The sequence below is a fragment of the Ictalurus furcatus genome, chromosome 7, assembly GCF_023375685.1.
Source record: "Ictalurus furcatus strain D&B chromosome 7, Billie_1.0, whole genome shotgun sequence".
Classification (NCBI taxonomy): Eukaryota; Metazoa; Chordata; class Actinopteri; order Siluriformes; family Ictaluridae; genus Ictalurus; species Ictalurus furcatus.
This window is the reverse complement of record NC_071261.1, coordinates 18,995,198-19,067,286: the sequence shown is the minus strand read 5'-3', so window position 1 is coordinate 19,067,286 and position 72,089 is coordinate 18,995,198. Positions and strand designations below refer to the sequence as shown.

The following is a 72,089-nucleotide window of genomic DNA, read 5'->3' as shown; positions in this document are numbered from 1 at the left end:
TGCAGTGCTGTGTGACACATTTAACATGTTCATTCATCCTTGAATAAGTGCTGATTTACTCAAACTATTGCAGGCAGGTTCAATTATGGCTGACGTGGGCGGGATTGGTTAGTATTCCTTCGGGATGGGACTGGGATTTAAAAAAACACATGTAGAGCCTCATGGAATCTACGTAACTGCAGAGACAGCATAACAGGATGTGTTGACTGCTAGTATTAATCGTGACTTATGGCTCATCGGGGCAAATGTTGGGCAAAGTTGCTTCTGAGTAGCATGGAATGGGACATATTGCCAGGATATCTGAATTCTGCGTGTTGCATTCTTCCATTGTCAGCAGTATATTTTACATTGTAATTTGAAATGACAAAAATGTACCTCTCCATATGGCACTTCTGTTCCCTCTCTCTCTCTCTTCATAATTCTTGGTTTAAAATAAGTCTTTGACCAGAATTGAACTTTTATTAAAAGAAAATGAAGGTATCAATGTCAAACTGAGCTCTGGGAATTCTCACAAAGTTCTCCCTTTCTGCAAGTTCAACATAGTGGGAGTTTCCCAAGTTGGCGTTAAACATTTCCCAGTAGAGCAAGTGCAGTGCCAGTCTGCTTGGATCAAGCATTGCACTGTGCATTACCTGTCTCTACAGTCATTACCAAACCTTCTCTACCACCCACAAATTTTCAATTCTTATTCATCAGTACTTACCTAATATGTTAGGTGTTAGTATGTTGTGCATCTGAGTTGGAATAGATTCTTGTTTTGCTTGTGAAGTTTATATTTGTCACGTTGTGTTTAGGCTTCACAGATGACCGAAACCTCCGCTAACTAATTTGTACCATCATATATCATAGTGATGGCACACTGTACACCTGCCATGTAGCTGCAGAAAGTGATCTTATGTTGAGTCTCTGTGCTCCGTAAATAAGCAGCATGAAAAGATTTTTCCCCTGCGTATAGCAGCACAAGTCTGCCTGAACTCAAGGAGTTGGGTAGAAGACGAAGGAATTGGGAATATATAAACAGAGTAAGTGAGAAGGCAAAATCTCCGGCAGTGACGTCAGCAGGATGGACTGAACCATGGGCTGAGCATGTGTTTGTGTTTCTAATGGAATACAGTCACATGTAGGTCAAGCACAGCTTTTCTTGAACCCAGAACTTATAAGGTTCAGTAGCTGGGGTCAGACAGACCGGAGGAAAGTGGATTGGTGTAGTTTAGGAATAATGGAGGATGAAACCATCTGGCCCGTGCTATTCTCATTATACTCTAGACCTGCACGTTCTGTACATCAGGTCTATGTGGTGCCGAAAGTGTAACGATAACTATCAGAAACTAGATCTGTGTGGGGCTCCAGCGTGTACGGAGCAGTTCAGGTTTTCTTGTTGTTTCACAGGCAAAAACAGAAATATCAAGTTGGGATGTGTTAAAAGCATTAGAGCTGAAAGTAGGAGGGATAAGTCGAGTAAGAAAAGGAACTGGGGCAATTCCAGTCCTCTTGCCATCTCTCCATAGACAGCTAAACAAGCCACTGACAGGTGTCACAGTGTAATTGTTCTGTCTTGCTTCCTCTCAGTGGCCAGAGTGTGTCATGCTTAACTCTGTCGCCCCTGCTCTTTTTCAATGGCCTGCCAGTGTGTGGCAGTGAAAGGCCTGTTTAAGGTCCTGTCACAGGTCTCCAGGGGTCAGACTGATGAGCTGCCCTGCTTGTATGGAGTCGCTGAGGGAGCAAAGATTCTACCATGCAGGGGGTTGACATCTCTCTTTGCATCAGAGTACTCTTCACTCCCATGAGGATGACACACTGTGTGTGTTCTTGTGGTGAAGATGGATACTGAAGTCTCAACTGATTCTTTTTCATTTGGCTCACTCTAGAGTACTAAACAGTGTCCTTTTTCTCTCTCTCTCTCTACCATGCAGTGAAGACATCGTGACACACCAGGGCAATGAATCCCTCCAAAATGTCTCTTTCAGCAGAACATCTCTTTCAAAACAGCCACATATCAGGAGCGGATAGTTGGGGATGTTGTGTTTTTGTACAAAGCTGACAGGATGATTGGTTGTGATTCCAGGTCCGGGGTAGAGTTTCCACGAAGACGCACACTGAAGCTCATAATTCATGTTGGACCATGCGTGCTAGCATTGTGATGCTGTCTCTGCGATACATATTGATAGGTTTTGTAGATATAGTCTTTCCTTTCTTAGTCTTTGAACCATGTAATTTGACAGACCACTATCTTTCCTTAGCAAAGTAGTGTAGTATTTAACCCCCCTCTTTCATTATTTGAGGTTTTGACTTTGAATACTTGTATGGTAACAACTAGTTACTTATTTTAGTTCTAGAGTTTTGGGGTTGGTGGTTTTAGTATTTTGGAGTTGCAGAGTTGAAACCTCTTTGTGCTCTTTCAAGCACCTTGACAAGTTTGAATAACTAGTCACAATAGTATAAAGGACGAGGGACTTTTGGGATAACCCCCCCCCCACCACCACCCTTTATAGGTTTTTTTCCCCCCCAATGATCAGATTAAGGATTGGCTATAGACAGATACCAGCTAAGCGTGACATCAGATATTTGAGTCATGGATGTGTGGTTCAAATACTTAGGGGCCTACAATGTCTGGGGTGGAGATGCATTTGGAGTATAGATACAGTTAATAACTGAATTAATTTTAGTCCAAATTTCAGGATGAACCTTCATATTAAGCGTTCATTGTTCATTAGTGAACAATGAGCACTATTTAATAGTGAAGTCACTAAGTAGATGATGCAAATGTAAAGATAAGTGCAACTGAAATTATAAGAATGAATTACTGAACTGGTAGTTTTCACTCAGGGGAACTGCACTGAGAAGACAGCAGAAGAGAAAGGAAAAGGATGGAGGGCAAAAGAGGGAGGAGGCAGCAAAAGGGAACGACAAGTGTGTGAAGTGTGGGGCTATGAACTCATCCTGCCCCCAGTGCACGCTGGCTGACCTTCCTGTACTTAACCGCCAGAACCAGTCCAGGTGTAATCACTTTCTCCAGCCTTCTTCCTGTCTTTCCGTCTTGGAGTGAAGACGGAGAGAGAATATGTGAGGGAGAAGGGGAGGGCCAGTCAAGTGGCCTCCGGCCGACCCTGCTTGCGTTTCCCTGGAGCCAATGGACGATAAGCCTGACGTGCTATCTGTCTGTCTCCCTTTTTCTTGTTCTTTCCCTCTATTTCTCTCCTTCTTTCTGTGAAAATTGGCAGTGTTGGGAGAGAGTTGTATGTTAAAGCTGTAAAGCTTTGTGTGTAATACATACACACATAGAGCACCTACAAGAAGACCGAGTGCTGACCCTCAAGTAACCCTGGCTGCTGTCCAGCAAGGGAGTCTCTCAGGATCTAGAGTCTGATCTCTTCTATCTTTAACACTCCAGCTCACCATCAGCTTAACTCAGCACGTGGAGCTGTGTCCTTACAGAACACCCTGGGTTGCTGGGGGACAGAAATGGATATATTTTTTTTCCATTTTCTTACCTCCTCATATTCCTCTCTGTCTGCTCCAGTTTGTCTTTTTCCAAACATTTATTTTGTACTGACCATGAAAGTTTGGTATAAACCATCTCAAGACATCCAGGCTTTCTACCTTTAAAAAAATTATGATCTTTTCCTCTCTGTCATTTCCTTGCCTTTTTTTTTGTCATTTATTTCCTTGTGTTCTTTTGAAAATATTCTCTCTGAGAGTTGATGGTAAAGTAGTTTTTGTTTCCTTATGACCTGAATTTCAACCCTCATTGCCTCTTACTGGAAAGCCTTATGTGTGGTAGGTCAATCACTAATGCCAATTTCATTGCCACTCAGATCTTGAAATAGGTTTTTGGTGAATTCCAGTGGAAGAACAAGCACTGGCGTGACTTTATTGTCTACAATGGCGAACTCTCACTCACTCGTATTATTATTTTTTATTCAGGAATCCATTTCTCTTTTTATCTTCATGGTGTGGCAACTGTGAGTAAGTGGACTTTGGATAGTAGCCTTTCTCTGACCCACATCGCAAATGTTGTCAGAGTCCATGTTGTACAGTCACACAAAAAGGAAAAAGGTTCACCTTGTCTGATTATACCTCTATCAAAGTGTTTTCAAAGCAGTCTAATCTAAAAAAATAACTTATTTGCTCCTGTGCATGCACACAATCTTCAGTGTTTAGCCTCGGTTATAAAAGCATTTTGTCAAGCTCCTTTAATCCCATTCCAGTAAGTCTTTAAAGAAAAATAAATGTCAGTGCAGACCTTTTTGATAAATTTTGGTTTCTGGAGTCATCAACACAAGATTTTCTTACTTATTCACAGTTATAAACTGTGCTTTGTACTTCTTTCTGTCAGCGTTTTCACAGGATTGCAAGACCTGTTCTCAGACCATGTCACGTTAATGAAATATGAACTTCTGTGCCCTCATAAAGACGTGCGTTAGAAGACTTGTGTTGAGGAATACCCCATGTGTCTCCCTAGCATTTTCTCCAATGATGCCTGAAAAAGAGACCTTCCCATCTATTGTCTTTGCTTTTTTGCTTCACTCTCAGTTTAGATGTTTGTGATCAGCACACAGGTCTGACCGTTCCAGCGCACTCTTGCCCTGGTGATAACTCTGCCTTGTCTGAATGGACAGGAAGGTGAGAAGGAGGCCACGTCTTCCCCAAGTTAATTCATACTCTGCGTTGTCAAACACTTATTAATTTCCAGCAACTCAAAACATGCCTAAAAAACAGGAGCAATGCAGATTTCCTCATGCTTGACAGGTTGGGTGGTTCTGAATGGCCAGTTGGTACATGCAAATAGTGCTATAAAAATGCTATATGTCAGCTGAGCAGTTGCTGTGATTACTGATGCATGTCTTTCTTTACTTGCTCTCATCCATTCCTCTCACCATGTTGATGCAGATGGAGAGAAGTCCCATGTCACTGCACTTTCTTCATGTTTGGTTGAACTCGATACATCTCCCTGCATTAGACTTGTGTGATTTTATAACAATTCAATAGTTCAATGATTCAAAATGATATTGCACTACCATGATATCCAGTGACGTTTACTACAATTATATTATATAACCAGACCTAGCAGCCATTACACATTTTGCTAACTAGTATACCAGTTGAGTTATCACTCTCAAATGAGTCAAAACAGTAGTTTCCCTGGAATAAAATGAACTAATTGACATATGCATCTAGAATGATTTACGCAGGTGTATTGAACTTTAATATCCACCCAGAAGCCCTGCTTTCTTACCCCCTTACGTGGTCTTAAGGTGCCCTCAAGTTTTGAGTTCATTAATATGAAATGATGATAAATTTTTGTTTTGTTTCTCGTTTTCCTGCCTCATGCATGCCACGCCAAGAAGTAGTGTCATGTTCTCAACAGAAACTTGAGCACTATGCAGCATTTATGCCTTCTCTGTAGCGCACATGTATGCAAAGGGTAGTCATATTTTGCCCCAGTGATAACTCTGCCTTGTCTGAATAGGCAGGAAGGTGAGAGGGAGGCCATGTCTTCCTCGGGCTAATTCATACTCCTGCTGTCAAACATCTTTGAATTACTCTCTGCAACTCTACTAAACAAGTGTCAAAACAAAATCACACAGAAGGACACCCCTGTGACCCTGAAATCCATTATACATTATACAGTATGTGATTTACATCACCTGTTTTGTTAGTAATAATGAGTCTTTCCCATCCAAGGGCACTTTATAATACTTAAAAAAACAATAGACATATAACTTGGACAGACAAAACATTCAGACAAAAATACATAATTTATGCTATCTGGAATTAGCATGATAAATGGCTGGAACAAATGCTGGACTAGATTGGGATAAGAGTGTTAGTGTTGTGTGAAGTGGTGTGTTGATCTGTGTGCTTAGCACGTGTAGTAGTTGTGGCAAGTTTGTGTTGAGCTAGTGAATTCCAAAGTTTTTATGCTTTTGTGCTGAGCAAGCTGCCACTCGTGGATGTATGAGGGATGCCGAGCAGCCCAGTGTTAGAAAAACCCAAGAGTGGGTGTGAATAGATGTTGAAGGGCAGATTTGGGTGTGTGTGTGTAGGGGTGGGGGGGTGTTTGAGATGAGGAATAATTTTATATAGGTGAAATGGGAAGGCAGTGTCACCAAGCACTATGATATGGGTGGGTGAGGAGTAAGAGATTTGGGACTGAAAATATTGTCATCTCTGTAAAAAAGTAAACAAGGTCCATTCTGGCAGATGATACTGCAAAAGAGAGCATGTGAAGGATTAAAAAAAAAAAAAAAATAGTATGGAACCATGAGGAATATCTTGTGACTGTGTCAGATTTATAGAGATTTCTAGATTTATATAAAACAAATGATTGTGTTTGGTTGGATCTGAACAAGACTAGTGCGCTTATACCCAAAGCACCCAAGAGGGTTTGTAGATGAGGGAAGCGAACGTTATAATAAACGCTATTTGTAGCAACATGGACATCACAAAAGTTGTAGCAGGAAGCAGGAAAGTTGCGCAAGTTGCGTAAAAATAGCAGTAGTATACAATTAATATTTGTATCAGAGTACAAGAAATGAATGTTGTGTATTGTAGTGACCAAACACTAAAGGAAGCAAACGTGACAACTGTACAAACTCTGGACAAGATGCTGAGGCTGGGTGAGAGTATGCTACAAAATACTATATAAACATGGCTGATATATTCAACACTAGGTTCATGCTGAAATGTTTCTTTAATAATGCCCAGGGGAACTAAAGATGGCTGGAAGAAAGGCTTCTACAGAATGCTTCTTTGTGCCTGTTGTCTTTGCATTTTTGAGCAAACCTTTAGATAACACCATTATGATGGTCTTCATGAAGTTTTTATTTATTCATTAACCTGTATCTGTTACTTAGTCTTATGTATATCCCAAGGGCTTTATTCTTGCTCAGTGTATATGTGCTTTTGTGGTCTGCGTGACCGTTTCACCACACCATTGCCCCACTGATAACTTTTGCTTCTCTGGAGAGCACAGGAAGGTGAGTTTGGGGCCGTTCCTTCCCCAGGCTGAGTCTCTAGCTTCTCAGACAGAGTGGCCCCAGGACGAATTCTGTTTTCACTCGATCCTGATGTAGCCTGCTGGCTATGAGGACTGATAACACAGTAGTGTGACCCAAGTTGGGGTTCAGTGCAGAGGCACCGTGCAGTGATCTCATTCCGAAAAACCTGCCAGAGTGCATACAACCGATTTGTAAATAAGAAATAAATATAGTGTAACTGACATTTCGGACACAGTATGGCCAAATAACTTCGCTTATTTTTGCTCTGTGAGCGGATTCCGAAGAATCCACAGTCACTGTTAACTAGTCAGTTTTTTTTTTTTTTCATCTTCACCTGACGAGCTTGAAATTTAAATGTTACATGGTGAACATGGGCAAGCAGAGTATTACATACAGTGAAACATCCCAGTGCTTTTATACTAAATATAAGCACTCTTGGAACGCTGCTCGTTCAATCAGTTTAGTGGACAGGAACTAACTGTTGTATAAGTATGTAATATAATATAGGTCAGATCTTCTACCGTCCTGATATCATTGCAGTTGCCCTAAAAGTTATTAGAGAAACGTCCCATTTTGAATTTTCCAGCTCTTCATCTCTGTTTGTAACTTGTGTTTGTTCTTCTGAAGTGTCTAGTGGGTGACCTGGATACACTCAAGATTCTACAAAGTTAATGCTCCTCAGTCTAATTTGATTCTTCTTCATACATTGCTCAATTTCTTTTGGCCACTTAGACTGTCCAGTCTACTGTATCTCAGCTCTTCATATTCACCAAGTTCCTTTTCTTTTTTTTTTTTTTTTGGTGGTTTCTCTCAACATTCTCTCTTTTCCTTTTTTGAGTCACATGTTCTGTCTCCCTACATTGACTGCTTCAAGTCTTTATCTCATGTCAACCTGACAAACCGGGGAAAACACATTTCTGACAAAGGATAATATCTGTTGACTGACAGCGCTACCACTCCTCAGCACTTAGGCTGCAGCAGAGCTTGTTCTCCACCTTACTGTGTTTGTGAAGGCTTTGAACATACCAGCAGAAGACAGGAGCTTAAACTCTGTCAGTCTTGATAACCTCATAAGATAACCTTTGACCATTTTGGAGTGCTGCTATTCAAACTGAAATATGGCCAGCAACATTGGGAGCCACTTTCCCTCTGATTCAAACCCTGATAATGCTTCTTATCTCTATCTTACTCTGCCTTTATGCTGAGTGATGCTTCTGTATTTTTTCTTTTGTCCATCTTTCCTTTTTTTTTTTTTTTTTTCCCCTCATTCCTTATCCCTCTGCTGGCAAGGCCCACACACATATAGGCATGCTGAGTGCTTCCACTTAGTATAGACTTTTATTTTTTTGGTTAACCACAAAGCAGAAGCCGAAACTGTCAATCCAGGTCAGTGTTCAGATAAGACGTCAACGTTATTTAGGCAGCAGGAAAGAGGTTTGAGATGGAGATGACCTTGTTGACGGAAAGGGTGATGAGGTTGACTCATCTGGTGTCAGTCACTGATTTTCATTCCTTAAGCTGACAAAGCAAAAAATTAACACCATTTATTCCATGGACTACTTGCTGTCTGAATCACATTTCAAAACATATCTTTTTAGCCTCAGATAAATCTCATAAATAAGAGACACATACAAGGATTTGTGTGGACACAGTCATGGATACTTTTTTTGTCCTAGTGAGGGAATGTGCTCAAGCGATTTTTGAAGGCTCTGATTTAGAAACATGATACCTAAGGTACCGTCAACAGTCCCGCCCACCCTGAAATGGGGAAAAATGTGAAGTCACATGGTACATCGTCTATATAGTTCTTTCACAAATCACTAGTCAAAGTTAAAAACTGAAGTGAATGTGTATAGGTGCATCTAACAAAATTAGAATATCATGGAAAAGTTAATTTTTTCCGTAATTTAATTCAAAAAGTGAAAATTTCATATATTCTAGATTCATTACACATGAAATGAAATATTTCAAGCCTTTTTTTTGTTGTAATCTTGATGAGTATGGCTTTACAGCTCATGGAAATCAAAAATCCAGTATCTCAAAATATTAGAATAAAGAATTTACAATAAAGAAATGTCAACTTTCTGAAAAGTATGTTAATTTATTCGCTCAATACTTAGTCAGAGCTCCTTTTGCACGAATTACTGCATCAATGCGGCGTGGCATGGAGGCAATCAGCCTGTGGGACTGCTGAGGTTTTATGGAAGCCCAGGTTGCTTTGATAGCAGCCTTCATCAGGTCAGCACAGTAATACCGTGCTCAGCAAACCAGTTACTAGTCGTTTTGGCACTGTGGGCAGGTGCAAAGTCCTGCTGGAAAAGGAAATCAGCATCTCTGTAAAGCTTGTCAGCAGATGGAAGTGTGAAGTGCTCTCCTGGTAGACGCTGCATTGACTCTCGACTTGAGAAAACAGTGGACCAACACCAGCAGATGACATGGTACCTCAAATCATCACTGACTGGAAACTTCACACTGGACTTCAAGCAACTTGGATTCTGTGCCTCTCCACTCTTCCTCCAGACTCTGGGACCTTGATTTCCAAATGAAATGCAACATTTACTTTGATCTTCCCCATGATTGTGGTTGTGTGACCAGACTGGGAGATTAAAGGCTCAGGAAACCTTTGCAGGTGTTTTGAGTTAATTAGCTGATTTGAGCTCTTCTCAGGTCGACATTTCTGTATTATAAATTCTTTCTTCTTATATTCTGAGATACTGGATTTTTGATTTCCTTGAGCTGTAAGTTGTAATCAATATTAAAACAAAAAAGCTTGAAATATTGAATCTAGAATATATGAATCTCAAATATATGAAAGTTCCTCTTTTTGAATGAAATTATGAAAAAAAATAACTTTTCCACAATGTTCTAATTTTTTAGAACCAAATGCTTGGTGGTTTCTGTAAAGCCCTGTATATAGGCAAACTCCACTTTCTACTGCGACGGGATTGAGTGCACATCTGCACATCTGTTATCCGGTCTAAAACAACATGCTGAAGAAGATATATCAATAAACACAACATTTCTCTGTACATGCTGATAGCATGCTTATGCGTTTGTATTTTCTTTCCAATCTCTCCCCCTTACTGCTGTTGTGTTTTTCTTGTCTCAGTCTCTTGAGTGTTTGATCTTCTTAACTGGAAGTATTAGTACTTCATCGTAGATGTATTCTGTACTAAGTATCTGGATTTGCTTATTATACCAACTTATAGTTTTGCACTAAGAACCAAATCACAGCATTCGGATCACACTAATGATTCATCGAAGTTATTTAAAAGACATGTTAAGTAGATTGTATGAGCTTTGTTTAGTGTGATTTTTAGCATTACCAGCACAAAACGGCCTTATAACACCTGTCTGTTTATTCTCAAAGCTATTCTTCTTCTTGAACTCTTCCTCAAAGAGGGTTCCTAAAGTTGTTTTAGAGATTATGGTGGACAGGGGTTTGTTATTGTTTGGTTGTATGGGCCAATCATTCTATTCTATGGCATTTATTAGTATTGTTCAGGCTTAGGTTCAGCTGAACTTGGCCTGTGAAAGCCCTTAGGCTGCTGGCCTGGTGCCAGAGAATGCACCAAACAATGCTGCAAGCCAGAGGCCAGCCAGAGGTGAGCGACAAAGAGCTGGAGATGAAGGCAGAGATAACAGAAGAATTAATGGAAAGAAAGTGTGATTCTAGGGAGGACAGAGAGATGGATGGTTGGATGGAGGGATGGTCAGAGGAGAAGTTGAGAACAAGAATGTGTAAGTGTGTTTAGTTGTAAGATGGAGAAGTATTGCTCCAAATAAGAAAGTATGACTGAATTATCTTAACATACCCTTACCCCAAATGATTGACTAAATGCTGCATAATCAAGTACAATTTGTTGATCGTTCATGATTCCATGTATGAGGGATATAGATACTAGTGCATATGCAGTTATTATGCAACATTTTCTGTTCATTCCAAAATGTGTTCTGTGATTTATAACATGCATTGTGCTGAAAATCAAATCTTGTGTTTTTCAAAGTACTGTCCAAAGAGCAACAAATCCTGGAGAATAAAAACAGAGGGTCAGTTCACCAGGCCCTCTGGACTATTAACGAGATTGGTAATTCCCCTAGTGTTCCAAACAAATAAATACAGCAGTCAGAATAACCATTAAGAACCCTTATCCAAATGCCCAGTTCACAGTGAGTGAGAGAGTGAGTGTATATGAGCTTGGGGTGAGATTGAGGGCACGAGGGAAACAAGGTCAACACTTCGGTGTGCCGCGTCATGTTTTATTTTGTCTTTTTTCTTTCTCTCCTTCATTCTTTCTTTGGGAAGAATGAGAGGAAGTGATAATCCAGTGCCCGTCCCATCCAACACCCCCCCCCCCCACCCCCAACCCAGCTCACTGTTTGTTCAGTGAACGAGGAAAGTGGGGCTGATAACACCGCTGCAGGGTCACACTGAGGTGAGCGAGAGAGATGTGTAGAGATACCGAATGGAAGTTCATAAGGAGGTGAAGGCAGAGGGAGGGGGCTCAGCGGAGAGGTGAAACCCAGGTCATGAACGTGTGTGATGAACTAGTCAGCGCTGTATGGAATGCACACATTTTTGTTTGTGTATATGCAGGGTTATGGATGACAGCAAAGCCTGCCTGCCCAGTCGCCCCCCCACCCACTCCTTTTTCTTCTACCCTTCAATCTTATTTTCAAAAATGTGAATAATCTTTTCTGGTAGATGTGCCACACGTATGTGGGAGGAGCCAAAAAAAGAGAAATCTGATAGACATGCATGTAAATCTGACTTCGCACACTCGGGTGCTTATCTGCCACCAGACTAGGACATGCTGGTGTATGTGTGTTTTTGTGTCTGTGTGATTGAGCTGATTCCGTGCGAGTAAGGAAACAGACAGAGATGTTTGTAGATTGCCTTTTTTATGTTGTGTACTCGATCAGACAGATTTTTGGTGATTTATCTCTGTCTTTCACAGACATGTAAACAAGATTGTTTTCAGTTCAGTACATGGACCTTTTTCCATCTGTGGAGGAATAAATATGTCTAATTGTCTGCATGTATGTACATCTGATCAGTGTCAGTGTGTGTGGAGTGGGCTGGATTGTTGGTATTGGTAGTGTGCTGAATGTCACTGGGTTTGTAATGGACCGTAGATTTCAGGGCAATCATGGGTCATTATCGGGTCAGGACTGGGTCACAGGCCGACCAAAACATCTCTACTCATGAGGTGAAAAAGTGTAAATGGCTTTTCTCTCTTTAACCTCTCTCCATTCTTCACTAATCCCCTGCTTTGTCATGTTTGTCTCCCTTGTGCCTCCTCAGTAATCTCATTTAAGAGGCCCTGCTCACTTATGTAATACTGCGAAAACTGAACTGCTTGCTTCAGCTGATGGAGTCAGACTAAACTTGATCTGCTTTGATGGACTCTAATACTTTTTGGAGTTTTTTTTCACTCTCAGTTCCATTCGAGATAACTTTATTGCACTGTAATAGTGCCAAAACAAACCAAATATTTTTATCTATTGATATCATACTTGAGCATTTTTGGCAGGAATAAAAAAATACAATAAAAACAAAATGGAGTAAAAATAAATAACATCTAATAATGTTATTCTATGTGCCCTTACTAACTCATTCCAACTTACTTTCTGTTTCTCTGTTTCTTTTTCTAGCTGTTGGATCTCTTTACTCAGTGGGATTGGTCTACGTACCTCGCTGACTATGGACGTCCAACCTGCAAGTACCTAAGGGTCAGCCCGCATACCGCTCTGGCCCTCCTAGAGAAGTAAGTCACACACAGAGCCTTGAGAATGCTTTGTTGAAACAATTGTAGGTACACATGTTTTATCATTTTTATATTTCTGAGAAACTCTTAATTTCTTTGATACCTACACTGTCTGACAACATCTTTCCCCCTCTCGCATCACATCACTCTTCTGCCTATGTGCAGGATTTCTCGAGCGTGAGTACAGCACAGTCTGTGTCAGCACAGTGTGTGTGTCTGATTGCGGTGTGCTATTTAGAAATGTTGATTCTAAAATATTTGTGTGTGTATGCATGGTTATGTCTGTCGTGTTTATTGTGCACAATGGTGAGTCAACATTTGTTTTTGCATGTTTATAGAACAGGCTGTTTGCTGGCATATGATTCCCTTGTAACTTTGTAACTCTAGTTTTTTTTTTTTTCGTTTTTTCCCCCCCCCATTCTTGCTAGACTGTCTCATGGTCATGTCTATTCTCCTATCTCTCTTATTCACCCACTCCTTTTCTGGGAAGATTATAAATTCCCTGGTTAAAGCATTACACACACCAGTCTTGATCCCATTTGAGCGGCACTTACCCTGGCCATACCCTCTCGACCCTAAAGCTCAGTGAAAGTGATCTGTATTACTAAACCCCGAGCTGGCCACTAACCAGGCAGAAACAGTGGGCCTCATTTATCAAGCCTTATTTGTAAAAAGTTCATAGGAGCATTTACATAAGAAATTTGGTATTCATGCAAATCCTGTAATTTTGGAAAAACGTTCGTATCCTACTTGTGCTGCTGAGTGTGTATAAATGTATGCATAAGAAGACTAATGTAAACCACGGTTGATTTAGCTTCATGTTGTTTAAGCAGTACAACACTTTTAGAGCCAGTACTAAGTGACTAATAAGTGACCAATCCGGTATATCTGAAGCTGCAATGTACTGTACTCTCTACTGTGCCCTCATTGGGCTTCCTATTACACTTCTATTTACTATATACTGTATACTAATATTATACTACTTTAAATATACTACTGTACTAATATATATATATAGTCAATGAACACTCTGGCTGTACAAGTGTTCCTAATAATCATGTGGCAGCAGTGCAATGCATAAAATCATGCAGGTGTAGGCCAGAAGCTTTAGAGAATGTTCACATCAACCATCAGAATGCAGGAAAAATGTGATCTGTGATTTTGACCGTGGCATGATTGCTGGTGCCAGACGGAGATTTTCACACACAACAGTATCTAGAGTTTACTTAGAATGCTGCAATAAAGAAAAAACATCCAGTGAGTGGGATTTCTGCGGACGGAAACACCTTGTTGATGAGAGAAGTGAATGGAGAATGACCAGACTGGTTCGAGCTGACAGAAAGGCTAAAGTTACTCAGATAATCACTTTGTGCAGTTGTGGTGAGCAGAAAAGCATCTCAGAATGCACAACACGTCGAGCCTTGAGGTGGATGAGTTACGACAGTAGAAGACCACATCAGGTTCCACTTCTGTCTGCCAAGAACAGAAAGCTGAGGCTGCAGTTGGCACAGACTCCCCGAAACCAGACAGATGAAGACTCTGTCACCTCCCGTAAACAGAAAAAAGCTTATTTTCTCTTTCACCATTTTCCAGCTTCAGACATACAGCTTATGAGAAATCCAACGTAGAACTACTCGAGATAACAAATGTTGGGTGAAAGTTCCAGAAATCAATGCAGTTATACAACGCAGAGTTATGGCAGAGACTTGCTTCAACTAGTTATTGATCTAGGAGATGATAACCCTGATGGTGTTGATGGTGGTATTATCATGAAAGTTCAGCTTTGGAGCTTTGGAACTTGCTCTGTATGTGCAGAGTGTACAGATGAGGAGGTGAGTGAGCTGGACAGACTAAGAATTAAAGAGCTGCTGCTTCTCTCTTTAGGTAGAAATGAAGAGAGGGATACAGCCCACTGCATCATTATCGGCAGGTAGCCGAACAGCATTGTGTGTAATGCAAGAAACCATTAACCAGAGTAAAAAGTCATTTCTAATTTTAGGTCAAAATTGAGATATTATAGCTAACTGAGGTTCTGTGGCCATGATTGTATGTGAATGTTTGAATGATGACACAAATCATGACTCTCAACACATGCTGTGTTCACCTGTCCTTTTTCACATTGCTTTCAGCAACCTATGATGCACATCTGGCTTCCTTCCTCTTCATCCATATTTGTACACACAGATTGCTATCCGCATTTTCACACACTCCCAAAAGCAAACATCCCTTGCTCGGTGATGGTAGCTATAGTTGCAGAGATAAGAGGCAGATATTTGTAACTATTCCATGGCCACAGAAGCACTATTGTATAGCTAAGTTGATGTTCATCTAATCTAATAACCCACAGTGAGGTAAAAGATAAGTGATGTGTGAATGAGATCAGGACGATTGAGAAGTTATGAGAAGGCTTTATCATACTAAACATAACTCTGCTTGTATGGCTATTGTGTCTGTTATGAAATGTGTGTTGGAGAGCAAAGAATATGGTGAATGAAATTGGAAAATAATGTATACTTTGATAATATGTAAGTAAAGCCAAGTATTAATCAACTGTCCTGCTGTATTTACCATGAAATGATCTTAATATTAAAGAGATGTGGGATGGTACAAAAGTGCAATTCTGGTTCTGGTTGGCTGACTGGAACCTCGCTGTGAGTTCAGTGATCCATGAAGTGGTTTTTGAGCCATTTGTGGAAGCACCAGGCAGAACGGGTTGTGTTGGTCTGTGCTGGTGGTCCAGTTTCTTCTTCCACTCTCCATGATGTTCCAGTCTGCTGCTCTCCTTTGAAGTCTTTATTGGGACTTAAACCTTAATTGGGATGTGTCCTTACCACCCAGGCATGTACCTCAAACAAGGACTTGGGTTTTCTCCAAAGATACTTCCTAAAGGTTTGGTGTTTTTCAAGCAGGTTTCTAAATGGGAGGAAAAGGAATGCTTAAAAGGTTTGATCTTTGACACAGATTTTCCTTGGAATATTAGAATAGTTTACTTAAAGGTTCTGATGTATTTAATTTTATATCAGACTAGATTATCTGATGTAGCTTCTTGTATATATCAAGATCTGACAGAGATATGCAGGTTGCTAACATAATCTTTTCCTTTATTCTATCTTGTGTTTTTATATAATCTCTCTCTCTCTCTCTCTCTCTCTCTCTCTCTCTCTCTCCCCCCCCCTCTCCCTCTCTCTCCCCTGTCTTTTCCTGTCTCACTCTCTGTAGGATGAAGGACACTAGTCGGAAAAACAACATGTTCGCTCAGTTCCGTAAGCATGAGCGTGACAAGCAGAAGCTCATTGACACCGTCGTCAAGCAGCTGCGGAACCTCATTGCCAGCCACCAGACCTGAGTCCATTGATGGTTGCATATCAGTTAACTCGTCCAATATGAACTACTTAATTTGTCACTACCAGTAACAGCACCTACACCACACTGGTGACTGTTCGGGCTTTTGCTTTGTAAAAGAGCAAAATGAATAGACTTGCAAGACAGATGGAATAAACAAGAATTGACAAATGGGTGCCATGGGTCTTTCAAAATAAGTATTTGTTTTACCCAAAGGGTTCCGGCGGTAGCAGTTTTGCAGTCCTTTCTCTAAGCCTTTTAATGTCTTCCTGACAGCGTCTCACCGGCATCAGTATCAGTGAACCTTGAAACTGCTCTCCCATCTTCCTACATGACCATGTAAGCACAACATAGGGTTACCAGTTAAGTAGCCCTTTTTTTAAACCTGTCTCTATGAGACTTTGGTTATTAGCGTCACATATCTAGCAACTGCACGTTTGACAATAGGGACTTTAAGCAGTAATGGCTGCGGGGATGCTACAGTGCCCAGTGCATTTTTGAGTCTGGCTGCTTCATGCCACGGTAGCCTTTCTGTCAACTACAGCAAAACCCTCAGTTTACCAGTGTCTGTGAGATTGAGGTCATTTAGTAGTTAATTTAACCCCCCCCCCCCCCCCCCCCCCCCCCATGAGTTCAATGGAAATGTTGATTGCACAAAATAGTGACACTATCATTTTGGTAAAAATAAATAAATACATATTTATATATATATATATATATATATATATATATATATATATATATATATATATATATATATATATATACACATACATACACATACATACACAGACACTGGCTAATTTAATAGATTTCATTCATTTTATTTTAATGCAATCAATAATGTTACCAACAGTTTACCTTTAATAAATAAAGAGGGCTTTTCTCTCCTTATTGCTTTTTTCCCCAGTGTTGATTCAGATTTATTTCTGGTCACTGTAGCCCTTTTTGCAGCACTCAATGCTAAGTCCCTAGTCTATTTTAAACCATCCTTAGTAGATAGAAGTAGATGGATATATTGAAACATCCTGTATATTGTAGCCTTAAGCCACTGCACAGTTAAGACTGCTAACTGAGCTGGAACACAGTCACTGTTCTCATTTCTGATAACACTGATGATTCAGTAATTCCCTTTAAATAAATAGTAAGGCAGAAACAAGTCGCAAATTAGTTATTTTATGGCCTTAACCTACCGCAGGAGGTCTATCAGCTGCTGTTATTCTGTACAGGCTAGTTGCAAATCTAGATAGGGCTCCAGCAAGGAATAGCTCCCAGCGTTGTTGCCTGTATAATGTGTGTGTGTGTGTGTGTGTGTGTGTGTGTGTGGGCGTGCACCTATGTTTGTGCTGTGGGTCATTGTGGGTCTTTATTTTATTGACGGGATTTTCTCATCAATTGGGTGCAATATTACTACTATTTTCAAACAGGGAAGAAATCATAAAATCTTAGAAAATTAGCTAAAGATTTTATTTTATTATTATTGTCAACACAGGAGGCTATAGTTTTGGATTTACATGCTGTAGATCACTTTTACAGTATGTTCATTGTGTGTGCGTGCATAGGCCCTGGCTCCTAGAAAATGTAATCAAAATCTAAAGGGAATAATCATTCAAAACATTCAGTTTAGTGTGTGGGGGTGGGGGAGTGTTGTTGGTTTATTGGTTGTGCTCTACATGTTGCCTTTTTTAAAGCTTGATTTTGAGTCCTCTGTACCCGAACTTGGGTTAGTGCAGAGCCATAGGATGTGTGTGAGAGAGGGGGAGTGTGCTTGTATATGTGTGCACGTTATTACATATGAGCAAAGTCGTGTGGATTTATAGGGAATGTTTATTCATTTTATTGTTGAAAAATGAAACAGGTGCACTGTACAGAATGTAATGCTAAACCACTAATGAATGACCTTCAAATACTAATAAAGTCTAAAACAAATGGAAACCAATATCAAATAAACAATAAAAAAAAAAGAAAAGAAAGAAAATCACAGTTATGAGTAAAGGCTCTTATTTTTCAGTTTTTCAATAGTAGTTAAGTAGGTTGTTTATGCATGCATTTAATACACATGGGCCTTTTTTCATGTCAATTCAAAAACAAGAACCAGTGGTTCAGTTGAGAGAGAGGACTAAAATGTTCAAAATGAAGACGGTAATATGAAGATGTGGCATGATTGCATCATGATTACCAGTGTATAAATTCATGCTCACATAAAAATACAGGATATCAAACTGGAGAATGACTCAGGACTTTTTAATAAACTGTTCTCCTCTTTATAGGCTGATTACTTGCTTATAACATTTTTACCTAGATCTTTAAAATCAATATTAAAAACAAACAAACAAAACTTGCCTTTTGGAACCTAAGCAGAAAAATGCTGATTCTTTAAAAGTCATGAAACTAGGAGCTAAATTAGTTGAATGCAGCTGTATTGATCTTTCAAAAAGCTGTCTTGTCGGTATAAGATGGGAGAGGAGCATCACAGGAAACAAACTTGATCCAGAAGCTGTGCTGAGTTTTGGAGGGATTTATTAAACAATTTGCAGCAGGATTTGCTCATTTCTCAATCCTTTTAATTTCACTCAATCATTCAGAGTTTGCATACATTATTACTGATTAGAGAGCTGTACATCACATGTCTCACATCACATTTTAGCATACAGCCATTAATTTACATAATGGAGTAGCTTTCTTCTTAGTACCACTGTGTGTTGTTTTCGACTCTTGCTCTTTGGTGGTTGTGCTACATAGTGAATACAAAACGTCTACACACCCTTGTTAAAATTGCAGGTTTTTATGAAAAAACCCCCAAAAATTAAACCAAGATTAAATGTAAGATCTTTTCCCATCTTTAATGTGATCTAGCAACCAATAAATTTCAGGTGAAGAACAAGCATTTTGCAGAGTTAAAACAAGAACCTGAAGTGTGTCTATAAGCATTAAGTAATACTTTGTTAAAGCACCTTTTGCTTGGATTACAGCACTTTTAGGTATGAGTCTACTAACTTATCACATACTGACATGGCAATTTTATTCCACTCTTCCTTTCAAAAATGTTTCAGAGCTAATATATAGTGAGAGAGTCTCTTTGCACAGCCCCCTTCAAGTCATTCCACATGTTTTCGATGGGATTTCGATCTGGACTCTGACTGGGCCGTTCCAAAACTTTGCCATTCCTTTGTCGATTTGGATTTGCGCTTTGAGTTGTTGTGCTGGAAGGTGAATTTTTTTTTTTTTTGGGGCAGTGGTAGGAAACTGAAGTCTTCTGAGGAAAAATGCACAGGCAGTAATCCAAGCTCAGGGTCAAACCTGGTACAATGGAACTGTGAGAAATTTAGATGACTAAGTTTCACGTGAATTTCAGAGTATTTTTTAAATTCAAACATGGGGGCATGTTTACTCCAATAAAGAGTTCTGCATATGAATTCTCCACCATTATGTAGTATGGAACTCCTGATTGAGAAAAGTTCTGATCTATTACATTTTTTTTTTGTGTAGCACTTTTAGCAATAGACATTGCCACAAAGAAGCTTTACAGAAATTTGGCATGTAGATTTAAATTTAGATTCATAATGTACAAGCCGGAGGTGAATGTGGCAAGAAAAGACCACCCCAAGATGAGGAAGAAACTTTGAGAGGAATCAGACTCAAAAGAAAATACAATTCACTTTGACATTTATTTGTACAGTAGATGTAATGTATTGTCCAAATATTCAGCTCCTCTTCATAGCTTAAAGTTTTCTTGACTCCTATCACACTGGTTGAACCGTTAAAGGGAAATTGAATGGTAAGATAGATCAGGTGATATTAGAGCAGGGAAAAATGGTCCCACAGCCATCCTGATTCTTGTTAACTATTTGTACTGTTTTTATAGTAGCTGTGTGGTTACTGTATATTTTGTTGTCATTTTCGTTCCCCAACCATGGGGATATTATGCTAAATCGTGGATTTTTGTCAGGGGCTAGCTACGAATACGCTGCCACACTACACATAGAGTGCATAGAATGAAAAGGATATTTAGGGTGTTTTCACATACAGTTCGCTTGAGCCCTCCAAACGCTTTCAGAGCAGTTCAGCGTGTATATGTGAACAAACCAAGTGATCTCAGATTCCCCTAACAGGACGCAAATGTGAACTTCCGGAGGTGGTCTGAGTACGATTTCTTCATGATATGTGAAAGCAGTGAGGTCCCGGCCCGCTTTACATTTCGTTTCGACATGTGCACCTGGAGGCTTGCCGTACCTGCAGCCATGTTCCCTCACTGCTGAAAACAACACAGAACTTTTCACCATGTCAGGTCACGGGGTTGTGTGGTCTCAGGAGGAGAGCTGTGCACTTCTTGAAATTTGGAAAGAGGATTGAATTAAACACCAACTATCCTCAACACATCAGAACATAAAAGTGTTTCTTTTGTTTTCTCAAAAAATGAAGGAAATAGGCTATAACAGAACAGTTCTACAATGCTGAGTAAAAGTAAAAAAAAAAACTATGACAGAAGTACATGAGCACCTGTGACGAGATGAAGGATTCCTATCCTATGATGACTTGGATGAAATTTTGAGTGCAATCTGGGGTCTGAGTTCTTAGGAAGGGTCTAAGATCACGTCATTGCTGAAGAGGACCAAAAAAAGAACCTGGTTCTCTTTTGAGTCCGCTATATTGTGAACACCAAAAGGACTGAGGTCACTTTCAGCTGGTTCCCTTTCTGGTTCACTTTAAGTGAACTGGGTTTGGTTCTTTTAAAATGAACTATATGTGAAAACACCTTTGTATGAAGTTATAACATTTTTCAATCGAAGGCTTTGATTAATACACTGGTATAGAATTCTGTGCTTGTTCAATTAAAAAAATCTGTTAGGACCAGGACATTACAAATTGTAAAGACCACACACATGATCTTATGGTTAGATGCAATCATCAAAACTCATTGGAATGTGATGAACTTGGATCATGTCCACAGTTTCACTGAACTTAGAAATGAGTTCCTGCTCTAGTCCCTCAACCTCAACAATTTTCCATATTTAAGATAGCTGAGTGCTTTATCATGAACATCGCATTCTGCTCTGCTTTGGTTGTGTTTGTATATGGAGAGCATCACTGAGCTGTAACTAGTACACAAATAAACCATTGTCTTGTACACTTGTCTTGTTGTGCAGAAGCGATCGCGCAGTCCAAAACAGTGGTGGAGGAATTGCATATTGTGGGTGTGTCAGGGAAAATATTCTTTTGGGACTCATTTGAGCGCATCATCCTTTTTGTGAGAGATCAGTGAGTGAACAGCGCCAGCATAGTAGTGGATGATGAAATCTACGCTCTTACTGGCTCTCTACTCTAAACACTTCTTCCAGTTCAGAAATAGGATAGTAGAATTTTTGAGACAGCCAACATTTAAGTCATACATTAGGCAAATGTAATTGGATTTGAGGCTTGACTTAGACAGGATTTGCTACATTTGAAAACAACTGGTGTTGCATTAAATATCTTTTTTTTAAATAACATTTTTAAAAATCTTTTGAATATACAGTGGCGCCTGAAAGTTTATGAACCCTTTAGATGAGCAACAACTCTTTTTCTGAGGTCCTCAGAAATCTCCTTGCCATGATACAGTTCCACAAACGTGTTGTGAAGATTAGACTTTGCTCTTGAAATAAAACAGGGGCTCACTCACCTGATTGTCATCCCATTGATTGAAAACACATGGCTCTAATTCCACCTTCAAAGTAAGTGCTAATCCTTGAACCTCTCACATACTTTTGCCATTCACAGATATGTAATATTGGATAATTTTCCTCAATAAATAAGTGACCAAGTATAATATTTTTTGTCTCATTTGTTTTAGGACTTTTAGGATTAAATCTGATGATGTTTTAGGCCATATTTATGCTGGTATATAGAAAATTCTAAAGTGTTCACAAACTTTCAAGCACCACTATATACAGGTGGAAATGAATCCCTCTTCAATTTAATAGTGTCTGTTGGAAGGTCTGTGCTCAAGTCATAGCCTGTTTGAGGCGATGAGCAACAGAAGGTGAAAATTCCATATATGTATACCGAGGAAGGAAATATTGTGAAATTATTTATACTCAGGAAGGAAGTACAGTTTGTATTACTTGGTGGCTTTTTGACCTTAAAATCTTTCACTCAGCTTTCTGCTTTCTGTGAATCTCAACCCCCATACACCAAGTTGGGAGACAATGAAAAAGAATCACATTTCTAGTCAATTCTATGGACACTGGAGTTATAGAGTGTAATTCATCTGTTTGAAATTCATGGAACGTCAACAGATCTTTACAGTAAGATGAATTCAGTCAGGTAAATACAAGTAGTAATCATTGTAAAGATTGTTAAGCTATTAAAATAATATCCTGAACCATATCAAAAAGTCATTAGGACACTATTTTCTAGCATCCAGTAAAATGAATCCTTTCCAGTATCCTTAGAACATTCCAAGAATGTCTTCCTGCTATTATAAGAATGTTTACATTACTTAAAACAAACATAAGCTCTAATATTTACATTAAGTTTCCTCTTAATATTACAGTTAACGTTTAAATGCAACACCATTATACAGTCAGGTCCATAAGTATTTGGACGGTGACACAATTTTTTGGAATTGTGCCTCTGTACACCACCACAATGGATCTGAAATGAAGCAATCAAGGTGTGATTGAAGTGTAGACTTTCAGTTTTAATTCAAACGGTTTAACGCAAATATTGCATTGACTGTTTAGGTTTTATAAACATTTTTTTGCAGAGCGCCTCCATTTTTGCAGACTCAAAAGTAATTGGACAAACTAACATATAATTAAATAAATATAAGGAGTATTTTTAATACTTGGATGCAAATCCTTTGCAGTCAGTGACTGCCTGATAACTCGAACCCATGGACATCGCCAAATGCTGAGTTTCCACCCCTGAGGTGCTTTGCCAAACCTTTACTGTAGCCGCCTTATAGCTTTATCAGAATTCATCCTGCTATTTACATTTATTCATTTAGCAGACGCTTTTATCCAAACTTTTATCCAAACTTATTTATATCAGTAATCACATCATCAATAAACACCAGTGGCCCAGCATGCTTTGGATCATGAGCCCTTCCATTCCCTTTCCATACTGTTCTCTTCCCATCATTCTGGTATACGTTAATCTAGGTTTCATCTATCTAAAGAAGCTTGTTCCAGAACTGGGAAGGCTTATTAAGCTTGTTGTGTTTTTTTTTTTTTTTTTTTTTTAAACAAAGTTTAATCTGACCTTTCTGTTCTTGTTATCAGTAGCTTGCATCTTTAGGTAAACCCTCTGTATTTACTTTCATGAAGGCGTCTTTTGATTGTAGACTCTGATACACCAATGATACACCTACCTCCTTCAGCGTGTTCTTGATTTTGGCTAGTGTTATTCTTCACCAAGGAAAGACTTCTGCGATCATCCACTTTAGTTAACTTCTGTGGTCTTCCAGGCCTTTTGGTGTTGCTCAGCTCGCCAGTGCATTCCTTTTATTTATTTATTTATTTATTTATTTATTTAGTCATTCATTCATTCATTTATTCATTTATTTTTAAGAATATACCGAATTGTTAATTTTGCCACTCCTAAAGTTTCTGTTAACTCTCTGATAGATCTGTTTAGTTTTTTCAGCTTAACAATGGCCTCCTTCACTTGTATCAACAACTCTTTGGACCGCATATTGAGAGTTCCCATGAGCGCCTACCAAATGCAAATTGTAATTATCTCCAGAATTTTATCTCAATCTGCCATGAAATAACGTGGAGACAGGCCACACCTGCCCAAGAAACTACGTAGCAGTCAATTGTCCAATTACTTTTGAGCCTGTGAAAATGGAGGGACTCTGTGGAAAAAAAAAAAATGGCTGTAATTCCTAAACAGTTAATGCAATATTTTTGTTTGGAGGCCAAGTCAACTTTGTCATGTTTCTGAAACCATTCCTGCAGGGTGCATTAGCCTGCTGAAAAAGGCAACTGCCATTAGGGAATAACATTGCCGTGAAAGCGTGTACTTTGTGTGCAACAGTGTTTAGGTAGGTGGTACGTGGCAAAGTAACATCCACGTGAATGCCAGGACCCACACTTCACATTTCCTCCGCCAACTTGCCTTCTTCCCATAGTGTGTCCTGGTGCCATTTCTTTCCCATGTAAGCAATGCACATGCACCTGTCCGTCCACATGATTAAAAAATTCTTAAAATAAATGTATAGAAAATGTGATTCATCAGACCAGACCACCAGGCTCCGTGGTCCGGTTTTGAAGCTCATTATTCTGTCTCTGATTCAAAAAAGTTCATTTTATTAGCAAGTTTCACTGTGGCACTATAGCAAAAATAACCTTAGGGAATAGACTAAATGGTCAAATGTTTGTGAAAATCTGACCAGATTTAGTCCCCCTATGTTGTTATAATAACCTCCACTCTTCTGGGAAGGCTCTCCATCAGATTTTGAAGTGTGGCTGTGGGGATTTGTGCTCATTCAGCTACAAGAGCATTAGTGAGGTCAGGTCTTGATGTTGGGTGAGTAGTGAATTGTCTTTTATATTAAAATGTGAAATGATTAAGCTTCATGGTCATTCTTTACAGTACTTTTAATATCACTTTCAAATTACACCTAACATTTGTTGGAGTTTCCGATGACATGTTAAGGCATGAAAATGTCACGCTTTAGCTCAACGGCTTAAAGTGAAAAAGAAATCAATGTTAATTTTGTGAGCAGATATTATGCTTCCTTCTCTTACAGTTTCATTATAACATTATTAAGCTCTATTTCTGAGAAATGATTTGGTTTATGAGCTCACAGAAATTTCCCCATGCATTTAATTTCAACCTAAAATACTGTTTATTCTGTCCTTCCCGGCTGAGTGACACTCTTGAAAGAACTCACACATGTTCCTGAGCTAACACTCTTTTCTCGTTATGTGACCTCTTTCTGACTCAGAGGCGCTGTTTACAAACACATATCCTTCATTGTTTGAGAGGAACACGGCCTTCTGCCTTTCCCCCCCATATTAACTCACACATGTTAGATGTTTCTAAGTATTTCTTCATGACCCCTTTCAGACTCAGAGGCCCTGTTTACAAATGCAGTTCTGGATGTCGTATGAGGATGACTGGCATTGCTAAATTTGTATAAGATGAGCAGGACAGAAAGAGGAACTTCAGACTTAGCACAGTTAAAGAAAAGGGATGACACTATAACATTGACGTGTCTTTTTCCATTCCGGAGGTGAATCGGACAGTCCCTAAAAACAGAAATGGTAAACTGTTGAATTTTGCTCATGTTAGCAGCTCTGTATATTTATTTCTGGACTTGTGTTATACTCTGTGTTCTGGCAATGTGCATTGAACAGATGAGTTTCCATCACGGTAGCAAAGCTCTCAAAGGTCAGAAGAGGTCATTGTCAGTGACACCTGCATTAGTGTCCTTGTCAAAAGGAAAAAAGTACAACACAAATAACATTGCGTGCAGAATAATGCTGAACACACACTTACCTATCGCCAAATCCTCAAACAGATGTACGTAGATATGAACACACTTTTTTCACTGATGGAAAGAGTTGATTGTTCTCTCGCAAATCCTTGTCTCAAAAGGAAGAGGGTTAAAAATAACCACAGGTGTGTGTATATGTGTGTGTCTGTGTGTGTGCGTGTAACTCATAAGCTGGGGACGGAAGTACCTGCTGTAGGAGTGTGTGCGTGTGGGTCAGATGAAAGACCAGACAGTAGTGGATTAGACACTGTTTTTGCATACTGCCTGCACAAGATAACACAGATAAAGCCTCAAAGGCTCAGAAGCATGCAGTTTATGTACCTACTAATGGCCCAGTGGCTTATAGTGAGTGATGTGGCGGCTTCACCTCAGAGCAGTAGTATGTGATTTGAATCTTGTCTGACCTTGTTCTACATGCAGTGCAATGAAGTGAAGGTGTTCTGTTTAGTAATATGTTTTGAAATAGGTGTGATCAATTCTATGTGCTGATAAGTGTCTCTTAAATCAGGGGTTCTCAAACTTTTCAAGCACGTTTGCCTCGCTCCTCTGTGGTTGGGGTTCGATTCCCACCTCCACGATGTGTGTATGGAGTTTGCATGTTTTCTCCATGCTTCGGGGGTTTCCTTCTGGGTACTCAGGTTTCCTCCCCCAGTCTAAAGACTGTAGACTGATTGGCATCTCTAAAATTGTCTGTAGAGTGTGAATTGGTGTGCGAGTATGTGTGTGAGATTGTGCCCTGCAATGAGTTGGCATCCCGTCCAAGGTGTCCCCCACCTCATGCCCTGAGTTCCCTGGGATAGGCTCCCAGGGAACTAGTTAACAAGCTAGTTAACTAATGAGATAAGAGTTGGATTTTAGGATCTCAATCTCTATTTACAGTATCATCTGTTCAGTAATGTATTTAAGGCAGGACATCACAGGAGAGGGTATAAAATAAAAAAAAATTAAAAAAAGAACAAAACAATACATATCACAATCAATCTTTGCTAGTTGATTGCTGATGTTCTTACTGGTACTTTTCTTGAAGGATTTCCTCAAGCAACAGAGTATTTGTGTGTATGTGTATATATGTGTATGTGTGTGTGTGTGTGTGTGTGTGTGTGTGTGTGTGTGTGTAACTTTACAAGTTCTAGTTGTATAGATAACTGATTGGCATAAAGAATATAAAGAGACACTGGGAGCTGGAACTCTGGAGGGAGACATGACAGGTGAGATGGATGAGAGGGAGGGAGAAGAAGGGTGAAAGTGCAGCAAGGGAGAAGATGGACTGATAGGGGAAGAGAGGAAAGACAGCGAACGCACGTTCTCCTCTCTTCAAATGAAGATGGATGAGTAAGGCCACCCTCCCTCTCCTGCAGCTCCTCCCAGATTATTGATGGACTCCAGGGGTCAAAGGGTACAGAAACAAAACCCTGGTTTCCTCAGTGTGCTCTGTATGTGTCGTAGCCCCCCCCCCCCCCTCCCCCAGTCAAGGTGCTTGGGAGATTCTGAAGAAGGGGGAGATGGCAGAGGTAATGGTGGGTGTACAGGCTTTGTCTCAACACACATATACACACTCCAATCCTTCTTTATGATACAGGGTCAGTTTGACATGGGCTGTGTGTATATACACATACTTATATGCTGCTCACTAGTGCATAGGCATCCATATGAGGCTGTGTGTGTCTGTGTCCAAATCCTTGGTTATTCTAATAGGCCCCACACAAAGTCAGTAGTCAGTGGGGGTTATCATTGAGCCATCCATCTCCATCCTTCAGACCAACGAGCCGTTCAATTACTCTCAGATTTACTGGTCTCCTAGTGTTCTGCTTTGACTGGAACAGTCTGCAGAGTCGATTACTATCAATCATGTGGAATGCTGCCTGAAATATTACCAGCTTTTTTAAAAAACAAAGACGTTACACAATTCCCAAATTCCACTTGCACACTTATCTATCTCATTTGGTGCAGCAAACTCTTCTCTGATTGTTTTAGGGGAATATTGACCTTCTTAGCCTTCTTAGCTGCATGCTAATTACTAACTTTTAATTGTCACTGACTGATTATATCTCTCAGTGGAAGCAGGTGCAGCAGTCATTTATCATTGTAGAAGACTTACACAGTTCCATGCTTTTTAGAGATTAAAATGCTGTTAGAGTAATGACTAGTAGGTGTTGTTCTGACAGTAGCTTGGTACAATGAAAAATTTCATATTCTATAAAGTGATACAGAGAAAGTAGTACAGTTGAAATTTTTTGACTTTTTCTCCACTTCCATACCAGACACAGTATAACATACAATATATTGAATTACTTTACTGGAATGTAGTTGCTCGGAATTCTGTTAGATTAGATTTGAACTTGCTCAGTTTTCAGATTCTTTTGGATCCTGTTACTCTCCGAGTGCCAATATCTGTATTATAGTCATTTGGTGTGAAATTAAAACCACTAGTCTGTTTTTTTTATAGTTCTAGTAACAGCTCTGATTAACAACTTTGATTTTGGTCCCCATTGCTAAGGTTTAAAGGGCAAACAGTCAAAATTCCAGGGGTAATAGATGTTCATGACACATTTTACAAATCTTGCGAAATGCACTATTAATAGTCCCCAACCCCCCCCCCCCCCCCCCCCCAGAGGAACCGGTTTATCTCCAAAGTAACTCCACATGTTTCTCCTTCTGTCTCCTTCCAGTAAACCTTCCCTCTGTTTTGGAGAACACCCAAGTGTGTAAAGGAGACTAAAACAAAATAAAATGATAATGGTTTTTATAAGGGGAAAAAGGTTTGACTTTGATTTTCTGATCTCATTTCCAAGTGGAATTAAAGTGTCTGATGATATTAGAGTAATTGCTATGTACATGGGCTTTTGATTGAGTGAAGTAGAAGGGTTCCATATGGGTCAGAATTTGGGTTTGCTTGGAGAGAGAGAGCGAGAGAGAGCGAAAGAAAGTGAGAGTGTAGGTAGAACCAGTGTCTGGGCTACTGTTCACAGAGGTTGCAGTCATGGCAGAAGAACAGAGGTAACACACTGATTCTGTTCTGAAGCATGTCTCACCTTTTAAAAATTTGCCACAGTCAAGGTCATATCAAGTGTGAAGACATTTCAGACAGGAGTTTCAAATACTTTTTCCAGATGTACAAATGAAACTGAAAAGAGAGAAGATAGCTATTATAGAGAGGAACAAATGATCAGATTGATCATTGTGTCCTGTAACTGTGTAGGAAAATGCCAACATTCGTTATTAGGTTGTTCTTATATATTAATTATATTGTAATGACAATTATTCAGAGGACAAAATAGAATGGGATAAGATTTTTCTTATTTTTCTTAAGAGCTGATGCACAATATGGTACGTCACACTCATTCAAATCTCTAATCTGTTTCTTTTTCCCTTGTTCATTTTGTTTTCGTATACTGATGAACATCACAATGCTTTATATTGTAATACTTCACATAACACAGACATACATGGGCACTATTAATTCAATATTATCATATAGTGCAGTCACAGATTTGAATTATTTTACCTTTATAAGGCCAAATTGTACAGTGTATAGTAATATTGTAATGTACATATCTTTATCCAAATATTTTTCTAAGTTAGTGCTCATTACTGCAGTGGTCATGTAATTTTTTATTTGTGAACTATTTCACTACTAGGTGTGGTCAAGATAAGGCAATTCCCATCTCCCAGAGCCTCAAATGCGAACAAGAGGCTAAGTTGGAAAAATAAACGGTGTTGTCGCTGTCCGTGCTTGTAATGATAACAAAATGAGGCATTAATAGTTATGGCATGAGACATTAAGGAAAAAAGAAGGTTTGAAGTGTGCCCCTCAATGAATAAATCCACAGTAATACTACTGTTAAAGTTAGAAACAGATCTTACAGATAGACTTCTGAATGACTAATTAGGGTAATTTTGCCTTGGCTAATGTGGACTACTTGTGGCTAATTTACACTTGGCTAATTTATGAACAAAAACAGAAGCCTATTTGTCATATTAGCAGGTGAGCAATCTGGAAACAGTTTGGATATATATAACAATTCTGATTAGTTTGTGAGTTTCACAAAGTGTCTAACTTTCTTTACAGTTCTAGCACAAGTGCTATCTGCTGAAAAACTTAACACAGCCATGTGATGTCAATAAAATGTGGAAGATATACAAACTATGTTATTAGTCTAACTGGTTGCCTGATAATTAATGATTTCAGAATGGACATTTGTATCTAGTGCAAGTTTATGGAGTGGTTTGATTCTGGGCTTCATTGCCTGAGTAATATTGTTTGGTGTTGATAGGGTTTATTTTGTTTCCAATCCACTCGGGTATACAGTGGTATATCGGATATCCAGTTGAGTTACAGCTATGTATTTCACCAGGGAAATGGTTAGTTTGTGAGAACATGCTAAAGTGTTCTGCTAAAGTGAATTGCTAAAATTAATCAGTGGTTCTCCCAAATGAGCCACATTTAAATACCATAAGAAATTATTTCAGTCTAATACAGAAGATTAAAAATATTTTATTCCATAAACATAAATATAAATTCCATAATTGGGTGGTCACTGAGTGTGGGGGTAAAATGCCATCTTGGAATACTTTAATATTTTACAGCAAGGCTTCATCCAGTTGCCAGTAAAGGGCTTGGTAGAAGTGCATGACCTTTCATAGGTGTCAGTTGTGGAGGCTACAGTACCTGAGTTGGTAAAAAAGAATTCTGGGATCTGGCATTAGTCATATCAGCTGAGACACCAGACAATAGGTGTCATTTTCTATTTCTCTCACCCTCTATATCTTCTTGTTTTCTATAAATGGGTATATCAGAAGACAGCGAATTTCTACTGTAATCCTCATCATCAGCCAGTGTTGCTTTAGGGTGAACACACACCCTGACAAGAAAGGTATGTTTTGCAGAGTGCTGTTAAAAGAAGTGGGAAGCCAAGTTCCGATATTTGTGTGATGACTAATTGGAAAAATGAATGCACAAAATGTTTCGCACCCTTCACACCTGGCACAGTGATGGTGAACAGGTGAATCTCACCCTGATCAGGTCTGTGCTTGACTCGGACTTTCCTAGTACAACCTGTAACTCAACTCTGCACCAATTGCCACCCCCCCCCCACTTTTTTGTTTGATTTTTTTTTAACAATGACAATAAAGATAGTGTTGTAAATTACTGCTGACTGGATCGGACCAGTTTTTCACTGGATGGCATCTAAAAAAGGAAATTTGTCTGTTTATTGAGATTTAAGAGATTTAATGACCATGACATTCAATCATTTTGATATTTCACACAAACTTAATGCAAAGCATAATACATTTTGATATTGTGTAATGGACTGATCCTGACCTTTCAAGTTTTATGTATGCACTGGGACTCTACTGAACATGTTCAATTGACTTGCATTACTGCAGTTTGGTTTGGTAACATTTCCCCATCCTTAGGGATTTCTAGATTTTAAACACCCGGGAAATGTTTTATTTACATGAAAAAATCAGTGTGACTCAGCCACTATTCCCAGTAATGAACAGTAATGACCATGTCCGCTTTAGTCGGAGAATGATAAACATCTGTGACGCATTAAATTAATCAAAGAAGCCGATAATGACTCCTGTGAGCAAACGAATCAGTCATGATGAAGTCATGATATGTAGGTGAATATGTACCAACCCAATACCAGCAAGCATTTTTGTGATGTTTTCTTGAATGTAACTAGATGAGCAATACTAATGGGAAATGGGAAGTGGTGCTGAGAAAAGATGCACAAAATTAATCAGTACTGCTAGGGTTATAGCTGAGGATTTGTTTATGGCCATTCTTCCTTCTATCTTCTTTCATTCATCCAAATATCACCAAGTGTCATGCTTAATGGTTAGGTTGTTTCAGCCAAAGACACTTTAGCTGTTTATAAATGAGCGCATGATACAAACATCCACCCAAAATTCATCTTTTTAGTTACCGTTGCACATTTTGTACAGACTAAGCTGTGTTGTACCTACAGATGTGTAATGGAGTCACACCAAACTAATAAAACTCTTCAGCTGCATTACCTTAAACCAGATGGAGGAATTGAGGGTAGCTTGCCCATGGGGTGACACAGGGAGGGACAGCATGTGTAAGGTCTTGCATGTAACTGCATGTGTGCTGCTGGGGTTTTTCCCATCTTACAGCCATTAAATTCCTCTTCATTGTCCCAGGAAAAATGTGTTAGTCATTTTTCAATCACATGTACCATCGCTCTATGTTTTATAAACCTCACTTACTTCCCCAAGTGTTCACCTTAAGGCCTATGTGGTCTAACTAAAATGCTGAGCTAATTTAACTCATTTTCTAGCAATGTGAGTGAAATACCTTAACAAGCATATTATTGATACTTTTCCAAGTAGAAAAATCAATATAAGTAACGAACCTTGTATATGATGTTCACATCTGATGATCGAAAATAATTTTTTTTTAAATGCAGTATGACACAAAGTACATAAAGATTAGGATCAATATCAACACAACTAGGCTATATTAACAGTTGTTTATTTGCATAAATATACCAATCTTAAGTAATTGAAAAAAACTTAACAAGTGAAATAAATTAAAATGGTTTGTAGTTAGGTAAGTGATAAATAGATTAATGTCCTACAGAGATGGGTTTTCTTCTTCTAACACACCAAATTCAGCATGAGGGCCAGATGTATTGAATCTGGTGTGTTAAGTGATGTACAGTACAATACGGGTGAGAAGTGCTGAGTTTATTATTATTATTTTAATTCCCACATATTAAATCTGTATTTAGTAATAAACACTATCTAGTAGGCTATTAAACACTATCTTGTCTGTAAATTAAGGCGCTCAGAGTTCCAGGTGTGTCGGCGGTGTTCTGTATGAACTTCCCCGTGTGTGAACTTTTCTCAGTAAGTAGCCGCTAGGCGGCGCTGCGGCGCTACAGGACGCGTTCAGACATCGGCGCACTGACGAGCGCAAACACACCACCGTGGAACAATATCATTAACAAACAGCGTGTAAAAGTCACTCTGTCGCTGGATTAATAGAGAAACTATTTTTTTAATGGTAGGATAAAAAGAGAGAGAGAGAGAAAAAGAGAGAGATGTCCCTGTACCTGCGCTCTGTCACTCACGTGCCTGTTACTGCGCACGAGGAGTTATAGGAACACGAAGATTTATATTAATCCAACACGGTTTATAGCTCATTTTCTTAATGGTGAAACTAGTTAACGAAATCTCTCTCTCTCTCTCTCTCTCTCTCTCTCTCTCTCCCTCTCTCTCTCTCAGAGTTATTACATAACTGACCGCGCGGCGTAATGATGCTCCTGAGCTGAGTCTAATTGAAACCATATCCCCGGTACACACAGGCGACACTGGAACCTGACTGGCTTTCTGCAGTACATTTGCTCTTAAAAAGTAACGACGGATGAATATAATCATACATCGACGGGAAATACTTTGTTTTATTATTATTTGTTTATGCTATTCTGCGCGTTCTTTCAGGCACCTGGTTCTCTGTGATTTGTGGACTGATTCGTTTGTGAATCATTTGACACATGATTCATCGCTTGTGTCTCCCTCAGCCTCGTGCTGACCCGAGCCGACTCGCAACCTGTTGCCCGTTTGCCTGAACCTTTAAGGGTTTATGGTGTTAATTCATGACCATAACAAATCATTCTTAATGACACCATTTCTACCATGACACAGCAGTAAACATGATCCTGTAGATGAAAACGAATAAGCATTGCCAATGCTCAGAATTTAACACACTAGTCCCTACAGGTTTTACTCATTACCAACGCCAAATGAAGTTATCTGTATAAAATCCTGAGCTGCTCAGCAGCAGTAGCGCTTCAGGCTCCGTGTCTAGCGGTGCAGAACGTGCTGACCTCCGCGAACAGCGCGCGCACATTACCGGCTCACAGGTGGAAAGTTCATACTAGTGGGGGACATGAAATTAAAGACTTAGAAAACTTTTAACCTCTCTCTCTCTCTCTCTCTCTCTCTCTCTCTCTCGGCTTTGGGCATGTGTCCAGACCCCGCACGCTCCAGCGCGCTCCGCCTCGCTCCGGTGGGGGGGGCTAAAGGCCGCGCGCGCCCTGGCCCACCGCCTCGCTGCCTCCGCTATATAAACACACATTGGGAGCTCGCTTAGCGACTCGAACTCACATTGAGAAACTATGTGAAAAGAGAGAGAGAGAGAGAGAGAGAGAGAGAGAGAGAGCATCAGAAGAGAAGGTAGACAGACGCACTACAGTCATTTGAAGATTTTCTAGCGCTCTGTAGACATCAGCATCCGTGCACAGAGGATTATTCCTTTTTCTTTTATTCCTTTATTTAATCTTATGACCAGTACTTGAATCTGAGTGTATCAAAAAAATAGTTTATAGGCATATAAAAAAAAAAACTTGTGGGAGGGAAGTATTGAGGACTTTTGTTTTTCACATTTTTCTCATTTAGATACTTTTAAGACGAGTTTGAAATTGTCATCAGCTTTCCCACGTGGTTATACTAGTCTGACAAGTTCACGGCAATTTGACATTCCTCCAAAAAAAAAAAAAAAACTAATTTCCAACATCCACAGAGGGATTTGGTTTTTTTTTTTTTTTTTTTTTTTTTTTTTTTTTTTTTTTTTTTAATGATGTGCCAAAGTCTTACTTCGACTTATTTCTATTTGGATACAAGTAATTAAAATCCCAACTTCTCCTACCTTTATTGAACTTTTATAGTTCAGTTTATGCGAGAGATAAACTTCGGAAAACTACAGCTGCAGTTCGGTCCATCATTTAGCCTATAATTTAGTGCAATACCTGCAGGTTAAAAAAAGAAAAAGAAAAGAAAAAAAAAGTTGGTGCAGTGCACGTTCCGTTCTAAAGAAAGGCTGAAATCGACTTGAACTTTCCCGGACGCTCGTCGCAATGCTCTTCGGGAGTTTGGACCTGGTGTCTGCGCTGGCCACGCTGGCCGCGTGCTTGGCCTCAGTGGCGCTCCTGATCGCTGTGTCTCAGCAGCTGTGGCAGCTCCGCTGGACCGCCACGCGGGACAAGAACTGCAAGTTGCCCATGCCAAAGGGCTCCATGGGCTTCCCTATCATCGGCGAGACGTGCCACTGGCTGGTCCAGGTAAGCGCAACTCTCCTCTGCTGTGTCCTCTTCCTCACGTGTCCGAGCGCAACAGGCACTCCACACTCGCCTGGTCCATCGCGCACTCACAACTCTCTTTAATTCTGCTCAGCTCAGTTTTACTGACAGTTCATATCAAATGACTGTATTGCCGATGTATTTGTATCAATCTATATTAAATATGTGTATATTCATCAGTCAGTAAAAGTGATTTGAGGTGATTCTACTGAATATACTACAAAATGAGGCGTTTTATAATCATGTCCATAACGGCGTGCCATTCTATAGTTATCACCGTAAAGCCTGATTTCCTTCTCTCGCTATGCGTTTCGCAAATCGGCACAGAGACGCGATGAGGATGCCCCAATACAATCCATGCACGTGCGCACCCTGTCACGAGCGCTCCAGCAGTGCTCACGGAGATGCGCGCACTTCCCGGTCGTGTTTCAGGATTATCGCTGTAGAATTGGTCCAGGAAAAGCCTCCACTGCCATACGCTTAGTGGTCAGTCCACGTGGAATACACTATTTTCCGCGGTTAGGAGAGAAGCATGCTATTCCGACAATGTGGTATCTAATTGCCGGCTTCCGACGCGCGCCAGATCTCCGCAGCGATGACTCAGCGAAGCGTAAAGCAGAGGTGAGATCTGGCACTGTTTGGTGATTTCACTGATCAAATCCTGTAAATCGAACGAGTTGAATCGTCGACTCTGAGCAGGGAAATCACCAAACGCACCAGACTTTGACACCGCTGGTATTTGTTCCTGCGTAATTGCGCTCCCGGTGCGCGTTCTTTACACCCCAGCTTAACAGGAAAGCTTTAATGAGCCAGAGTCGACGCTGTCTTGTGTAAATGAGTGCCGTGATGCCGTTCAGCACTACTGAATCCGTCTACACTGCTGTAGAAGGGGGAATCCGAGTAAAGCAGCTGAGTGCCACGTTTCTACGTTCAGCTGGGTGTTTTCCAGTGATGGCCAACTGCCCGAGACCGCTGCAAAATAACCACCCATTAGAGCGTAAAGGTTTAATCCTATTGTTTGCTACTGGAAAAAAGGAGAAATGGAGTAGTTATGAAACATTTTTTTTCTGCCAAAGGAAATGCTAATTCTCGTGGTACATGCGGTATTTGCTCCCGTGTAAAGCTCAATGAAACAATTCCCCTGAAATGTGCGGACTCATGAACACACACTTAGCTATTTGCAATTCAATCTTCTATTAAACTGTATGTGTTTGCTGCTTTGTAGTACAATCCCAATCCCAGAGCGTACCTCCAAACCCGGATCAGAACAGTTGAGTTTCTCTGCGCGTAAAATTCTCCAAAACTTGCTAGCATCTGTGTCTGTAAGCGATATATTTATAGTCAATCAGATTTAAATCCCTGCAGACATGCCAAACTTTTGTCACGTTCTATTTTTATTATTATGATTTTTTTTTAGAACGGGGCGTTTTGCTCAGAAGAAGCGATCCACTGTGCGCACGTGAAGCTCGACACGTTTTGGGGTGTTATTTAAAGTGTAAGGTTCCCACACACGGCGCTGCAGACATATTTTCATATTCAGGCTCTCCAGTTCTTGGCCACTTCCTCAGGTTTGGCTCTACAATTAAAGCCCCTATTAGGACATACTATATAGTAGTATTTCAGCTTCGGATGTAGCCTTGGACTGACGTATTCATATACTGTGGGTGCACGTGACCGGGTTTTGCACGTTTACACAATTTATGATATGATTTTACTTTACTGATATTTTAGCCCGATAGAGCCATGCAATGAACTTTGGTTTTACAGTCTGGTGAATGTTTACTGGTAAAAAGACACACACACGCGCGCACACACACACACACACACACACACACACACACACACACACCTGTTGTTTAATTTTGCTCTCTCTCTCTCTCAGAGATATGCACATCTTCTACAGTAAAAACTGACACAAGCACATGTTATATATTATACTCTTCACTTTGCATGAATAATGCACAATGAGCACATACATTGATTAAATTGACAAAATGCATAACTGAGTCTTAATACGTGTATATTTCCCCTTGCGGGTGTTTGATGCATGCCACAGAGCATCCTTGTTCCAGAATATGAATTCCTTTCTACATTGTAACCATCACAAAATTGTTGCTGATATCCAAACATAGCTGTGACATATCCTTAGTACACAAAAAGCACACAAATTAGGAAACATTTATAAAACTTTTAATGATTATCATTGAATCAATGGCAGTCCTTTCCCAAGGGGAGAGACCTGCTGCCATGATGCACAGGTCACCCAGCGGGCACCAGCAAGCAGCCCTTTATGCCACTTGCCCAGCTCAGAACCCCTCCAGCACCCTGACTCTGATCACTTTGGGTTGTGCAAGGGGCCACAAAGCCCCTTCCACAACCCACTTCCATGAGGCGGTCACACTGCTCTCAGCCCCCCTGCTGGGATAAAGGGCACAAGGCCTGGGGCCTGATCAGCATTCCTGTGACATACATAAACTCATACTCTCTCTGCCTCTCGTTCACTCACTCACTCATTCACTCCCACTCTTGCCACAGAAAGAGCGATACTCACTCAGTCAACCGTTCTCTCCTTCACTCCCTTGCTCTCTCTCCCAGCTCATCCAGGATTACTGGGCATGAAACGGCAGTGAGTGGCAGCACCGCAGCGTGGCCCCTCTTTCACCCCTGGAAAGCACCACCAACCATTCAAACAGCCTCTTGTCTTTGGGGTGGGGGGAGAGAGAAAAAAGAAACTGGTGGCAAGGGGCTTGGCAGTGCCAGCGGAGGTGGCAATGGGGAGGGTGAAAGTGAGAAAAAAAGAGGTCCCGGGGTGAACGCTCACACTGCACTGAACAACCATAATCTCTCTCCACATACTGTTTCCAGGTCAAAGGGGAGCCTATTCTCCTGGCCCAGCCTTGTTCAGCCAGCTTTAAATTCTTTTCGGGCGAGTTCTGGCACCTGTTCAGAGCTCTCTCTTTTTGCTTTTTTTGGGGATTCCTACCTGTTACGCACCAGCCTGCCTTCAGTTCCGCATGCAAGACTCCCCATATCGCATTTCCATTACAGTAAGACCCCACGCTTTCTTTTAGCCCTTGGCCCACCCCAGCACCCAGTTTGGCAGCCGGGTGCAGGGGCTCTTACGGGGTGATGGATCGAAGAATAATGGGTCCTCCACTTCTCCCTCCTTTATCTACTTCCTCTAATCTCTCGCTCTCTTTCTCTCTGTCTTACTATCCCTCTTGCATTATTATTACCTCAATGGAGGCTATCCAATGCACAGAGACATTCCAGCTGGCTATTTCAGTACATAGATATATTATGTGTATTTATAGTAAAGGTGCAGATTAGCATGGAGGACCCGCCATCCCACGCAATGTTGTTACATGCAACACTAAATCAATAAATATGGCAGCTTCTAGCCACTGAAACACGTAATCACCTCCTTGGGGATGGGGGAGTTGGAGACAGGGGAGAGAGAGAGAATGGATGCCAAAAAATGAAGGGAAAGCCAAGGAGGTGGAGATAGATGGAGCCTACGTGAGCGCCAGTCTAAACAGGGATTACGTTTTTCAAATCCCTTTGCTTTGTCTGTCATTCTCCTTTTCTTATGTGACCCTTTCCATGTCTTTCTGATGTGCTTCAAATAGTATACAAAAAAAAAAATCCTTTTCCTCTCTTCCTCAAACCCTCATGACCACTAAGCCGCCCAGGGTTTGGGTCACCCCCTTGCTGATCTGAATAAATATAATTAAAAGAGTTTTTGTGGTTGTAATAAAGGGGTCATTTGTATAACATTTCCACAGCCACACAAAGACTACATTTATGGAGCAGGAGACTCGACCGGTGTCCAATTTACACAGAAATTTGTATTTTTAGTTTGTATTTTAGGCTGCACAGTGTGTGAAAGGGGCCAGTGGAAAAAAGTAGTCCCCTTTATTGCACCCCTTGTAAAATATCTGATAAATTTCTTTTCAAACGTAAAAGAAACTATTGAGAATGGCGGGTTAACCACTTCATGACCAAGCCAAGCTAGACCAGAACAGACCTGTCCTGTGTTTTTTAGCACACACACACACACACACACACACACACACACACACACACACACACACACACTGGTACCTACAACTATTTCAATATCCAGCGCGGCAGAGTCCATCTCTATTTGTTCTTCCATCTATCCTCTTTACTCGTCTCTCTTTCCAAACACATTCCCGAACTGGCTATTTCCTCATTCCTCCTCTTTACCACCACTACTAACCCTTCATTCCTTTGAGTGAAGCAGGGTTTAGGCTTTCCGCATAAATAAGCTTGACAGTCTAAATACATGTGGGTTAAGAGGAGGAAACAAAAGACCAAAACCTAAACTCAGCGATGAAATTTTTCTTTTCCCTGTGAGCCTACTAACATCATTCACTTAATCTTTTCTCTTTGGTGTTGAAGAACAGCCTTTTGTACTGATGCAGCACTTGTGCAAAATAGGAAAGTTTTTCACCTGTTGCAACAACTGCTTAGACAGTCTATGGGTGCTATACATAAAATACACCTTTTCATATATATGCAAAAGACATGCACTGCACATGAATTCTGCCGTGTGTGTGTGTGTGTGTGTATGTATATATACACGTGTACGCGCGTACATGAGAGGACCAGTGTACAACAGAGTATGTGTGTATCCGATGGAGTGAGAGAACGAGAAAGAGAGAGAGTAAACTGCAGATTATTACCTCATTGCTTTTCCAGGGTGTGTGGCACTTTCGTGCGTCAGTCGCCCTTTTGGGGTTTTCCTTCTCTTTTTTTCTTGTTCTTTCTCTGCACGTCTGTGCTTCGGTGGCTTTGTGAGAAGGGGGCGGACATTTCTCACCTTCTAGCCAAATGTCATCTGGGCTGCCACACCCCACTTGCTTTCCCTCAACGTTTTGTCTCTCAGCCTGGTCTGCTATTTCCAGAGGAGCGACTCATCCGGCTTTTAGGCTGCAATCAGTGTGCAGCCCATTTTGCACCATCCCTTGCTATCATTCATCATATTGTTCATCTCATATCATTCATCTCTCTCCATTATTGTCCCCAGGGCACCTGATCTCTAACTTTCCATTCTCTCTTTTCTTTGCCTCGTGCCACAGCCTAGCTTCTATATTTTTACTTGTGATATATAATACTGTTATACTTTGATTTGCTGCGTGCCTGGAAGTCTACGATTTCCACTTGTACATTACAGGATAGTTGCAGGGTTATTTAAGTTACTGTGAAACACACATTATGTGTGTTAGTAGGTGTGTAAGAGAGCTCTCATGCTGCATGTGTGTGAAAGACGGCCTTGTCCTTACCCTATAGTGCTGCTCTGAAAACGGCTCCTTTCTCTCACAGTGTGCAGTCCAGAAGCTGACAGGAGTGTAGACATGAACACACACACACACACACACACACACACACACACACACACACACACACACAAACTCTTGGAGGGTGTGATGATGCGATTTAGGTGTCAGCAAGAGGCTAAACTGCATCGCCCACACACCCAAACACTCAGCTTTCACAATGTAGTGAAAGATGCAACATTTGTTTCTCCTTGTAATGCTTTTTGGATGAATTTGCACTCGTGAGTTTTTGCGTGTATGTGTGTGTGCTAGTGTTACCTCCTGCCCTCACACTCACTCGATATGTTCACGTCTCGATCACATTACCTTAACACTGGATGTGGTGACCATCTAACCCTCAGTGAGCACACACATACTCCTGCGTGTTCGTATCCCCACACTGACACTGACACACAGTCTCAATCCTATCACTACATGGGCTGTAATGGTGAGAAGTAGCGTTACACACTGGCCAAATATCAGTCTTGCTGTTTAAAGACAAAGTATCAACAGTTCACAGTTCAACTTATGTTTTGAATCCTGGAGTTCAGTTCTGTTAGTTTGAATTTACTGCTTGATAACTTTGACTTGCTGAGCCCCAAATCACTGAGTCTACTGATACACTGATCATTCATTTTACTTTAAATGAGTTATATTGATTACACTAAGAAAGAACTGAAAACAGAAAAAGTCTCCGATGAAAAACAACATATTAAAAAAATGAACGGGAGGAGTTTTAGTAGAGGCATCTGTAGTCACAAGGCACTCATTCATTTATGTGTTCAAACTGTATGACAACTCTGATGCTGCAGCTAGCCAAACCTCCTTTGATAATTACAATAAATGTCTATTCAAAAGCTGTCAATCAACCTCATGAGTGGATTAAGGGACCATAACAGACTTATAGTTACATCATGGCATCCATCCATCCATCCATTTTCTGTACCGCTTATCCTACACAGGGTCGCAGAGAGCCTGGAGCCTATCCCAGGGGACTCAGGGCACAAGGTGGGGGACACCCTGGACGGGGTGTCGACCTATCGCAGGGCCCAATCTCACACACACACACACACACACACACACACACACACACACACACACTCACACATCTATTCACACACATTACGGACATTTTAGAGATGCCAATCAGCCTACAATGCATGTCTTTGGACTGGAAACCCTGAAACATAAAGAGAACATGCAAACGCCACACAGAGGCAGGAATTGAACCCCCAACCCCACATCATGCATATAAAAACATTTTAAATATTCCACTGGAAACCAGGAAACAGTAACTTAAAATTTTCCACAGGATGATTGATTGATTGAGAAATCCAACCTGCATGTTAAACAACAAAGCACATGCAGAAAATATGTGCAACGATCTAAAATGCTTCGGCTGAAGCCATTACTAAAGCGGTCCGATCACATCTTTCTGTTAATCTCCCCATCACATAAATAAATAGAATGTCCAAAAGTAAATTTATACTGGAATCATGCAAACAACCGTTCACTTGTCCTTGAATATGATAAATGCATAATTGTATGCTAATGTTGCCAAACATCTTTCAAAAAATTTCTCTCATGTCCTCACCACAGTTTTACTTTTTATTATAATCAGGTTATAATACCCACATAAACACATGCTCAAGTCGGCACTCCAGTGCCAGTGTACTGAGGTGAAGTGTATTCAGGCCAAGCCCCTCTATCAGCCAAACAAGCAGGAAAAAGCCCTCCATGCAGCTAAAATTATCCTTCCAAAAGAAGCTTCTGTGTGCTGCGTGCTATGAGAAACAGGTCACAAATCTTGCATTAGGGATGGAGGAGGGGGCAAGGTTAGCAAACAGCTCCAACTAAGTTCCCTGCTGTTGGACCAGTATGTGAGCGCGCATGTGTGTGTATCAAATTGTGAGGTTACAGTGGGTCTTTATGTGCATTGCAGAAGTCCCAAGGGCTGCAGTCAATTACTGTGTATTATAAAGAGCAAGAGGCTTAGCTACTAAGAACTATGTCACAGCTCTTTACTTCAGTGCTTCAGATAAAAAGTTTGTTTAGATACTATACATCATAATACATGCTGCCTATGTAAATGGTCTGCACTTATATAGCGCCTTTTAACCTTAATGGTTCTACAAACCGCTTTACACTGTTTCTCATTCACCCATTCATACACACACACACACACACCTGCGGGAGCAACTTGGGGTTCAGTGTCTTGCCCAAGAACACTTCGGCATGTGGGCCGGGAATTGAACCGCCAACCCTACGATTAGTGGACAACCCGCTCTACCACCTGAGTCACAGCCGCCCATGTAGGATTAAGAGGAGGGAAAAAAATGTTCTTTGTGTTTTCTAGTTTTTCACTAGTAAATCTTCAGTAATATTCAAGTGGGATAAGTTTTCCAGATATATACTTGTTAAGTAATGTTGCCAAACGACGTCTGTAATTACAGTGCTGTGAAAAAATATTTATTATTTCTTCTGTTTGTGTATATCTCATACTAAATTGTTTCAGATATTAAAACAAAATCTAAGATAAAACAAACACAACCTGAGTAAACACAAAAGACAGTTTTTAAATGATAATGTTATTTATTGAAGCAAAAAAGTCATCCAATAGCAACTGGGCCTGTGTGAATATGTATTTGGTCCCGTAGTTACTAATTGCCCAAATCTATGAAACTGCATTCATAATGGGGTTCAGCTGGACTAGACACAACCAGGCCTGATTACTGCCAACAAGAAGTTGGTTAAAAGGTCTTACCCAGTAGCACACTATGCCAAAACTGAAAGAAATTCCAGAAATGTTGAGGAAGAAGGTGACTGAAATACATCAGTCTGGGAAGGCTTACAAAGCTATTTCAAAGGCTCTGGGACTCCAAAGAAACACAGTGAGGGTCATTATCTCCAAATGGAAAAAATGGCACAGTAATGAACCTGCGCAGAAGTGGCCGACCTTCCAAAATTCCTCCAAGAGCACAGCAACTACTCATTCAGGAAGAAACAAAAGAGCCAAGGACAATATCAAAGGACTTACAGGCCTCTCTTGCATAAATAAAGTTGTTCAGGGCTAAACTATCAGAATGACACTGGGCAAAAATGGCATTTATGTAAGAGTGGTGAGGTGAAAACCACTGCTAACTCAGAAGAACATTAAGGCTTGTCTAAATTTTGCCAAAACACACCTTGATGATCCTCAGACCTTTTGGGAGAATGTTCTGTGGACTGATGAGTTGAAAGTGGAACTTTTTGGAAGACAGGGGTCCCGTTACATCTGGTGTAAACCAAACACAGAATTCTACAAAAACAAAATCATACCTGTGGTCAAGCATGGTGGTGGAAGTGTGATAGTGTGGGGATGCTTTGCTGCTTCAGGACCTGGGCAACTTGCAATAACTGAGGGAAAGATGAATTCTGCTCTCTATATTCTCTAGGAGAATATCTGGTCTTCAGTCTGTAAGTTGAAACTCAAACAAAACTGGATTATGCAGCAAGACAATGATCCAAAGCATAGGAGTAAGTCCTAGTCCCAGAAGTAAGTGAAAGACTGATCTCCAGTTAGCGTTTGGTTGCAGTTATTGCTGCTAAAGCTGGCACAACCAGATTTTAAGTTTAAGTGGGCAATTAGTTTTTCACTTAGGTGATAGGTGTTGGATAACTTTGTGCTTCAATAAAAAAAAAACTGTATTGTATGTTTACTCAGGTTACCTTTGTTTTTTGTTGTATTTCGTTTGAATATCTAAAACTATTTAGTATGAGATATGCACAAAAACAGAATATATCAGAATGGGGGCAAATAATTTTTCACACCACTGTCCATGTAAATATCATTTTTTTTGCACAGGATAAGCGATCTTTATAAATCACAGAGATGAGAGTGTCTTCAGAATGTACACATGGTCATTTTATGCATGCTATACACTTCATATTAATGCACACTGATTGTTTTGACCGTTATTATTCAGTCCCTCCAGGATTTCACGATCGTATAAATTAACGCAAAATCAAACAAACGCCACAACACTCAGAGGAGCTTGCAATTTTTCAAAATTGTCACAGATTTTCCAAGGTGCATCATGTGACATCATCACCATGCGCATTCAGCCAAAGCCTTCTTCCCAACCTTCCCATTAAAAAAATAACCCAGTTCGAATAGGGCTTGGGCTCGACTGTGTGCAGGACTGCTCTGCTTCACGTCACTGTAGCTGTCTGAGAAAACCTTAATTGCACCATGATTATTCCCCTCCGGCCACACCCTGAACGGCCCTCCTAATCAGAGTAACTATTACTCTGATTAGGAGGGCCATTCAAGCCAAGTTGGCCCATAGCCATGAAGCTCTCCTCTGTTTTTACCTCCTTATGAGTGCCATATTCTAATCTTGCTATTTGGGATCCCCTTGACTAGTGGTCAACTGCCTAATAACTACAAATACGTGGATGTACACCGAGTTGCCAGTTTATCACATCAAGAAGACCAGACATTCAAACATCACTTAATATTCAACTGTGTTAAAACAGCAAAAAGAAGTGACTATGGAATAAGGTGGAAAGGGTTCATTGCAGCAAGACTACTCAGCCATCCAAGTTGCAGCAACTGTGCAGTGCATTACTTTATGATACAACATTCCTGCACAATACATCCAGTATCTTGGCAATTCTTCCTCAGAGGAAATGATGCCATTCTGAAATCCAAAGTGCAATATGATATGAGATGAGTATATCTAATAAACTGGCAACTAAAGGTATATGAAAGTAAGTGAACTAGTCCAAAAGTAATTCTGAAGCCAGATTACATAACACTTTAAAGTTCTCTACACTATTACATTACTGATTACATACTTACTGATGTAATTTGTAACCTGTATTGGATTAAATTTCCTCAGTAGCTTAATCTACCCCACACTGAGTGTGTATTAAGATTGCAGTAAAACTAGGTGGGTTGGAGTGGTCTGGTCTAATGTGAAGCTTGGCTGAAGAGTGCTTCAGAGGTGAGTTTTGAATGGGATTATACGTGTAATGATAAAAAAACAGAGATAAGCCATGCGACCCCAGAAGTCAACCTGTGTTTTGGGTCTTAATATGTTTAGGTCTGAACACTGACTGCCACCATTTAGATAACAAGGATTTCTGTGCTGAAATCTTAGACCTGAGCAGAAAGTTCACAGGATGTATTGGATCAACTCACTCACTGACACGAGTGTGCATTAGATCACTTCTCTCCTGTGATCTCAGGGGCTAAACTAGAGCCCCTCACTGCTAATCACTACAACTAATCCACTTACAGAATGTCTGCCACGAACTGGACCTTTGCAGCCTTGCAAAATAGAAACAAATGCATGGGATAATCCTTTGAGGCTAACACTACTTTGGTCTAAATAGGTATTAGTGCTAACACCTCATCCGTGCTGTAATATCCTGCTAACGACTCCAAAAGCCCTCCAGCTTATACTAAGAGGGGGAGGACAGGGCCTATGAACCCTGTTCATATTAAGATACCTTACTGAGCATATTTAGCAAATACCCATGGAAGCATGTATAGTAAAAAAAAAAGACAGTTGTCCTCTTTCAGGTTTTCCATGCTGATGAAATGGGAATTACCTTGACCCTTTCTAGCTCCCACCATAACTAATGATTTTATGTCTCGGCCTACAGAACTGAATGCTTCATATTATTTACAGTCTTTTTATAAAAAAGAATTATTCCTAACCATCCTTTTTCCATCTTTCATGAAGGGTGCGGGGTTCCATGCTTCGAGGAGGCAGAAGTACGGTAACGTGTTTAAAACTCACTTGCTTGGCCGTCCAGTGATCCGGGTGACGGGAGCAGAAAATGTGCGGAAGGTACTCATGGGGGAACACACTCTGGTGAGCGTGGACTGGCCTCAGAGCACCAGCACCCTTCTAGGACCCAACAGCCTTGCCAATTCCATCGGAGACATCCACCGCAAGAAGAGGAAGGTGAGCTCACTTTCACAAACCCACCCTTGTGCATGCATATGAACACATGCTCACACAAAGATATGCAAGTCACGTTAACAAGTGTAGATTAGATTCCCTCTAATACACGCATGCACACACATCAGATGTAATCGAATATGAATACATTATGTGTTCTATACAGATTCAAATGCGTAAAGATTGGCAGGGTGTCTCGTTGACTCTAGAGGTGTGGAACAATGGACTTAATCAGATATGGTCAGTGGTCAGTTATGAAGCTTGTGGGGACAAGTGAGTGACCAGACATGAATCGCTTTGTTATGCATGTACTCATTCTCATGAGTTGCACTTAGTGATCATTCTTAGGAAGTGCCTGGTCAGAGTTGCAGTGGGTTAAGTTAGGCTGTTAGTTTGTTTATATTTTGGATTGAGATAAATTTGTCAGAAAATATCGAGGGCATTTTTAATCATGTGCAAACAGGATTAAAAATACAGTCCAAGCACATCTCTACTGGAGACCGGTTAGGAACTTTCCAATTGAGCAGGAGCATTTAGAAAATCTGTGACTCTGTCTCCAAACAGACTATACAGATACATACACATTTCTGCATTCTCTCAATTACACACAGCCCTGTTGGCGTCATGGTGATAAAAGCTGTAATAAAACTTGGTGTACTTGAGTTCTCTTTCTTACTAGTGAATGAGAGATAACAATACAGAAGGCCAGAGAGCAGAGCAGGATCTCTGGGACAAAGCCTGAAAGAAAAAAGAAAAGAAAAGAAAAGAGAGAGATAGGTAGGCCAGATGGAGACAGAGAAGTAAATTTCATTCTCTCTGTCTTGTCCCATCCCACTTTGGCCCCCGATATCAGCTCACTAGCAGAATATTATAAATCCTCAATCCTCCAGTCTGACCTATTGTCCAGGTCCAAAATGCCTCTTTTTCTACCTCTGATTCCATCCAGGCTGACATGGGCTCAGGTTTCCCTCACACACCTGTCCCATTAAGGGGTCAGAGAAATGTAATCAGTCTGCTTAATCCTGCAGGCCTGGGGCCTCATGCAAGCCCCACTAATGATCACTAATTAGTCAGCCGCCTCCGACGCACAAAGACGACCTTATCTACGCTGAGGCCTGTGGCAGTCTGGAGCCGTGCTAGCCACATTACAGAAATTGCAGTATCATTTGTATACCCATCCATGTTCAAATATAGAGTGAAGTTTAATAATTCACTATTTATGTACTCATATAGGAGCTCAGATATATGATATGGAGCTGAAAATTTGACTAGCAATCGAATGCTGGTAGACGTATTCCATCACCTTTCTGGACAAACGTGTCATTGATGAATTCCATGCTTATGTCTTCATTATGTCTGTGATGGAAATTTCCCCCTCAGCACACTTGGAAGCTGTTCTAGGATTTTTGCCAATAAGACTCAGCTCTTGATCTAATCCATCACTAAAGCTACATGAGGAGAGTCTTGTGCTGGCCTGGGGCTTCTAACACTAAAACAGCACTCACAACAATAACACAAACACAGGCCAGGGCAAAACCCTAATTCTTCCTGCTTCCCTAAGACCTTTGGGAGAGCTGGACCCAGGCATTCCCTGGAAGCAAATCTGCTCCCAGAAATCATTCCGTCTCCTGGAAATCCCATATAGACATTTAGTTATTGAGAACTATTGATAGAGTAAGTAAACAATTCCATAAGGTGCACTCTCTTAAATGGTTTAAAGATTTAAATAGAAATGAAATTAAATAAATGTAAAACATTTTCAGATTTATTTTCACCTTCAGTGTCTTGCTTTGTTCTGCTGTGTCTTAGTTGTGCTATCTGGACTACTATCTTCACCTGTTTTCATTGTACGTTTGACATATTTTCAGCATGTTGTCCAAGTAAAAGCAGGTAGAGAGAGGGACAGATATGGAGGAGTTGTTGAGTTTAGTTCTCATGCAGGGACGATGATAAGGTGACATGAGGTGTCAGTTACCCATCATTCATTATGACAATGAAGTGAAAAAAGTGAAACTGTTGCATCCACTGCAATGGCCAGTAGAGGTCAGAATCCTTTAATCCTACAGTTTACCAGCTTTTTGTCAGATTTCCCCTTCTGAATAAGGGATTGTGTTTTAGTTCTGAGAGGGGGAGGAGCATGGAGCGCAGTGTAGTAAGAGTCAGAGAAACACGGAGAGGGGGCGAGAAAAGAAAAAAGAAGAAAGAAGCCTTTACATTCTGCTCAAACCAGCAGCTTCGAGCTGTTTCATATAATTTAAGACATATGGAAATGATTAAGGCGGGGAAGTTTCAGAAGGGGTGTGTGTGTCTGTGTATATGTCTAAGAGAACACAAGGAGCCCCTCTTTTTGTAATGAAGACGGAGGAGCAGCTTGACTTTTCTCCAGCAATATATGGAGTGTCCCAAAATCATGTGGGTATGCATTAGGTGTATTTTACTTACATCTGTACTATAGACGGGCAGACACAGTGCTTTCCTCTAGGGAAAAGCAAAGCTCTCAAGCACACAAATAAACATGGAATGTATATGAATGCAATGAATTACATGTGTGTGTGTGCTCTGTAGTGTACAGGCCTTTGCTAAACAGGAGCGAATAGAGGTTTGTCTATGTTTACCGTGTACTTGCCCATGTACACTCACACACCCACCCTTTTTTCTTGAAAGAAAGTGACAGTGATAATTTGCGCAGTGATTGAATGCACACAGGCTGAGTGTAGGGGATGGAGGAACAGAAGTAATTGAGGTAAGCAGGGCAATTAGGGGAAATATTGATCTCACTGCTGTTACATCTACTGTGATCTCTAAATCTTGATGCTCATTGTTCATTCATTCAGAGTAAATAAGGAAAGAGGCACATGTAGATCTGAAATTAGACCAGCACAATGGCTGGATTTAAGAGAGCAAAGAGATGAGACAGAGCAAAAATGCCATGCTGCGTAGAGACAGTGAGAGAAAGTGAGAGATGGAAGGAGGACCTGAGAGTTTTGTCACCGGCTCCAACCCGTCATCTTTACAACTCTGGAAAAATGGGGCAGAGCCAAGGTATTTGGGGTGAGATGGCATATAAAAAGTACTATTGTTAGTTGGCAGAGCCGGAGTTTTTAAGGGGGAACATAGATGTTATTTCACCAAACAAACCTGCGCGAATGAGGCACATTTTGAAATGCACTGCTGTAGCCAGGAAAATCTTACCTTCCCTACTCACTCTCTCTCTGCTGATGGAGAAGGAAACTCTCTCTGTCCAGGTCCACTATAATGGAGGGATGGGGAGAGGGAGGCAATTAAAAGCGAAAAGGTCAAAAATAGTGGGGGCTTGTGAGTTAATGAGAATGTTCCATGTCCCTTGATGAAAGGAAAATAAACCATTGCTACAGCTGCTGTTGTGTGGCTTCAGGATAATATTTAGATGACATTTCTAGGTTTATTTCTTTTGAGCTTGACATGAAGTTTTGAAAAGAGAATCCACATACCTTTTTCTTGCTTCCAGAATACTTAATACATGCTTATGTATTTATTTTAGACTTCACAAGTGTATTTAGGGCAGGACTGAGCTGAAATGCTGGCAGTTAAGCATTTTTTGTTGAGGTTGTTCTTAATTTAAAGAAGTGTCAGGCATGGTTGGAGAACCCAACCACATGCTCCTCAGTGCCAGGTCCCACTTACAGACCAAATTGAACTCCTTAGTCTGACACATACAGACTTGTCTCTTTATTCAGTTTTAAATTGTGTGCATAATTATATGTCTGTAATATACTGAATTAACAGTAGTAAACGAATAAACTTTTCCTCTCTGGACAGATCTTTGCTAAAGTCTTCAGCCATGAAGCGCTAGAAAACTACTTGCCTAAGATCCAGCAAGTTATCCAGGAGACGCTACGTGTGTGGAGCTCCAACCCAAGGCCCATCAATGTGTACCGTGAGTCTCAGCACATGTCCTTTCAGATGGCTGTCCGTGTGCTCCTTGGTTTCCGCATTTCAGAAGAAGAGATGCACTTCCTTTTCCACACCTTCCAGGAGTTTGTGGACAATGTTTTTTCATTGCCCATTGACTTGCCCTTCAGTGGCTACAGAAAGGTAAGTGGCTGCAGCATCACAACACTCAGTGTGCATCCAATCATGCAAAAAAAATCCTTTGAGACATCATAATTACAGTCTGGTATGTGTCGATGTCTCTGTGTAGGGCATTCGTGCAAGGGACACCCTTCAGAAGGTCATAGAGAAAGCCATCAGGGAGAAGCCACTGTGTACACAGGGGAAGGACTATTCTGATGCCCTGGATGTGCTTCTGGAGAGTGCCAAAGAGAATGGGACAGAGCTCAGCATGCAGGAGCTTAAGGTTTGTGCCACTCCTTACTAATCCTCAGTTTTAGATGGAGCACACAATGTCCATACTCTTTGTTTAAAGTGGGATGTTTGTTAAGAACATGGGATTAGAATCCCTTTGAATAGAAATAGGCAGATTATAAGAATAACAGATCTTAAGCCTGATAAATATGAGATATCCATTGCTTTTAGATCTTTCCGTTTTTGCTGCAAATTCTTCGTCTCACAGGCAGTTAAAATAAGATCGTACTTCAGCTGTTGATGTTCTTTGCAGAACTAACCCTTTGTAATTTTAAACATTATATTCTTAATATACACATAAAAATATACTTCTCTTACCAAGTTTCTATTGTCATCAGTGTCTTTCCATCATTTCCTCTCTCTGTCACACCAAAACCATGACCTGCATGGCTTTTTTTTTTGGTTCCTTCTTTGGGGGAGTTCAGAGAAGCCAAAATGAGAGACGTCAGATTTGTACTCCCAATTTTTGACTCTCATACTCTGACACAACTTTGTTACTGCCCTGGGTTAGAGAGGCATGCTGCTCCCTTTTCAGACAGGAGCAAATGGGTGGGTCCCTCAGGCCTGTCAACACCGGCTCACTGGCATACCATTTAAACAAATGAAAGCAAAACCCTGACCTGTGCAATATGGCTGCCAAGCCAACGAGGGGAGTGCCCTCCCTCTCTCCTTCATAAAACACATGCAAAGCAAGAAAAGACACCAAAGTTGGGGTCATAGGGATTGCTGCACTGTAGGCCATGTCTTTCTCTGAGGAAATGGTAATATTCCAGTTACTGTGCTAATATTAGGGGATCAACATGTTGCCTGTAGGTCTGTGTGGTCACTATCTCTCATCTCTCTTTATCTGGTCTCCAGGAGTCCACCATTGAGTTGATCTTTGCTGCCTTTGCCACCACGGCCAGTGCCAGCACCTCTCTGATCATGCAGTTACTGCGGCACCCAGCTGTGTTGGAGAAGATGCGTGAGGAACTGCGCAACTGTGGCCTTCTGCATGATGGTTGCTTGTGCCAGGGTGAACTGCAGCTTGACACCATCTGCAACCTCAAGTACTTGGACTGTGTCATCAAGGAGGTTTTGCGTCTCTATGCACCAGTGTCAGGGGGCTACCGCACTGCCATGCAGACCTTCGAACTTGACGTAAGTTACAGAGAAGCCATGCTGTGAATTGCTCAAAATGTGTGACAAATGAATGGAAAAAAAAATGCTGTGGGATGCATTTAGCTGGCAAGGTTTAGGCCCAATTGTCCCCTTAAGAGGGAAGCATCAGTGCAAATCAGTACAAAGTTCTGAAAGTCTTCTTTAGCTTATGATGAAACATTCCTATCCTGATGGGAGTGGTCTCTTTCAGGATGACTCCACCCACTCTACAGAGCATGAGGCTCACTGAATGGTTTGATGAGTATGAAAATGATTTCAATTCATTTACTATGGCCTTTGTACTCACCAGATCTCAAAATAGAGAATTTGGTCAATTGCCATTATGAAAACACTAGTTGAGGGAATCTCTTTCAGAAGAAAGGTGTTCATCCCTCCAGTACAGTTTGACAGAATCTATGCTAAGAAATTATGCACTGAAGTTGTTCTGGTGGCCCACCAATGTGATAAGACAATTTACATAGTTTTTTCCCATTTTATTTTAAATCATACTTCAACGTTAGATTCTAAAGCACAACATGTGCCTATTTTAAGAAATGTGCAAATTGTACAGTAAAGCAGTCATCTGAGATACAGTGGTCAGCATTTAGTACAGATCCAGCTGTGAAACATCCAACATCTTCTTTGTAGTGCAAAAATTGAAGAAGCGGTCAAACCAAACAAGAATTAGATTCTCCTGACAAAAATGCGAATTTACTTGAATGGAAAATGATGAGGGATATGAATGAAGAATTTGCTTCCCGTAGTGGTTCATTAATTTCAAGTTAATCTACGGGAACTTTATTCCCACAAATTTGCAAACCTTGGATGTGTGAGCTGAGAGAAAACAAGAGATCAGTTACATGGTCTTTTGCCTTGCTATTTTCTTAGCCCTTTAATTCAGTGATTATGTCTTTGTACTTTGTATGTCCAGGGCAGATAGACTATATAATCACAGAACCATACAAATTTTCTCCTGTCAGTCATAAACCAAGCTAATTCCCTGTTTTCCTATTCCAGAGCTGATAAAAATGGCTGAAGTTTTCACACTCTAAATAAGACCCTCTGACTGGTTGTAGTGCGTCCTCTCAGAGCCAAAAAAAAATCAACAGTTACATCAGCCAACAAAGATGGCAGTCAAAAACTGACTTTATACCACATGGCAGTGTGAGCAATGCACCAGGCAGCAAGACAGACCATCTGTTTTATATGCATGGCAGTTTTTGACAGAAAGATACTGTCTATGCAGACAAACTGACATTTGCTCATTCACTCGATGCCTCTAGTTTCAGAGAGAAAAAAAAATGCACCAAGAACAGAGCAGCATTGATTGAACAGCATTGAGCTGTCTTTAGAGCATCAGTGCTGCAGAATAACTGTTGCTTGTAGTTTAGAGTTATTAAAAAAAACAAACTATCAATTTAGCTAGCTAATAATACTATTAGAATATATTAAATTTAGATGCTCACTTTGTTTCTTTCTTCTGTTTCTCCACCTCTCATACACAGGGTGTGCAGATTCCTAAGGGTTGGAGTGTTATGTACAGCATCCGAGATACTCATGACACATCGGCCGTTTTTAAGGATGTGGCGACATTTGATCCTGATCGCTTCAGTGCAGAACGCAGTGAGGATCGTGAGGGCCGCTTTCATTACCTGCCCTTCGGTGGTGGTGTGCGCTCATGCTTGGGGAAACAGCTGGCCACGCTCTTCCTTAAGTTGCTGGCTGTGGAGCTGGCCGGGGGGAGCCGCTTTGAGCTGGCCACGCGGACGTTCCCACGTCTGATCTCCGTCCCTGTGGTCCACCCTACTGATGGCCTCCGAGTCAAGTTCTTTGGCCTGGACTCCAACCAGAACCAGATAATGTCCAAGACAGATGAGATGCTGGGTGCCACTGTGTGAGAGAAGAAAAGGGGACGAAGTGCATGAGAGAGTTATTTTTTAACAGTTATGGTTAATGTTGTTGTTTTTTTTCAAGCAGCAAAAATCTAGCGAGTTGAGAGAGACACTCTTCTTTTTGTTTCAAGATGTCACTTTTGTTTGCCAAAAATGTACAGTCTATCTTTTTCTATAAAAATGTAAAAAGAAAAAAGAAAAAAAAAGGCATAATTAAAAAAAACACCCATAAATATAATGCAGAGACCATTAAATGATGCTAAGACCATTAAGTTGCTGTGAGAGGGAGGGCACAAGATGAAAGAATGTTAAAAGGAGGACTGGAAGTTTCAAAAAGAAAGAGGGATGTTATCTGTGTCCAGCTAAGTAGATATCACAGGGTATGGGCAAGTTTGTGCTCACAGTGAAGTGAGGACACAAAGAATCATTCTTATTATAGCCTGAGGTCTAGTACAGTATTTTTCAGGGTTTGTGTGTGTGTGTGTGTGTGTGTGTGTGTGTGTTTGTGTGTGTGTCTATTTGGAGGGGTGGGGTGGCTTCACGCATGTAGGAATGTAGAAAACAGTGTAAGCTAGAAAGAATCAGAGGAGGGTGTAATTACTCAGGTGTGTAAGTAAAATAAGAGGACTGTCTAGACTAACCCAATATTATGTTCTGTACCTGCACATAAGTGACAATTTATCATCATTACTTCAAACAATGTGTGCATGTTTGTGTGTGTGTGTGTGTGTGTGTATGTGTATCTGTGAGAATGAGAGAGAGAGAGAGAAAGAGAGAGAATGTAAAAAAAAAAGCTCAACCTGTGTGTTATTATAATTGTTTCTCTTTTCCCCCCATTGATGTCACATTGAATTCTCTCTGTGTTGTCTCCATGATGTCAGGTTGCATCAGGTGTATGTGTGTGTGTCTGAATAGACATGGGACTCTCGAAACAAGCTATATTTTGGGGAACGGAGACAGTTCATACTTCCAAATGTATATTCAGAAAAGATCACTACAGAACACAGTTTGTAGGCCACCATATTTGCTGCTTGAGAGTCAGGATGTTATTCACGTGTTGGAGCAGAGCACTGTCTGGCCTCTGCTGAGAGCGACTGTTCTTTTTCCTGCTGCTCCACCTTGCAACACTATGATGCAAATGGAAAAAAAGGTCATTTGATGAAGAAAACAGATTTGACAGATCATCAGTGTGTTGTTTCTTTTTTTTTGTCAAATGGAACCTTCAATGCCACTTCACACGAACTATTTATGTGAGTGACTTGCAGTAAGATTGAAAGAGGAGGCACTAGGACCTTTGGTGGAATAAAAATAAAACCCTATGGAGGACCTTTATCACTTCTTTCACACATCATGCGAAGGATTTATTATTTTTTTTTGGATAAAACATGCCACTGATCTTTCTATTATTAATAATTGAATGAAATGAAATAAAATCTGCTGCTTCAAATGTACCGCTTTCTAACAGGAAGTAGATCGCTATGGTAGTGTGCAAGTGAAATTTGCCTGTTCTACATGCAAATGATGATTGTGTAGCCAAATAGCGATTGGGAAATCATTGCATTGTCTAATATTTTAATATTATTACTATTAATATTATTGTAATAAATATTATTTTAAGTGTTATTTTTGTTATATTTCAGAATAGAGTTCTAGTATAAATAAAGTTTGTTGGTAAATATTGTTATATTTAGAATGACATAAATGGCAGTTATATTGTAAACAGTGTTTAAATGTTAATATGGTTTTATGTTATTATAATTATTCTATTATCATTATTACCATCATTGCATTTAGTTAATATTAAACACAGAAGCACTTGTGGGGTATGTTTATATTGAGTGCCGTGCGACTACATGTTGATTATTGAGTTTGTCTGTAAATAATATTTTTATTTTCTTTTTACAAATCCACATTTCACTTAGTTTAAATATGAATGTTTTATCTCCCTTTTCATTTTTGTTACAATGGTTCTTAAATGTACTTGGCAATTTTATAAACCCCTGTAATAAACTATAATGTGAAAAGCCACTAAATGTGACTTTTATTTGCTGTTGTAACTCATATTGGGTGGCATAGCAGAACCGCGGGTAGCGCTGCCGCCTCATAGCTCCAGGGTCTCTGGTTCAAAGTTCTAAGCTGGGGTTGGGTTACTGTCCATCTGGAGTTTCACATGTTCTCTCTGTGTCCATTTGAGTTTCCTCCTACCTCCCAAAACATGCCAGTAAGATACTCTAAACTGCCTGTAGCTGTGAATGTGTATGTGCATGGTGCCCTGTAAGGGACTGGTGTTCCATCCGGGCTGCATTCCTACCTCAGCTGTGTTTATGCAATAAACTGTATTCACTGTAACTTTGATCAAGATAAAGTGGGTACTGAAGATGTATGAGGAAAATTTTTTAACTAATACTGTTTAACATAGATTTTTTTTTACACAAATATATAAGATATTTAGAAAACAACAAATCTGCTGCATCAATCAAAGAATGAGGTTCCCTGGGAAGTTTTTTCAGCATGCAACACAAGTTTTTGATTATGATTAAACACAGTTCATTTGTCAACCACAGTTATTTGTCATTGTCCCACATTAAGCGGAGACCACAGAACACTCTTTTGATGATCTGTGGTGAAACCTTGCCTTCAGTTAATCCTTGTTTTGTGACAAAGAAAGAAGTGATTAATTATATTGTGTTGCCTCCTTTCATGCTGTGTCATATTGATGAACCAGGGTCATTCATGCACACGAAGGTACATTTTTCAGCATACAGACTGTCTACAGTTGAATTACATCATATTTCCTCCATAATGATCTGTTTAATCGTCACTGCAGGCGCACACACAAACACTGACTTCCTCTCTCTTTCAAGTGGAGCGGCGCAGGGAACAGCCACAGAGCACAGTTCAGCACACAACAGCAGAAATCCAATAGAAGCAAGATGTGTCGACTGGCACGTTCGCATCAGAGTTGGTACACAGACATGATTGTCAAAACACCCACACAGCCACAATTTGTTGACATTTTATGTTTTTCTTTAGCACAGAATGTACTACAGGATACTCATGAAATCGTTATACAAGTACAGTCATATGTGAGCGGAAATGGTGATATTAGCATTTCTTGTGGATTATATGAATAAATATTATTTACTGATTAATATGATTCCTTTATTGCTTTATTAAACTTTACTGGATAATGATGAAATGACAGAGTACATAACAAAAACCACATGTTAACTGTATAAATTTGAGACCTGATGAATGATATAACAGATTGATCTCTTGTGTAGTTAAAGTACAACTATTATAAGTAGTACAAGTAGTCAAAAAATAGGTGGGCCTGGGGGAGTCATAATGACCTCAAGGGGCCAAGCATTGACAGGAAGCCTTTGGCCCAGAAACTAGGAAATAGTTGGAAGCTGTGGAAGCTGTGTTCTAAGTCTCAGATTTCAATCAGATCAATGATGATGATGATGATGATGATGATGATAATACAGATTTTTGCTGGTATTGGCTGAGAGCACAAAACAGAGAACAAATGTTCTCTGCAGGACAATTTTTACACTTGGATGCACAAAACTGGAAGAAATCTTTGTACATTATGGCACACACACACACACACACACGCACACAAACACACACACACACACACACACACACACACACACACACACACACAGCCATGTGAAACAATAAGTACACCCCATGGAAATTGTTGGCTTTTTTGACATATTTGGACAAGCAAACATTTGATCCTCTTTGAAACAGTGCCTATTAATAAAGTTGATATACTTGAACAAAACCACAAGGAAAATGAGCTTTTTCAATCATTTATTCAACAGAAATATCAATAGATGCTATATTCTTCTGTGGAAAAAGTAAGTACACCCTTGGCCTGAGAAGATAGTATTGTTCCCTTTAGCAGAAATAACTTCTTGTAGGCATTTTACTTAATTGTCCACCAGGTTTTCTGGAATTTCTGACCACTCTTCCATGCAGTATTCTTTTAGTTGCAAGATGTTTGAGGGTTTTCTTGCATGTTCTGCACGTTTCAAATTCCCCCCACAACATTTCAATGGATTCAAATCCGGGCTTTGACTAGGCCATTCCATAACCCTCCATTCCTGGGTGAATTTGTGAGTTACCCTGTTGAAAGGTTCACTTTTGGTTAAACTTCAACTTTTGAACAGGTGGCCTCCCATTATCTTCAAGCACACTTTTATATGATGCAGAATTCATAGTTGCATAAATTAATGCAAGCTGTCCAGTCCCTGAGGCAGTGAAGCAACCCCAAACCATAACATTTCCACCACCATGTTTCACAGTTGGTATAAGATGCTTCTCCTAAAAAGCTGTCTTTGGTCAGCGCTAAACATGCCTGCTGTTACTGTGGCCAAACAACTCTATCTTTGATTCGTCTGTCCAGAGCACATTATTCCAAAAGGCCTGGTCTTTGCCTATATGCTTGTTGGCAAACTGTAGTCTTGCAAAGGCTTTTTCCTGGCATGCCTCCCATGCAGGTGAAATTCATGCAATCTCTTTCTGATTGTAGAAGCGTGCACTTTGACACTAACAGTTGCAAGACTTACTAGCAGATCCTGTGATGAAATTTTGGGGTTTTTGGATACTTCTTTTTGCATCAGAAAATCTGCTCTTGGCCTGAATTTGCTGGGACGGCCAGTCCTGGACAAATTGGCAGTCGTTTGAAATCTGAGCCATTTGTAGATGATTTTCCTTACAGCGGAATTATGTATTTCAAATCATTTGGAGATCTTTTAAAATCCCTTGCCAGACTCAAAGACATCCACAACCCTTTTTCTGAAGGCCTTACAGAACTCTTTAGATCTTGGCATGATGACATCACACACCTCAATAGTAAAGGGAACACCAGACGCTAGATCTGAGAGGTGTTTAAATAACACCTGCATCCTTAAGGAGATTCTAATAACTGGCACTCAATCTTGGACAACTAATTCTAATTTTATGGATTTAAAGATATCATAAATGTAGGGGTGTACTTACTTTTTCCATGTGACTGATCTGTTTTTTGTTCATTTAAATTGTGAAAATTACTGCAAAATGTCAATTTTACGTGTCATTTGATAGAGTGTATCACCTTTATTGATAGGCAAAAAGGGTCAAATGTTTGCTTGCCCAAATATGTTTAAAAACCCAACAATTTCCATGGGGTGTACTAATTTTATATACATGGCTGTATATATATAAATATATATATAAATATATATATAAATATATATATATATATATATATATATATATATATATATATATATATATGACCCACTTTTTTACCCAATCACCCATCTCTACACCAGTCTCATTATCCACAATTCCCCACAGTGACTCCACTTGCTTTACGCTTCTTATCAGCTCATATAAAGAACAATGGACTCCTTTCAGCTTCCAACCCCCACAAACCTCCACCTCCAAGCCAGGAATTCTGATTTCCGACCACAGTGTCTGGGAGTGTGCCTGGGAGCAGATATTTGGACAACATGGAGATGCGTTTAGGGTGATTGGATTCTTTCATTGTTCTCTGAGGAAAATGCTCAATAAGGGAGCCACAGTCCCTGCTGGCCCTCGACCTCTCAGAGCCAGCAAGTCCCTCATCTCCACAACATTCTTGAGGAGGTTTCAAATGTTTGTATTTCTGCAGCAGATATTTTGCCAATTTTCCTCAATTAGGCACACAAAGGTTTCATTGAGCAGATATAGAGATCCTTGGGCATGCTAGCCTCATGCTTTTAAGTGCAGCGCTATGATGAGGAAATAATGTAGTGTTTTGTTATTCATGGATGTATCATTTGAAATTAGATATATCCAGGCAAAGAGTGGTGTATGGGGTGGGGGGTGGGGGGTTATCAATCCAAAAATAAGTTTATTTTTTTGTGTCTAACTGTGTTTAAAGAACAAATACATCTTACAAATGCTGTTTTACTTAAGGCATTAAAGCAACATAATAATATTTCTGATGGTATTGAATCTTAATAAGAGCTGGCTCCAACAGTTTATCAGCAAACAGATGAATTTAAAATGAATGCAATCATTTGTACTATTTAACACAAAACATGCATTGCTGACCTGTTGCTAATGTTGAAATCTTTGTATTATTTTGATTATTATTATGTTTTATTTAAAATAATAGTACATTGTCATGTTAATCATGAGAAAATCTATAATCTCCCAGTTCTGTAGTTGTTCATCAGGGCACCAGTGATATGAACAACTTTGGTTTGCCAATAAATGTACTAATATTGGAACATGCATCATCACAAAGCCTTAGCAATGCACATTTCCAATCTGGAAGTAATTGCTACAAGCTGATGTGGGCTTTAAGCCTTCAGCTGTAGAGGCAGATGAGTGTGTTGACAAGACTTTAAGATGTGAGTCCATGTTTGAACCAAGTCTGAACTGCGGCTGTTCCCTAAGGAAGTACTATTAAGGTAAATGTGGTTCCATAAGTGTCGAAGAACTCTTTACTGAGTAGAGGTGCAGTGCAGACTAGAAATATTCCAAAACCAGTATAAAACATTATACACAATGCTCTTACTGAACATTACGCAGCTGATTCACATGTCCGAACGTCTGACTCTTTAAATCTTCAGGAAGTCCATTTGAAAGACTTTATATATGCAGAACCTGCAGGAGTAGTGTTGGTATACATATAAAGCACACTAACCGTTTCAACATGCCCCTTAGACAACGATAAAAATGATCCCTTTCTGCTTCACTTTCTTTTCTCTCTAAATTCACAATCCTCCCATTGTACTTCAGATCTGGCAGACTAAGTACACAGCCTCTTACTCCTGATTGTATTCTGACAGTGAGTGGGCTCGAGACTGTGTATAAGTTTGTGCGTGTGTGTGTGTGTGTGTGTGTGTGTGTGTGTGTGTGTGTCCATGTATGTGTATATGTGTTCAATGTTGTTTATGAACAAAACCTTTCAGAGGAAAGGAAGCAAAGTTCTGTTAATCGCCTGTGGTCTGCCTCTTAAAAAATGATTCAATCTGGGATCGTTTTTGGGATTAATAGTTGGAAACCAACTACATGATTCATAAACACTCACCAGGAAAGACTTGGACAAAAAATTCCAGTCCAATATTGAGGAGAGAAATCACACCACTTCTTACAATTAATTATTTTTCCTATTTGCTAAGTACACTGTGAACATGGTGGTTTGATTATTATTATTTTTAATGAATGGGGCCATATCATAACAGGATCATAATAATAGTCATAATAATAGTAACTACATTCATTAAAAAGGGCTTGAGGGTTCTATTGTAGATTGAACCCTTTTTTTTTTTTGCTAAGAGGACGCAGCTATACTGTCTGCTCTGTCATCCTCCTATGCTTTCTCTCACACTCCACGAGAAACTGGCAGGGGTGGTGGTACAGGTTTGCTTTTGTCTCAGAGATGGTGCGTCGCACCTCTTGCATTGTCTCATCTCAACATCTCATTATTTGAATTAGATGCTGTTACTGTCATCTCTCCAGCCAGTTCACATCTTTTGCCCTCCTGGCTCCCATAGAAACTGGACATCCTCCAATAGGAAAGTACCTTTCCTACTGATGTCACCTCTCTCACTCTCCTTGGGGACTTTAACCTCAATTTCTGACAAGCTCCAGTCCTCCTGCCTTGTCTCTTTTTTGCACTCTTTTCACCTGATATTTAACAGCAGCACTCCAACATACAAGGGAGGAAATGTCTTGCACCTGGTCTTCAGCTGGCCCTCCCCAGCTGTAAACATCAGTGCTACCCCACTCCACCTTCCAGATCATCACTTTGTATCCTTCACCCTCACCCTCTCTGCACTGCCTGTCACAAATTGTTCATACATCCCCCCCACTTGCTACAATTTCCACTAAATCTTTTATTCCTCCAAGGCTTCCAGCATCCTATCAAACCTTCCACAACCTGACTCCTTTTCTCTCTACCTCTTGAATCAGCCACCAACACTACTCCATCCAATGACTTCCTCTGTCCTTTAACTTCCAAACCTAGGGAGTCTTTGTGCCCTGCTCCTTGGCTGTCAGATGTATTAAGCCCCAATCAAAGAGAATTAAGTGCAGCTGTATATCCTTGGAGATGTATTCCCTCATTGAGTCCAAGGTGATCTTACTGGGCAACATTCAGACCACATCATCTGACAATGCATGCAGGCTTGGGGTAGTTCTGGACAACCAACTATCTTTCTTTCTCACATCGCTCACCTGACTCAATCATGCAGGTTTCTCCTTTATAACATCAGGAGGATCCGGCCTGTCCTGTTCACAGAAGTCACTCAGGTGCTTGTTCGGTGCTTCTCACGATTGGACTACTGCCACTCACTCCTGGCAGGTCTGTCTCTGTTCACCATCTGACCCTTGATCCAGAAGGTAATTAATCCAGAATGCAGCCGTAAGACTTGTTTTCTTCCTCCCCACGCTCTCCAACACTACCCTGATGCTGTGTTCCTGCTGGCTTCCTGTAGCTGCCCACATCAGATTGAGCACACTTTTGCTTGCCTACAAAGCCAAAAACAGCCCACAGCTCACCTACCTTAAGATACTTATCACACCCTGCCCTACACCATGCTCCTTTCGAGCCTCTAGCACAGCTTGGCTGGAATCACCATTCCTTAAGATAATAAATACCTAATAAAGCTTGTGAAGAAAAAAAAGAGCATGTTTGGTTGTGTTTTGTAATGGCTGAGTCCAAAATCCATACTACATTCATACTAAGTCTAAATAGTACACCACATCATGTATAATTTACCATTACCAGTACTTATAGTAATGTAGTATTTAGACATTTTCAGTGCAGTGGTTTGGGACATAGCCCATAGCCTTGGAAATAAGTGTGTGGAGCAGAAAAAGGAAAATAGATGAGAAAAAGAATTTTAAAAAGGATGTTTGTTAAATCTTATCGCACTTGTGGCAATTTCGACAGGCAGTTTAAAAGCAAAAGCAAAAGCAAAACTCACTCCAGACACTCACAGCACAGCCCAAGAGAGAACACATAAATATATACAAAGAATTGGAGAATATAAAGAATTGACTCAAAGAAGCTAGCTAGCAGGCAAAGATAGTTTCAACATTTAGTCCCTTCAAACAATGCTTTACATGTTGATCCTGATTAGCATTCTGCTTAAGTGTTGCCAATGTACACATTTTTGCCAACAATACTGTACTTACATTTTACTATAATGTGTCAATGCTGAATGTAACTGCTAAACTTACCCAATTCAGTGGCAAATGCAAGAAAACATAGAAGTGCTACAGCTGCTGAAATTTCTGCTTTTATCCTGTGAATATACCACATACATGTAGTTGTTTATTCTGCCACCATCTGAACCCCACCTGAGGAGGGTGCTGAGAGAAAAATCTTGCTTGGGGCCTCCAAATTCTACATGGTTTAGATAGACTTAATTTAAAAAAGTGCTTAAGAATAGTTCACATGTAAAATTAATTTGATACAGCTGCTTGAGTTTTCTGTCGCAAATTAGGATGGACCTTTCACCAGAAATCAGTCTCTCATTACGTTCTTCACCCCATTTAGCATGGAGAATGCAAAATAGGATTGAGCCCATTGTAAATGATCACTGATGACACAACAAGGCTCAGTGGCTTTTCTATCTCCATTAGGACTCTCTCTCTCTCTCTCTCTCTCTCTCTCTCTCTCTCACACACACACCCCTCTCTCACACACATCATCAAGCATTTTGAATAGAAGTTTCCATCTGTCTCACTCTTTCAATCTTTCTCTCTGACTTTCTTGCTCTCATTTTCTTTCTCTGAGTGAACTTGTATACTGAACCTACCTCAACTGTTGTCTCAAACACACACACACACACACACACACACACATACACACTGAGAGGGTCTGAAGTATTTTACCTTCTTAGTCCTGATATTTAAATGTGGTTGCTAATCCATGACTAATATTAAGAACTAAAAGACATTTAGTGAAATAAAATAAAGAACCTAAAGCATACTATAAAAGTGAAACTTCTACTTACTTCCTCTATCAACTGCTTTCTGTGAGATGCACACATATTCATATACAACTCAATCAGCTGTAGTGAATATCTGCTACTCTGTGTTTAAAAGTTCATGTCTAGTAGCATCAAGTCAGGTCACAGTCCAGACCAAAATCAGCAAAGATTTCTGGAAAAGATTTACACAAAATAAACATCAGATGTTCATACCTTTCCTGCTTCATCACAGCCTCGTAATGATGACTGGATATGCAAAGATTTACTATCAACAAGAGACAGAATTCCCAGAATAAAGGGGAAAAAAATGGCTATGAGCTGCAAGTTCAGACATGGTTCTGGACAGACACTGAGGAGGTGTCACTAATCTGAACTGGTGGAGAAGGGCAGCCAAACTCTCCCTTGCTTGTGTTTTCACAGACTCTCCCCACAGCTTTGGGAACATGCTAAGCTAATTAGTGTTTCACCTCAGGTATTTTCCTTTTCTCAGACAAAGACAGAGGCTTCTGATGATTCTTTCATCATCTGACTGAAGCTGTGGTTATCCCACTCAACACAAACACTGTAATACTTTGCATTAACGTTCCCTTAAGCAAAGTTATTTAACACATTAGTTAACATGAACAAACCTTAAATTACTTCAGCATTAATACATCACAAGCAACATTAACAAAAAAATAACACTTGTATTAACCAATGTTTTAAAAAATAAATAAATAAATAAACAAACCATTGTTCATATAAACAATAAATAAAATAAAGCCCACCACGTACAATATTAGCCTGCACCTTAACGTTTGCAGTTGTTTGACTGAGGCTGAATATTAAGTTCCAATATTTAAAAGCAGAGGTTCAGAGTTCAGTAATTTATCAACATTTAGGAACATAATGTGATTTAATTGCTGCTCATTTATTAGTCATATATATGACTTTATATTCAGTCATTATTTGAATAACTGGTATTTAGTATATATTCAAATAACTGTCAATTAATAAGTGTTAACTACATTGTTAACCATCCAGAAAAGCGAGATTTACCATTCAGACCAAGGTAGTTGCAATTAAGAGCAACTTGGTCTTGCTAGTAAAATAATAAGAACTTAATTTAACAAAGGTTAATGTTAGGGTTAGCAGTGGGGTTAGCTATCATATCTTATGACTTTTTCACATGAAATTGATTGAAACAGCTCTTGCTCATTCAAAGAGCAGTTTGCACACAGGCTTATAAACATACAACTTTTGGGCTCAAAGCTCCTGTCTTGGATGAAATCGATTGAGATTTGTCCTTGGTGCATTATGAACAAAATGGGATAAATCTATTGTAGTGGTGCCAGTCAGAGTTAGATATTTCATCCACATGATCTAAAAACATAATTAACAACTAAGGTGAAACACATTAGGTCTATTAAGCTCTGATAAATGTAATTTAGTGCCACATGTAGTGCTCAGTAGCCAAAATGACATGTCTAGTCTTTTTAAATTTTTACATAAAAGCTGTTTTTTGTAAAACAGTCTTTGTGGGAAAATTTATCCCCTCCAAGATATAAAAACATGCACACAGTGGCCGTGCTGTGTGCCTTGACCATAAATATGCATCATGCTGGGATTTTGTCCTTTGTTGGCTTTTTGGGTAGCAATGTTTGTCATAATTCTTTTCAATTTGGGATTAACGGTCTTAAATCAAGGAATATCAGCAAAGATTAGTATTAATAATCCATCTGGTAGCAGCCAGTTCTTAAAAATTCTGAGTGTATTATTTGTATTGAAACACGAGGAGAGTTATATTCAAAGGTATTTACATATTACTCTATTGTATTTTAAATTAGATTTTGGTTGATCAAAATGCTAAGAATCCCTCAGGGTGATTAAGGGTAAAACAAAAATCATGAAACTGTTACTGATTAAAAAAAAAATTACAATGAAAATAACCAACCTCCCTAATTGATTAATAAACTAATTAATAAACTGCCATTATGTGCTTATCAGGTCCTGTGTCTATGAAACTGTAATTAAAAAAGACTTAAAAAAGTCCAGCCATGGGACATCCAAAGCAAATTGATCTGGAGTCTGGGGTCTGCTCTCTCGAAAAACAATCTGATGACTCATTCCAGGGCTCTGGTTTTAATAGTGGTCCTGATTGTTAAAAATAAACTCTCCTGGGCTTATGAAATCTGATTGATTAATACAGTTTTAAAGGCAGCACTGAAGCCTTGGCTGAATTAAGTTTTCATTAATGTTGTTGCCTCCTTCGCTGGCAGGTGTTTGTAAAAGAGGGGCTTTTTCTCTCTGTACTGGAAACACATGTTTTATATCCTTGCTCCCCAATAAAGTTGTGGGAGAAATATTCTATGGTTCTGAAAGGGAGCAAAACTATTGTTGAGATGGAGGAGTGAAATGAGCTGGGTCTACATATTATAAATTGAAAGATGAAAAGGCAGCAGGATGAGAGGAGGAAGACGAAAGATTAATAATAGTAGTAGAGAAGGGAAAGGATGGCAAAGGAAAACAAGGGAAACTGAAGACAAACTTTAATGTAAAAGAATAATAACAGATTGATGGAACCATGGATATGGTAGAGAATGGAGAAGTGGAAAGCTCAGCAATTCCATCCAGTCATGTCAGTAAGCGTCAATCTGAATCCTGTAATTGGTTTCATATTTGGGTGCGTACGATACACCAATTTGGATCTGCAGGGAGCTGCTATGCTGACCATACAGCCAAAGGTGCTTTTGTAAAGAGGAAGGAGTGAAGAACGGGGAAGGAGGAGTAGGAGGTGTGGGGGTGTGTTAACTCGAGAAAGTGCTCTTGATCTTTGCTGGGCTCCTGATATTGGAGACCTCCCAAGGGTCACCACAGGAACTCTCCTTCACCTCTGAGTAGCTTCCACCTTACTGATCCTGTCTACTGATGCACGCACACTCACTTGCTTGTAGCCATGCACTAAAAAAGACAACCAGAGGGATTGGATCCAGATGATCCAGACAGAGACAGAAGGAGACATATTGAGCACTGAACTGAACTCATTTGCGTCTCTCGTATTCATCTGTGATCTTTTAAAAGGTCACTACATTGTAGCATCCCTTAAAAAATAAAAAGCCTTATACTATGCTTTTCTCTGAGTTGGCCTGTTAAAAAAATATATTGTTGGAATATTTGCAGGAATACACAATACATGTGGCAACTTAATGCAGGGATGTAGTTAGTTTTATAGGCACTGTGCATTAGCTGTTGTTATATTTTGACGAGCTAGTATATAGCATGGGCTCCCGTCTGGCTAGCTTTCAGTGTTGGAAAATTTAATGTGTATCAACTTAAAACAAGACAAAATATAAAAATGCAAAACAGTTGCCATTTCTTGTTGAAAAAAGCATCAACACAAATAAGTACAGTAAATAGAAAGCTTTAAAAATAAATCTATTTTGCAGCTACATGCAACCCTGTGCTAGTGTAGAAATCATCAAATGGACGGTTCTGACTTAAAAGATCTTTTCATGTTGAGATGTCGTACACACAACAACCAATCACAATACACCTTATACAATGGGTAGAAGTGAGATGTGTTCAAGTGCTGCCATGGTTGAACTGATTTTCTGTAGGTTAGAGGTTAGGTGTTGTGTAAGTTACAATAATGTAGTGTACACAATTAAGATTATAATTATTTAGTGATAGACTTAATCTCTCTCTCTCTCTCTCTCTCTCTCTGTGTATATATATATAAAGATTGATTATATCAATATTAAAATATTAATATCCACATTCAAATGAAATAATGTGTTTATAATTTAATCCTATATCAAGCGGACTCAAAGATCATCACATACACACACTGCCACAGAAACACCTATCACACACACACACACACACACACACACACACACACACACGCACACACACACGCACACACACTTCTCAGTGTGCCCTTGGCCACATCTTGATCCCATTTTCATTATTAGCTCATATTCATATTGCTTTATTAATGTATAATGCTCATTGCCGCTGAACTGGTTTATTAATACTTATGACTATACATAATTTAGGACAATATATAATATTCTGGAAATCTACATTCAATACTCTGTATAAAAGCATATTGTACTCCACTTAAGTATTACAATATGTTATAAGATAATCAGTGTTTGGTTTGGTTATGGGCATATTTTGTTAATGTGTATATTTTTTGTCATTTTCACATAGTGTTTAGAAGCATTCGTACAACGTTGGTGAAACCTTTCTAGTTGTAGAAATGTTAACACTAATGTTTTCATAATGGTAATTTTTGTCTCACCGGAAACTTTGTGTAACATTATAGAACATTGTGATGCAATCTATTATTACAGGTGTTGCTGGAATATACTTTATTTTTCTGGAATATTAAATTCTATTATACAACAGCATAGTTGCATTGTTCAGTTCAATTCAATTCAATTTTATTTGTATAGCACTTTTAACAATGAGCATTGTCTCAAAGCAGCTTTACAGAACCATATAAACACAGGATACAGATTTTAAATGTGAGGATTTATCCCTATTGAGCAAGCCAGTGGCGATGGTTGCGAGGAAAAACTCCCTAAGATGTTAAGAGGAAGAAACCTTGAGAGGAACCAGACTCAGAATGGAAATCATCCTCATCTGGGTAACAACGGATAGTGTTGTTGAATCTGGTTGGTCAGAAAGTGAGGATAATAATGATTTTCTATAACAGTACAGCCCTGAAAGTAGAGGTTTACATGAATTAATTAAAAGATAAGAGAATGACTGTTTATAGCACAAGTGATAGTAGGAACTAAAATGATACAGATGCAATGTGTCATGCTTTAACAAATAAGCACTGTTAGCATTGGCAAACTGCTGTGGTATCAGAGGACTGATTCTAACTAGGAATATGTAAGGAATTAAATATGACAGCTGTGCTGCTATTGTAAAATAATCAAGTTTGGGGTAACTCCTCTTGATACTGGGCCCCAGTTGTGTTCCTTGTAAGATCCTGTGAAATACATAGTGAATGCTAGATTAATGCTATACATAGTGAATGTGTAAAAAGGATCCTGACTAAGACACACACACCTATCAGGTGTGTCTACAGTGAGGAGACATATCCTCTTTGTTACATGTTGCAGAGCTTTTCCTGCTGTCATTGTGATAAGTGTTTTGTTTTCCAATGCCTAAGACATATCCTCCTTCTGCTCTTTGCACTCGCTTACACACACCTACTCATTACATCACTTATTTCCAATGCAGAAAGCAGATCAGAAATGTCTACTTGCCTTAAAATGACCTATGCATAGAACATTAACGATAAAATACATGTGGCATTTCGTCAGTTTGTAATGAATGTGACGTGATGGTAAACTTTTCCATCGCAGGTTTACACGTTATGTGAGGGCATGGCAGTTTTATTATTATACTAAACAAACCATTACCAGTAAATGCTCACCTTTTTAAGATAGACATACTATTAAATGGCTTTATTAGTTTCGTGTATGCCATAACCTTGAGCTAACCATTTGTGTGTGAGAGAGAAAATGAAAACATTCAGATCCCTGAGGTCACACAGATGTACTCTGAACTCGTCATCCAATTAGCTTTGCATGAAGTTCCATCAGCGCACCATGGGATGTGAATCATTCTTAGTTCACATGACAGCAGCATTTAGGAGCAAGCTATAAAAAATTATATTGCTTGATATATATATATCAAACAATTGCAAACACAACACAGGTTTATAAAAAAACCAAACGTTGTTAAATATAGGTAAATAGTGCACTTATATTGCACTTTTATCCAAAATGCTTTACACTGTGTCTCATTCACCCATTCAAACTCACACACCAATGGTAGCAGAGCTGCCATGCAAGGCGCTAACTTGCCATCGGGAGCAACTTGAGGTTCAGTATCATGCCCAAGGACACTTCGGCATGTGGAGACACATGGGCCAGGAATCGAACCGCCAACCTTACGATTAGTGGACGACCCGCTCTACCACCTGAGCCACGGCCGCCCCATATAGGTGTGTAACAATTATTGGCTCCCCTATGAATTCATATGAGAAAAATATACTTGGAAGAGGAAAATATTCAACAATGACTTCCTGTTTCACAGGGGTATAAATATCAGGTCAAATTCCCATAGTCATTCATATCACTGGGTAAGACCAATGAATATAGCTGTGAGGTGCGGCAAAAGGTTATTGAGCTTCAGAAAATTGGAAGTGGCTATAAGAAAACATTGAAAATGCCCATTTTGACCATCAGGGCAATAATTAAGAAGTTCCAGTCAACTGGAAATGTTAAGAATCAGCTTATAATTGGACGTGTGTCTATATTGTTTCAATGCACTATGAAGAGGATGGTTCGAGTGGCCAAAAAAATCTCCAAAGATCACAGCTGGAGAATTACAGAAGTTAGTTGCTTCTTGGGGTCAGAAAGTCTCCAATATTGACCAAAATCATTGTGATTATGATTTTTGCCATAATCGAGCAGCCCTACTGAAGAGGAGAGACCACCAGCATGGACCTCGAAATTTGATTGGTCTCAGATCCCTTGCCATGTATTCTCCAACCTCATCAGGCATTATAGGAGAAGACTCAGAGCTGTTATCTTGGCAAAGGGGCGTAGCACAAAGTATTGACTAAAAGCGTGCAAATAATTGTTGCATACCTATATTTAACAAAGATTTTTTTTTATAAATCTGTGTTGTGTTTGCCATTGTTTGATATCCATGAGAGCAGAGTATTTTTTTTAAACAAAAGATCAAAAGGTTAAACAATAAAAAAATGTTCACAGCCTTCTTTGCTCATATTTACCAAGGGTTCCAATATTAGTGGAGGGCACTGTGTGTTTATGTGTGTGTGCGTGTGTGTGTGTGTGTGTGTGTGTGTGTTTGTATAATTTCTGAATCCTTACTGTCAGCTTAATGATAAGGGACAGATTTAGTCATGCCCTGAAACAAAATGCAGAAAAGCCCCAGTAACCCCTGACCTTCACTCATCAGTCACATTCTGCCATCTTCACTGTGCAAATGTATGTAAATGTAATTGCCAGACATGCAGGCTTCTGTACTCTCTTGAATAACTCAACAAAACCATTAAAGAGAGCTGCACGGGACAGCTAAAAAGCAAAATCGCAATGCATTATCACTTTCTGAAAATCAGTGTCATGTTCGACTAGAAACAGGAAACAGGAACAGATGCAATATAAAAACAAACAAACAAAAATACAATCAATGTAACAGGGCACACCTGTGACAAGAAACACCTGTCAGTCACATGTTCCAATATTTCTGATCACTTGAAAAATGCGTGGGTTCAAACAAATGGTGCCATGTAGTAAGTTGTTTAACACATCTAGATGTAATTATTGTAAAATGAAACCTGAAATTCTGATCTATCGTCTCATATTCATCTTTTCATCCCAAACACAAATGAGTGTATAGCAAAAACAAAATAATTGGCCTTGCCTTTCCAATACTTTAGAAGGGGAATGTATATTCCTAAATTAATCATTAAATATTTTTATGAAGTGGAGACCATAACCGTTTCGCAACCCTACACCAACTACCAGTTGTGGCAGATGTTTCATAAGAAAGTGCTTCCGAAGCCTTATATCCTGTTCGCATGTTTTCAATTACCAGATAAATAAATATATTATTTGCATATGTCCCAAGCACAATGGATCAGCAAATGTGTTGGATCTTTTCCAATCTGATTGTTTCTCAAACTGATGCAAGATGTGCATCATGTCTCAATGTCCTCATAAAGGTCTATGCTTGTAAGCAAGCCTATGCAGTGAGACTGCTAAGGCATAGCAGGATATGCCATCTATGTCTGAGTGTGTGAACTGAATATCTGTCTAATGCCTACTGTAGCACTTCAAGGTCTACAGATCATCAACAGTAAATCTTTTGAAGACTGAAGACCATATGAGGAGGAATAAATGGAGAGGACTGATAGAAAGAGGGGAGAGAAAGAGGGAAAGTTTTGTGAAGAATTCTGAGCTGATCTGTAAGTAATTTGGCGGTGGTGCTGGTTTGGTTTATTCATGTCTCTCCGAGCCCTAAGGGGGTTTACATCCAGTCAAGCCACTGTGAGGCAGAGCCGAGAGGAGGGATTTCTCAGAACTCAGAAGCAACTAGGGACTAGGAGAGCAAGGGAGGGGTGGGGAGAGAAAGAGAGAGAAAGAGAGAGAGAGAGAGAGAGAGAGAGAGAGAGAATTCATAATACATACATTAGTATTGGTAAATCTAAGTAAAAACATATACTTCTGGATTACAGTCAATAATACTTCATAAACACTCCTGAAAACAATTTTTCTTCTTTGAACCTGTGTTTTGCCTCACACTTTTTAATATCCAAAAAAGCAATTATGTTGAAATGAAATTGAAATTATTGTCAAATGCTCCTCAGATTAATTCCAGACACACAGAGATGAGAAAAAAAGAGAAGAGAGGAGCCAGGCATTTTCTGATTTTGTTTGCTTAGATAGCACCTGGAAAACATGACCACGGTCCTAATATTCATAATTTCATACAAATCAAGGACATATGGAGTTCAGTGAATTCTTTATCTTTTTTCTATGTTACATCGCAGTGGTGGCTGGTGGTTATTGAAAGAGTGTAAGCACAACTTGACATTTTGTAGTGATTTTCACAATTTAAATGAACAAAAAACAGATAAGTCACTTTGAAAAGTAAGTACACCCCTACATCACACGTTCAAGTCCATA

The 72,089-nt window shown here is 39.8% G+C and overlaps 2 protein-coding genes across 4 annotated transcripts in view; both read left to right on the top strand.

Annotated features, from left to right (window-relative positions):
* The window catches only part of exoc6b (exocyst complex component 6B), a 101,246-nt gene extending 84,533 nt beyond the window's left edge, over window positions 1-16,713 (top strand). For all 3 annotated transcript variants that reach the window (XM_053629101.1, XM_053629100.1, XM_053629102.1), the window contains 2 exons: window positions 12,657-12,769; window positions 15,989-16,713. In XM_053629101.1, coding sequence (XP_053485076.1) covers window positions 12,657-12,769; window positions 15,989-16,115 — 240 coding nt within the window. In that variant the 3' untranslated portion in view covers window positions 16,116-16,713. The remainder of the gene's footprint in view (window positions 1-12,656; window positions 12,770-15,988) is intronic.
* A 17,470-nt stretch (window positions 16,714-34,183) lies between these two features.
* On the top strand, window positions 34,184-55,907 carry LOC128610059 (cytochrome P450 26B1). Its single transcript, XM_053629098.1, has 6 exons — window positions 34,184-34,687; window positions 45,780-46,004; window positions 49,800-50,075; window positions 50,182-50,337; window positions 51,204-51,485; window positions 52,991-55,907. The coding sequence occupies exons 1-6, from the start codon at window positions 34,484-34,486 to the stop codon at window positions 53,381-53,383; spliced, it is 1,536 nt and encodes a 511-aa protein (XP_053485073.1). The 5' UTR covers window positions 34,184-34,483; the 3' UTR covers window positions 53,384-55,907.
* Window positions 55,908-72,089: the final 16,182 nt, after the last annotated feature.

Coding starts and splice junctions, on each gene's coding strand:
- LOC128610059 (XM_053629098.1), top strand. CDS start 34,484: ATGCTCTTCGGGAGTTTGGACCTGGTGTCTGCGCTGGCCACGCTGGCC. Junction 34,688..45,779: donor CGTGCCACTGGCTGGTCCAG/GTAAGCGCAACT, acceptor TCTTTCATGAAG/GGTGCGGGGTTCCATGCTTC. Junction 51,486..52,990: donor TGCAGACCTTCGAACTTGAC/GTAAGTTACAGA, acceptor TCTCATACACAG/GGTGTGCAGATTCCTAAGGG.